Consider the following 72,089-nt stretch of genomic DNA (forward strand, 5'->3'; position numbering starts at 1 on the left):
CCCTGGCCAGCCTCCCCTCCTCCCACTTTTGTTGCTAAGCATGACACCATATGGAGTGGGACACCCCTTTGGTCAGTTGGGCTCAGCTGTCCCACCTGTGTCTCCTTCCCAACCTCTTGTGCACCCCCAGCCCACTCACTGGTGGGGCGGTGTGAGGAGCAGAAAAGGCCTTGGCGCTGCGCAAGCGTTGCTCAGCGATAACGAAAACATCCCTGAACTATCAACACTGTCTGCAGCACAAATCCAAACCATACCTCCATACCAGCTACTAAGGAGAAATTTAACTCTATCCCAGACAAAACCAGCACAAACAGCAAAAGTTATGATTATGAAACTGAAAAAGAGAGGTTGGTCAAACAATTACCACTGCCTAGCTAATGCTGTGTATATTTAGACACTGACCTATATTGAGGTAACATGTATGCATGGCCTTAGCCTTAAAACACCTCTCTGTCCATTACATCCACCAGCTAGGCACCGCCAGCACCAGGGCTAGATTTTAAGCCGTTTTTGGCTGCTCATTTTATATAACGATAAATGCACCACTGCTTGCACAGGACCAAACCTTGCTGTCCATCACACTACCACAGACCTGTCAAAACCATGCCAGCTGAGATCCATCACCCTTTGCCCTGCACACAGTGAAATGCAACAAAAAGGTCCTCTTTGCGCCTGGAAAGGGACTGTCACAGGTTAGAGCCGAGCCAACCACTAACAAATGACAGATGCTCTCTATTAACGATCTCCCTCCCCAGAAAGGGAAGGGGGAGAGACTTATGGATAGGAAAAGAAAACTAAAATAGCTTTAATGAGAGAGTAACAATAAAAAATGATAAGTAATATTAATAAGAAAATTATAAAATATATACAAATATACACAATCCCAATACCGAACCCAGCCCCCGCCCCCCCCCCCCCCTCCCCCCCCCAAGTATAATCACCACTGACACTGCAGCACTGGCACTGGGGCAGTCCCAGGCTGGACTCTGCAGCAGATGGGAACAGAACCAGATTTAGGAGCTGGATTCAGGAACAGGATTCAGGAATGCATGGATAAGGATCACAGACAGAAGAAGTGGTGGAGTCTTCCTTGGATGCCGGCCTTTCAAAGAGAGAGATTAACCCTTGCGATCCCTCAGCTTTATACTGAATATGATGCGTATGGAATGGTCAGATTTGGGTCACCTGTCTGCCTCGCTCCTCCCTGCAGGTACAACCTTTTAATTTGTTGTGAGCCCTTTTCAACTCTGGCACCTCAACATGGGGTACAGGGTTCAGCAGTGACCTTGGTTGCTATAGGAGCAAGTATAAGCAAGGGCCTTTCTGCATGCCATGACTTGGTATTAACTACAAACATCAAGCATTATCACTGCTAGAAGCAGTCACTGTCTGCAAAAACATGCCGTTGATTTCAGAAAGTGCAGTTACTTAGAAGAGACTTAACTGAAAAGTGAAATCACTAAAACAGAATTAGTTCTGTTTTAGCTCAAACCAGGAGAGGGACAGATCAAGCCTTGAGTAAAATTAGCACATTTGCTCTAGAAATCATTGAAACCCAATAAACATTGTATCCAAGAAAGACACTTTAATAGCAAGCTTTGAAGTGTGAGTGCACTTTATAGGCCTGTTTTATTTGATTATACACTTGCTTTTATGGTTCAGATCAAGCATATACAGCAGGTTTAATATTTGCCATGCTGTCTCTGGGGAGTTTATCACACATGCAACATAACAACAGTTTTTCAGTCTTCGATAATTACCAGCAGAACTAACAATTGCTAGAGATGGCAATTATATCATTCAAAACTTGGGATTTTTTTTTAAAAAAGTAAATTATTTCTGAACCTTTACTGTTTTTCAAGACTACTCAGTGGAAATATGACAAGAATGTGTACGTGTATACACACATATGACCTGCTCATTTTTCTCTAAAGCATTCCTTAATTCTCACACCTTTATTTCCCTCACCACAATTTCTGAAAGGTCAGCTCTGCTACAGGGTGGATCTTTGCACCTCACTCTTATAAAAAATGTAATGTTTTAAAAGCTCCCATTTAAATCAGAGAGGTTTAAAAACACTTTCATTATGAAATGTAGCATATTTATAAACGAAGAGTGGCACATCATTTCCCCTCATGTTTGTCAGGGAACAATGAAGTTGAAGAGATACTAGCAGGAACCTAATGAAAGATTAAATTAACACTAGCTTGCTGTTGTTAGTAATATGATCTGACTTGTGTACCAAAAGCTTTTATACTTATACATAATATATAATATGTATATACATATATAGACATATAAATTTTATATATTTTATATATATGTTTGTGAGATAGCCAAGGGCATTCAGATTCTGTGCTGAACTATTTTCCCTCCACTGATATTATATATTGAATAAAAATAATAGGATGGAAAGTCTTTGACAAAATTTTCTTCCAAAATACTAATTGGATTTTAGAAATAGTAATCACAATTAGGTACTTATATTAAAAGAAGAAATGAATACACAACCCTTAACTGCTCCATTTTCCATTTTACTATAAGCTCTGTGCATGTTCTTCACAAATATCCACTTCTTTCCCTTCTCACTTAATAGTCCATCTTATAATTTCTCTTCTAATTCTCTTGCATGTGTCAATTTCTGAGACCAGTGAAGAGAGCTGACAGTATGTAAATTAGATCCAAGAGAATATAAGGAGAGATTTCTAATTTCTCTGTGAGATTTAAAAGAGATAGGGAGGAGAGTGAAAAGATCCTTCTAGGTATCTGCAGTACTAAGATAACTTTTATTATTAGTCTCTTAATACAAGGTGTGTTTTATTGTTCACACAGCTGTTCCAACAGATTGTCTTTCTGAGCAAAACAGGAAAGAAGGCAAGATTAGACATTTTAAGAGAAATGCCACTTTAATTATTTCTCTAATTAAGAGAGCATTGTTCAACTAAACAAAATTCTACCGTAAGAAAATGGGATCAACTGTCTAAAGAGATCAAAACATAGCCCTGAAAGGGATTTTAGAAGCATATGCCAACAGATATAGTGCATTGAAAGAGGTTTAAAAAGGACAAGACAGAAGACAATTTCTATCAGGTGGAAAATAGTCATTTTGGTTTACTGTTTTTCTGATATTAATTATAGATGGCAGGTCAGCTGTCAGCCAAGTAATGTATTTTCCCTGCGATTCCTTTTATCCAGGGCATCTCTTTTGTCAGAATTTTGCTTTGGAAGATGATAACACAAAAAAAAAAAAAGGAATTAATAGAAAAGTAGATGCATAAAACCTTAATCTGTAATTCCAGCCAAGCCAAGTAAGTTTTTATGAAATTATAGAAATTTTACCTGATTTTCAAGTTTTATTTTCTCCCTAAATCTATGTGTAAATTTATCAAAATAGCACAAGAATTTTTTGTTGCTGTTTCTTTTTGTGTAGTCAAGCCAACAATACATGAATTTTGCAAGGACCTCTATGATTTCAGACATTTTCATGCAGCGAGAAATTGCACTGAGTTCATTAGAACTTTATAGTGGAAAGCAAACCTATTTAAACCAAAGTTTAAATTATTATTTGTGCTCTCAGAGACACAAATTCTTGATTGGTTCAGGAAATTATGAAGTCATTTTACTCAGCATTTGGGGAAAAACAAAGTGCCATTGATTTCAATGAGACTTAGTATTCGTTCAGTACATCTTACGCAGATCTATTGAGTAAACAGTTGCTTATGAGCACTCGGTATCTAGATTATATGTATTTAATTTTTTTTACTTCAGATTAACTCTATTCTTGCCCTGTTGACTGAATGACTGTAAGAGGTCAGAGAGGATTATGAATATTCCTGGAGTACATCTTCAGTCCATCTGCTCTAAGACCATAGCACGGGAAATTACTTTCAGAGATTCACTGCTAAAGCACATTTCTGATCTGAAGTAAAATGCCAGTGAAGACACATTCTGTGTATTCCAGTTGATATTTAAGAAAGTATGTTAACTATGCCTGTCAATGCTACTCATCAAATATAATGGCTTCCATTCCAGTCTGTATACAGTAACAATATAGATAATGTATATTTGCCCACAGTCAATGACAAAACACTTCTAAAAGATTCAAAGGAAAAGGCAACTAGTCCCAGAAGAGAACACAGTCATACTACTGAGTCTGTTGAAATAATCCAAGTTAAGTCATAAAGTTAAATAAGAGGCTTGAGCCTTTGAGGGGAGCAGGAGAGGTTAGCTGTTAATTGTGAAAATGGAAAACCATTTGGCAGTTGCCCTTGAAAATGTACTTCAGTATATTTTAATATACAGGGACTAGTTCATTGTTAGTCCCCCCCTGTGGGCAGAACCATGGGATTCAATTCATGAGACTTCTCACAAATAGAGCCCCACAGTGTTCCTGCAGCTACAGTCACCATACTGTGAAATCCAATGTAGGGACTGCAATCATTCTGATGAAAAATGCAAAGAAAATGGTACAGAAAGATAATTATTTTGCCAGTGTATTTTTGTAACTAATTTACGGACACACATCGTTTAATGTGCAGTAAAGACTCAGAGAGGAAATTAGTGCACTATGGTGAATAAACAAAATTATTGTGAAATTATTTCTACGGCTCTGTCAGCAAAGCCTCGGTGGAAAAACAGGCATACAGAGCCCCTTGCATTACAAAGGAGTAGTTCAAAACCTGACTCTAATCCAGCATTCTGTGTGGGGTCTAGCACAATGGCATTCTCCTCGTGGTAGAAAACAAAGAGACAAAATCAGTTTTCTGTGGCTTTAATCCTTTCTCCCCCATCCCTTCCTTTGAAGTGCCTTGTAAGTGTCAAGTAAACTTTGTAAAAATTATGTTAGACAGAGGTTCTCAAACCTGTCATGCTTGGGAAAAAAATACAAATAACCTTTTTTCTCCAATAGCTACAAGATCACCTCAAAGCAGTGGAGGAGTCTAACGGGTAGATTTCAGCAGTGACCCATTGGCCCTTGGGAACACTCAGATGGGTGTGCAACTCTGCTTGCCAAACCAGGCAAATATTAAAGAAGAGAAAATAAAGCACTCAAGGGGCCTGCAAATGCTGCTGGTGTTACCTTGACAACATAAGTTAAACATATTCCTCTGCCAGATACTCCCAGGGAAGATTTCTAGTTCTTTATCATGATGCTTAAACTGATACTCTTAAACACATATTACTGTCTGAAGTGCAGGAAAAATTATTTATCCACATCCTGTCCTACATTCTCCCTTCTTTCTCCATGGCAACAAAACAAAACCAAATCCCCCCCACATTTCTGTTCTAATGCTCCATTGTTTACAGGTTTTTAGATTACTTGCCCATGCTTACTGTCCTTAAGTTCAGGGGCCCAGGGGCTTAAAAAGGAAAAGCTACATGTGAAAATTACATCTAAGAAAGCCTTTTCAAACTCTAAACTTTTTTTAAGCCTTTGAAGAAACCTTCAATTCAGGCTTTAAGGAGCATCTTTAAAGAGAAGTGGATACCACAGAGTAGTAAGTGGCTGTACATTGCGGTTTGTACAAGGAACTGAGCACATTACAAGAAATTCATTGGCATTATACATCTATACATTTTGTTATGTTGGTCTACATTCTCAAGAAGTACACCTAGATCTCAGTGCTGGTGTCTGAATGCACATAGCCGAAGCAGGTGCCCGGATGCCTGCAGCGGGTGGCTGCCGAGGCAGCCTTGGAGAAATTGCAAAATGCTGCGCGCAGCAGAAGCAGCAAAGAAAGTGTGAGAAGCAGCCTTGTGAGCACCGTGGTGAGAGAAGGAGCAGGGGGAGGAGGTGCTTCATGTGTGGAGCAGAGAACACTTGCAGCCCCTGGAAAGACCACAGTGGAGCAGACGGACATCCCTAAAGGACTGGAGCCCAAGAGGAACCCATGCTGGATGAGGGGAAAAAATGTGTCCGGGAAGGAGTGATACAGAGAAACCACTATGTACTGACCGTACTTACCCATCTCCATTGCACTATCATTCTATTTTCTTCTCTGTCCTGCAGAAGAGGTCTGTGAGAGCGCGGCTGGATAGGCAACTGGCTGTTTGCCAAGGTTAATCCACCAGAGTGAGCAACGAAGAAACAAAAAATATATATTTTACTGGACTATGTAGCATAAACAATACAAGCCAAAATAGCTGTAGTTCAATTTCTAACTTATGTCATCCTCAAGAAGCAGGGGAGTATAAACTGGAGTTTACCAGTCTAGGTTTAAGATTAGGAGTCCAGATTAGTTTGGAGTTATCAGTCATAAAACCAAAAATAGGGCTATCCAGAGCATTGGTCTGAGTACTGATCTATGCACTGATATGCAGAACAAAGGCAGTGAGGGAGGAACACCCGCTTATCAAAAAGTCCTTTCAATCAATCTTGCTAGAAATTACTTTCCTGAATTGTCACAGACAAGACTGAAGTTCTTCTTTCCACTTTTATAAGGCTTATGACATGCTTATTATCAAGCGAAAACAGTAGCTAGGCAGGTCTGTTAAGTCTGATGTGTAGCCATGCAACAACTACTGTACCACACAAAGAACAATTAAGCAAACTTGAAAAATAAAGTTTCGTGCATGTGAGCACATTGCAAACCAACAACAAGTAAAAAAAATAATTTCCTATAAATACATGCCGAAAGTTCACTTCAAAATCAGTAGTAGTTAGGTGACAGAAAACACATTAAATTATAGCACATTACCAATGTGTTATGGAGTCTCAAAAATTGAGTTAATTAATATGGCATTCAGAAAAAAGCTTCATAATTTTTATTTCCCCCCTTTCCTTCTTCTTAAAAGATAATATTCACACATGAAAGACATACATTAAATACAGTCAAACAATTTATGGCACTGATAAAAGCTTTAAAAGCCAGTATGGTCTAAATTGCTTTTTTGTGAGAAGAATCTGTACAGCGAACTGGAAAATCCATGAGCTTTTAACACAAGTTTTTACCATTTGGTTTGAGAAACTTTTAACTATTTCTGGCACCCTGGGACTCTATGTAAGAGAGCAGACCACCACCACTTCAGCTTTTCCCTTTACCGCTATCAAAGCACACATACTTTGACTTTTCATGTGTCCTCCAATTGGGGTAAACAGCATGCCTAAACAAAGTTTTAATTTTGTGAGGAATAGGATATTATTATTCATGTGGCTATTCACCAGGTTATGCAAAGTATATAAGACGAAATCATGGAAATACCATTTCTCTGCCTTGTTTCTCTGCCAGAAACATTGCTGCTTGGTATGCCTGGGAATGTTTACAAAACCAGAGCACCATATTCTAAAGGTTTGTAATAAACCAATGGACCTTAACAGTTTGCAACCTGAACATGTAATTATTTAGGTATAGGTCATTTATTCAGTAGATTTTAAAGGATATTTTGGTGGATAGGGAACAGGTTATGATCGTGAGTGCAGGTAAATGATGGCTGTCTGTCATAAGATCTTGTGTTACTGAAGACAAGTAATTTAAGATTATATTCTCAAAAGTTTTTAGGCACCCAAACATGCAGTTAAGCACATACGTGAATTCTCTACATTTATTGGAACGGTACCAATGCAGGTCCCATGGATTTTGACAGATGATGCAGAAAATACTATTGACAACAAAGTTTTGTCAATGAAAGCTTAAATACCTTTGAAAACACAGCTCTTGAACTACAAGCATATAGAAATAGTATTCATTAGTGGTTTTGCAGCAGAATCACACATCATGCATCAGTGCATCAGAGCTCTGCAATGCAAGAGAGATTAACTTTTGAGTAGTTTTACTTCTAAGTTAAATAAAAAAAAGCAAAACCTGTTTTCTCATCCAACATATATTTAAAAAAAAAATTGATTCATTATTAAGCTCACAAAAGACTCCATATCATACAAACAATGTATTATAACTCAAAACCAACCTAGCAAAAAGTCTTTTACAGGTACGGTAAAATAATAAATTCCAACTCTAGTTTTATTTCATAATTGCAGAAAGTTACAAGAGTCATTTGCCCTGTAGGGCCTCACATAGTGGGAGCCACTATTTCTGCAGCTGGTAGCTTGCCTGCATTCTTCTAAAATCAAGAATTAATTCAGAAAAGTGTAAAGAAAAAACAAATTTGGTTTGATTTTAGTAAATTCACATACACTGTTAATAACCCTGATTTGAGCCTTGATCTTTAATGGAGTAAATGGAAACTGTTCAAGCCACTCTTCTCTTCCTTCCTCTGCACATTTTTCACAGCAGCCTCAGCATTCGGCCCAGGACTCTGTTTTGATTTTCCTGTGAAGTGGAGCAGATGAAAAAAAAGGAGATGGGCACTGACTGTTCAGTATCATAAACATTTAACTAGGAAAGAGACTGAAATTTCAACAAATGGTGTATTTCCCAAAGCCCATCCCCAGTGTCCTCTGCAGCAGCTCCGTGTTTTCCCCTTTATCTTTGGGTTTTCAAGAAAAGGAAAAGGCAGCCTGCTGCTCTTCACTCCCACATCTATGACAGTAGCCACTGTCTTCTTTGGCAAATCCTATTGCCTTTCAGGGTGCTAAAAAATAATTATTCTTCCTTGAATTAAATAATTGTCTTGATACTTTCCTCAGCAGCAGTTAGGAGCCTCCTTTGGCCCTGCCACTGCCCAATTCCATACAGGATAGAGCCATGAGAAGAGGCTGGTGCGTAGTCGACTCACTTTGAGTCTTATGAAGCTTTCGTTATACTAATGGAAATTTGGATGCTTAATTAAGAAAACTTTGAGGTTTTCATTTTTTAAGAAGGACAAATCGAGAACTGGGATCTGATTACTGAACTGTAACTGCTGTTTTTGACTGACAGAGAAACAGCTAAATTATCATTTTAGAAGTTTATCTCTACTGCAGCATTATAAATTTGAAAAATTTATGGCTTTTCTTTTAGCCTAGCATGATAAAAATGTGAATATCTTCATGTATTAAATGCTGTCTTCTAGACAGCATTATTGCTTAATATTTCCTCATACTTCACAAATTACAGCAAAAAAAAGTTAAAGTTAACTTCTTTTTCCTGAAACAAAGCTACCAGTGGGCTTGATTAATATACAGATGCTGTACACTGCTGGGACTATGCTTTCCTTTTAACAGAGTAATATGTTCTGCTTATGCTCTTGCAGCCGCATAGATTTATACATTTTGCATTTTAAGATAATATATGGAACTTAATATTGTTATCCAAAATGTGTGCTTAAAGTAAAGCATAGCACTTTTATTCTAGACTGTGAAAGTAAAATGCACTGAATTTGCATAACATTTAGCAAAGTTAAATTTAAGAGTAGTTCTGCATAGCACAGGTATATGTAGAAAAAACACATTCATCTCTAAGTCTCATTTTAAGTATAAGTAGGTCACAAACCAGGAGCTAAAATTCTCCAAGTTATTCTGCATAGGTCTATATGGTTGGCTGTATCTGCTTATGCATGCTGCCGAACAGAAATCTTAAAGTGATTTGGCAGAAAATGCATACAAAAACATGCACTGCCTGAAGAAAAAAAATAGTAAAAAAAGTTAGTTTCTCACATAGACAGTGTTTTGCTTTACAGGCCTGCAAACAGGTACTGTATTTGCTGGGATAACTACGTAGCCCCCAGCACACTGTGGCACTACACAAACAGACTTATTGTATTGTAGGTTTGCACTTAGACTTGCCAAGGGCTATGGAGAATGTACTCAGAAAAAATGAAGGAGCAAGCCCTAAAACGCAGGGTGCATCTCTGCAAATTCACTATTAAGTTCTTCTGTGCTCATCTTCACTTACCTGGCTTTGCATAATTCTGGCCCTCATTAAGTAGATTCACTTCTCTCTTCAAATACTGCAAATTGCCTTGCTACTTTGCCAGCAGTGCCACCCAAGTTGATGCCTGTTCATCTGTTTCTACTGTTTCTTTTCCATCGCTTCTGTAATTATCACCCATGAAAGAACAGGATGGATATAGATATCAGTAAGATTATCAGTAAGAGTCTTGTGAGTGCCTTTGCAAAAAGACACAAGGGAAAAGATTGATAGCTACTAACTTGTTTTTATCCTGGAGCTGCCCAAAATTATCCCTAAATATCTTTCCCTATGAAAAAAACAAAATTAATTTTAAACTTAATTTTTAGAAAGTTGTGTCAAACAAAATCTGTTTACGTATGAGTCCCTGATACTTACAGTAAGGAAAAACAGTGAAATTCAGTAATAATTTTTACAAAACCAAATCAGAATTATTGCTGGAATGAAGCCCACCAACAAAGTGAGGAACTATAACATTACAAAATCTACAGTGAGATCCCATGAGACCTGTGAGTTTTCCTCACAGTTAAAAACATGCAAAGATTTTAGAAGTACATCTGAACAAGGACTGCTCATCAGGATAGCTGCAGAAGCACAGCAGTTAACCTAGCAGAACACTAAAATGTACTTGACATTGATATAGACCTGGCGAAACCCTAAAACAACACAGGATCTGCTTGCAAAGACCATTCTTGGGCCTAAACAATGAAAGGTGGGTAACAAACAGTTTTTTGAGCCCTTGAATTCAAGCTACCTGGTTCCTACAGGCTTATATCTCCTAGCTGTCTAACTATTTACCTGAACCATCCTAAGGTTTTCTATGACCTTTAAACACATAAACTCTCCTCCCATGCAGCATTTTAGCAGCAATTTGCAGACCACCATGTTTGACTGAAAAGAAAAATCAACCAACAAAATCAAAAGTGAATATTTAAAACGCACTTTCTTCCGTAACTGCCTTTTTTTTTTTTACAAAGTGTGTGAAAATGGAATTATTCTGAAGACTTTTAATCTCTTGTCAAATCTCTTCAAGTTAGTCAATGACTTCGTAAATTAGTATAGTCAGTTAAACAGATTACATTGCTAAAACAAGCTTGAGGCTGCAAAGAAAACAGATGAAAACTGAGAAAACACTGGACAGAACTGAAATTCCTCTAGATTCAGCAAGTATTTCAAGCACTTTTGCTTTGTTTGTTGGTTTCGTTGATTTTTTTTTTTTTTTTTTGGGGGGGGGGGGTTGTCAGGGTGGGCAGAGTGGGAACAAGAAACAGTGAGAAAAAGCCAAAGGACAAATAATGAGAACTTCCGCAAGCTTGCATTCAGCACAGTCATTAATCTCTACAGGGCATTTAAAAACTTTAAACAGCCTAACTTCTTCTCTCATCAGGCTTTGTCAAATTTAGAATAGCATGTGGATCCTACGCAGACACCACATCATAGGAGAACCTATGGTTTATTTCACTGAAAAACAGGTTCCTTACTTGTGGTTGGAACATATATATATTTATCCAAATATTCTGTCATGAATTTTTCATGAAATTCTATAATCAATCTGTTCTGATGTCAGGCTTTACAGTTTTCATCTTCAAGGAGAAAGCCATATCGCATTTGTATTAATCTAATCCCATGGGACAAAAGGACTTATAGCAGCAAAACTGCCATAAACATGTATGTTCCTGCAGTGCTGTTTTTTCAGTCAGACGGTCAGGTTTTATCAGTACCCATCAGGACTGAAGGAGTGTGAATTAAGGATTTGTATCACCATAACAAAGCCAATGTGTATACCCATACATCCAAGTACAAATGAATGTTTATGAGCATCTACAAATTCAAATTTTATATCATTTTTTAAATGTATATCAGACAAATAGCTATGTTGCAATGAAAAACACGGAGGTAGGAGCAAAGAATTTAAGAAATTCTGATTTCCTTGCTTCTTCCTACACTTTCGGGTTGGAGTTCTTGTCTTCTGGAATTAATAATAAAAAATGTATCAGTGCATTGTTAAGCAGAGTTTGAAAACTTACCACAACATGTCCAGATAATGCTAGGAAAGTGTGAGAACACATGCAAGATCGCATACCAAAGTAAATTAAAAAGTAATTGATAGGCTACCTTGCCTGAATTTATAAATTCTTATTCAGGTAATCAGGCCTTTGAGTTTGAGACAATACCTTAACTGCAGTCTTTCTTGCAACTGATCCTACTACCTCCTTTGTCATTTTTCTTCGTCATTAATCATGGCTGAATCTAGACATGAGCCTTTCTTGGTAGTCTCTGACATAGTGGATGAAAAACCAGGCGTTAACTACAGTCATCATTTGTTTCTTCAGAAATCGCTCAAAAGTGCTAAAAGCCTCCTTAAAAAAAAAAAAATCAGTTTTTCTACTAAGAAAGCTAAAACAATCCACAGTCACAACCTTGTGCTGAGGATTTTACAGAGCTCCAGTTATCTGTTATATATTGTACTCCTATTTGATCTCTATTTCAGGATCACAGGTTTTTCGAATTACATAAATCAGCCTATTTTCACTGATGTAAATGATACTGGATGCTGCAATTTGAAGTCAGAGAAGTGTTTTTCTGACCTGCTGAGAAGCTGAGCCACAAGTTTCTCAGTGTTACACTGAGTTCATAGAAACTTATTAAAAATTATGCTGTCAATAACTTGTCCCAGTAGGGTAAAAGTAGTTTCAAGTAAACAAGTGCTTTTGAAGAAATACCAAAACCTGAAGAAAAGTTTTGGGCTCTTCTTGGAACACGTAAAAAAGCCCTAAACTGTCAGATTTTCTGGACTTTTCCTATTTGTCAAAATATCCCTTAAATTAAAAAAAACAAAAACAAAAACAAACAAAACAACAAAACAGAAAACCCACCTAGCTATCTTTTACCTCACTGTTCCCATTTCCCTAGATGTGTTTAATAAAATAACTTTTATGTTGACACAAGAACTTCAGAATTATTTGACCACTCAGATATACTGATACTGATGGCTGGCTAACCTGCTGTCCCATCCTCAGAATAAGAATGAATGACAAACATCATGTTCATCACAAACATCATGCTTTTCACTGTCACTCATACAGCTGCTTATTTCCAGCTGCAGTTGGCTAGATAAATTCCACTTGATCACAGGATGAATCCTCCTAAGAGAATTCATGGTTACTGATAGAGCAAATGGGGAGAGCCCATTTATACTGCTTCCCCCATCCTTTTCCTCTACAATTTAATTCGTAGTAGCAGCTAGTGTAGAATAAAAACTAACACTTTAGCTACTTTGGGCTCATGCCTTTCCAGCAGAAGCTTGGGCTCCTAGTTCATAATTCAGTGAAAACCTCCTCCAGTCCTCAATACATTCATCAAGAGCACAGGAGAGTAGAGCACACCGCTCTGAGCTTTTGCTGCTGTTGCTTCCTCCTTTGCTGACCATCCCTTGTAGTCTAGATTTGCACAGGGGGAACAGAATGATATCAAGTTGAAAGAGCTGAGCAAAAATCACTTCTACGAAAATTCAAAGTGCACACGGCAGGGCAAACTTTGTTATCGCTTGGTACAGTCAAGTAGCCATCATCCCTTGGTCCAGGGAGCTATAGGAACAACTGTGTCACCAAATGTGCTGCACAACAGAAACACTCCAGATACAACCTGTGAAGACTATCTTGTCCTAAACAGGGCAACGCTTCCAAGTACAGCATGACTGCTACAGTTGTCTGACACATATGAGTTAGCAAGGAAAAGGTCAAATAAGGCATGATACTTTCAGAGTTACAAGTTCTAGAGACGGTTCAAGCAGCAGCTGCTCGAGTGGGACCCAGGAGTGGGAGGAGATCCTGCTATTGCAGCCTGGGCTGTGGTTCGGGCTTACAGTCAGAGTAGGGAATAACTGCCATTGCATCTCAGGAGCGCAAGGACACTCCTGCCTGCTTCCGCTGGGAAAAAAAAACCAAAAAAACCCAACCAAACCAAACAACTAAAGAAACAAACCCAAACAGTAACTTTAAGACCTTAAAAAGTTAATTTCAGAAAATAGTATAAAAACCTCTGGACAGGTTTTTTTGCTTGAACTTTTTCACCTTCTTCTAATGAAAATGTGGAACGTTACTGTGGGTTTAATTATAAGGAAAAGCTGAAAAATGAATGATTTCATTTTAGATACAGAATTTTTCACATCCAGCTACTATTTTCCAATAAAATACCCACAAGATCTTCTATGTAGTTCAAGATGCATATTCATGGTCATAAAAATATTCAACGATATATGAGCCCGTAAGTACTCATTAGTGTTTATTAAGTCAAAGTGCTGCTGCTTTTGCAAAGGCCTAAAATATAAACTCACATTCCCCAACTTATTATTTTCAATTTACAGTGCCATTAGTTATGCAATTTGGCATGTCTTCACTTATTATTTGATGGTTTAACACCTGCCTGTATTTGTTTTTTTAAGCCAACATTAGCAAGTGACATAGAGAATAAACTCCAAGGGAACAGTCATGGTCTACTAGCACAATGTAGCAGTAAAAACAGATTTTTTTTTTTTTTTTTCAGTAGAGTGAAATTTAGTCCATTAAGTAGAAAACATCATTCTTTAAACATTTTTTTTTTATTTGAAAATAACAATTGTAAGCTGTTTCGTACTGGATTTTAGACAAAGAATCTATCAGAGGGTAATACCACTTGCCTCATATATAGCTCTATCTTCTGAATTGTGACCATACCTGTCCTTCATGCTTGATTGCCACTATGGAAAAGATTCTCAAGAGATGGCACAATGCAAGTGCGGACTAGTGAGTGACAGAAAATCATTCCTATATTATCACCAAATTCTAAAGAAAAAATCCTCACAAATGAGCAGATTGCTTATATAAGGATAATCTGTATTATTAGCCTTGAAAGTACTTTGAAGCCTAGTTAATCTTAGCTAAAAACAAAAATTTCGCAGTAGGTAAAATTACCAATGCCATGCATATCATAAAAACATGAATGACAGACAGAAGATGGATTGTTTCACAGCTTTGCCTATTTTTACCTAAATGAGTGGGAAAAAAAAAAAAAGGTGGATCGAGTTAGCAATAAAAGGAGAAAAAGGAAGTTATGTAATGATAAATAGTTACTTTTAAACCTTGGCAAAGGACATGTTTTCTTTTTTTTTCCCAAAGCTAAACCTTTTATGCCTTTTTGCTATTTACCGTGCATCATTTTATGAAGACTTTTTCTTTGCCACACAGAAACGCAGAGAAAAACCCCAAAACTCACTTTTCTCCCTCCTCTCTAATTTGATACTTAAATACAGCAACACATATTAAAAAGAATAACTTGAATTTGGCAGACCTAGAGTCCCGGACACTTTACTGTAGTTTTGAACTCAGTACAGTGGGTACAATGTTAGTCCTGTTTTGATATGGTCTATTGAGGCAAGAGTCAAGCAGGAGACAGCACTGGAAACATCAGAAGTTTCAAACACTGAGATTTTAGATATGCTGTTTCTACTGTTCTTTGCATCAAACATTACTGTTTAGCCATTTTCAATCACACTCTGTTCTCTACCATTTTAAAAGTTGTTAAAGTTAAGTGCAGTTCCAAGCATGGACCACAACATCTCAAAGGTGACCTCCATTTGTACTTAATGCAAGCTGCCTTTTGTGCCTCCTATGCCCAACACGTATTTGGTTTGAACTGCAATGTTATGGTACCATATGCTAATATGGTAACTTTGTGTTGAAAACAGCATAATGGAAAAATGAACTTGCTAAATTCATGCTTGATTACTGCACGGTTTAGGCTGTGATTGGGAGGCATTGCAATTTTAATTCTACCACGCTACAGATGAGCATTAATAATATACTTATGTAATTGGATGTGTTCCCCTAATCAGAGCTGGGAAAATGGATAGTTCAGTAAATCAGTTTTGGTTTTAGATCTTTTAGAATTGAATGTTTCTATGTATTATTACATAACTATCCTCACATAGAAGGTACTAAAATATAAAAGAAACCAACTACTTAAAATATCACTCAGTAAGAAACAGATTCTGCCACCTTAAATTCAGGTTCAGTAGATTTTGAGCAGTGAACTGTTATCCCATGAGTAAAACCATCAGAGTCAAAATAACCACTCCATCCATCCACCTGGGTAAAGGCTAAGGCAATCGCCAAGTCAGTTCCTGTATCACTGTCTTATAGCTCCTGGAGCAACTGGCACTCTAAGACTAGATGCAAGAATGGGAGACCTCAGAGACCTGGCAAATCACAAGATATTAGAGGATGAAGCATCCAGAAACCTGAGGTTATCCTAATTAAGCCATTTGCTTGGATACTGGCAACGTGGATCAGAAAGAACAGGGGAACAAAACTGCTTCTCTCCACCATTGACATCAACAACAGTTGTCCAGGCATGATAGAAGCCAGTGTTTTCATGAAGCAGTGAGAATTATGCTCTCATGAAGAAGTTTCCCAAGTCACGCAGCAATGCTTGTTCTGTATCAATTTTTTACACTGCTGATACCTTTTCTCAAGCACAATAAAATTGGGCTGTACCATGAAGTGCTCCCAGCCTCTTTTGTGGTCAGCAGCACCATATCCTCCTAGGATGACACTACAGCTTTTTTTTCCCCTCACTTTTTTTTTTTTTAAACAAACATTTATCAATGGTATCTCTTCGAGCCTAGATATCTTCGGTAAACCTAAATATTTATTTACAAACATAGCTATATGTCAAATTGGGTAATTTTCAAAATGCATTTTAAATACACTTTTAATTTAAATGTGTATGAAATTTCTTCTGTATGCCAGCTAGATTTCAACTGACCATTAAGAACATAATTATTGTGAATTACCCATCGCATACGAATGTGTACTTTTAATAATGTTCTTTCACATTTCACAATAAATATGCTTCAAAAAACCCAGATATATTTAATGATCATAGAGTAGCTTTATTTAGCCTGCATTTTAACGTGTTCTGCATTTAAATATGCAAAAGAGGTATTTCTACTCCCCTTAAAGCTACAATTGAAATAATGGCAACATGCCAAAAAATGTAAGTAATACAATGTTACCTTTGCCCTTCACAATGTCTATTCTGCTTTTCAGTCACTTGATTTTGACACCCAGTGAAAATGTTATTGTGTGCCAAAGCACTTTGCAGAGGCTACACTTAAAACACATTTTAAAGGTGAACACACTTTATCTGGAGACTAAACTTCCTATTGATTCCCTCAGTGGCTTTCTAACCAAAGCTTGGAAATTAAGTAATTATCTAGCGTGTGTGGAAATGAACTGAAAAACGCCACGGTTCACCAACTACCTGAATTACTATAGCTCACTGTATCTCCAGCTACAGTACTTCCATCTAGCGTATTTTGTTTTATTTCAGCATTCATTTTAACAAGATTAGGGTTGGTTACCATAACTTCTATCTCAGGTGTTATTGATTGCAGATCCTACTTTCCTCCTCTGGAATTGGGGATTATTGTAGGCACTGCTGAGCTTGAAAGCGACGCTGCCTTACCCTGAGCTGCAAGTACTCTCTGTGCCAACTGGTACAAAATAAAGCAACCCATCTGCTTAGCAACACAGGTGGCAGAGAACACGCTGTCCTCATGCTCGGTTCCCTGCAGGCACTACCCACCGACAGCAGAGTTCAAGTCACGGGCTCTGGGTTTGTCACTGCAAGCTCTGATGGGAGCTGAGCGGGATTACTCTGCTAAAAGATGGTATATCCATGTATGCACTGAGGCCACAGTTTTAAGGGAAAAATCTTTCAGGCATTCTTTGTGGACCAAAGCTTCTCAATGCTTTTCTATTCTTCCTCCAATTACTTTCCCCAGCCTGAGACTAAAAAATGGAGTAGCCCAGTAAAGACATTAATATCTAGTTTCTGTTGAACAACTTCTCAGAGTTTTAAAAATGGTGACAATTAGAGGAAGCTGCCTAATGGAGAGCTCTGAATTCTTCCACTGATCTACTAAACATACTGTGTTTCTTCTCTTCTTTGAAATACCACTTTTACAGACAGCTGATTTACCTCTGTTCATATGCATCTATGACTCTATTTATTCCAATGGAAAGAAAAAGCCAACAACTTACCATTTACACCAGTCAGAAAGGAATGCTGTCCACTGGAGACAGGGAATTAAAAACCGTTCTTCCACACAATCTCTTCTTGGTCAGCACTGAATGCAACTTGATTATGAAGAATTTTTGCTTTACTGCCCCATAACCTGTCTGTAATGACTGCTTTTTGGAGGCACCTTTCTTTTTCCCCGCACTGAAGTACAAAAGAATTAATTGGAACAAAACCCAACAAGAAAAATAGCTAGTTAGACTCTCATGGCCTTAGCTATGAAATAACGCAAGTGTTACATAAGAATCGGGTGGGTAAAACTAGCATCATATACGTACACAATATAAAAGACCACAATTTATTTTCTTTTCTGTGAGACATTTTAATGTTAAGAAAAAATATGATGTAGTGTTAAAATATTTATGGAAGAATATCGTTGACAATTGTCTTCTAAACAGTCTTAAAATATTAACGTTTTTGCTGTATCAGACTCCTAATAATGTTAAAGGCCTGGAAATTCTTAATTATTAGCATAAACCCATGGCTCGATTGGGATTTAGTCTTACTGAGTTAAAGCATTACTATACCTTAAATTTTAATATTTTGAGTTAAGGGAAGACTCCCATCTGCTTACATATGATTATGTGGTTTGCATAAGTAAAATGTGAAAATTATGTTTAATTAGAAAAAAAATCTAGCAGCTTTTTTCCCTGAAAAGTTAGGATCTAGAGCAAAGTTTAATTAACTCATAGACTGTCTAGGACTTTTTCATGGACAGTTTCTAAGAGGCTTGTTTTAAGGCTGCTAGGAATCATGGAATAAGACAAAATCTTATCCTGTTCATTTTAATTTTAACTGTGAAAAAGTTCTTGAAAATATGCCCAAATGGCCTTTTGAAACAATGGATTCTTTTCAGGGGGAGCATTTCCTCCTTTTCACCTGAAATGTAGGGGACATTGCTGAGTTCTGGGAGCCTCTTTTCCTACTGCTCTGTCCGCACACAGTGGGAGCAGAGCTGTTGCCCCCAACCTCCCCTGCTGGTGAGACCACAGTGGCTCTAAGCCACAGGGACAAGGGTCCAGGTTTATTCTGCTGTTGCTGCAGTCTTTGCAGAAGGGGTAGCCTGTACTCTCTGTTTCCAAAGGGAGAAGCTTTTTGCCTTTTCAACTCAGTTTTGCAGGGCTGGAAATATACTTGCCTAACCAACTAATAACAACCAAAAAAATCAGGGAAAAGAAAATGAAAACAAAAGAAAATCATGTTTTCACTACTGTTCATAGGTAACATCATTATAAAGAAGATACAAAGCTGAACATGATGTGCACACAAAGTGCAACTTATCTCATTTAAAAACTGAAGTGCTATCCTCTTACATGTCTAGTTGGGAAAATCATCATGTAAAAATCCTGTACTCTAACCAAGGAAAGCCCTCAATTTAAAACCAGTGGATGTGTGTCCTGGGTTACAGTGTAAAATGTGCCAAAAGAAAAAAAATATATTCTATTACCATCTTCAGGAGCTGTTGAGACCAGGTGGGGCGGTGCTCCCTGCCTCCCCCCCTCTGGACTATCTCCTGTCAATGGGCACAACAATGCCTTATCGCCTGACCCATCGGTAACTCGCTCCTGGGCTATCTCCTGTTAATGGCCCATCAAGGAACTGCCTCACGACTCCCCATCCCATTGTGAGATACTCCGCCCGGGGAGGGGGGGGGAAGGAGCCAAGCAGTCCATGCCAAATAAAAACGGAGATTTTGAACACGCTAGCCGCCTTTCTTCCACTGGATTCCCAGAGGAGCTTTTCCCCCCACCTGAGTTCCAGAGGACGAGAGCTACCTGCCGACCACTGGACCTTCGGAGGAAGACCAGACTCTTTTACCTGATTGCTGCTTCCACAGAACTACACCCATCACTTCAGGAGGACTGCAGCCAGCATCTTATCGGACTGCTACTGCCACCCTAACAGGGTGTCAGGTTGTATTCCTGACTCTGTCAGTGTAAACCAGTGGGTTGTTTGTTTTTTCCCTGCCTTGTGTTATATATATATATATATTAGTAAAGAACTGTTATTCCTATTCCCCATATCTTTGCCTGAAGGCCCGTTAATTTCAAAATTATAATAGTTTGGAGGGAAGGGGGTTGCACTCTCCATTTCAAGGGAGGCTCCTGCCTTCCTCCACAGACACCTGTCTTTTTCAAACCAAGACAGATTTTGGCGCCCAACGTGGGGCTCGAGGGCATCGAGAGATAAAAGGAATAACGGTTCTTGTGCGTTGGATATAGATTCCTTGTTAAGTGGCATCATGTGGGCTAGCTTATCCCGATTCGTGTGGCATGTGGTGGTGGCTGTATTTCTCCCATTTGCAGGCCCTTATCTAAACATGGGTCCTATAACTAAGGCTACCGTGACTGTTATCCAGTTTGTTTTATGGATTAATAAGGTGAGGAATTCATGGCTTATTAACTTCCTCTGGAAGGCGGGCACATGGATTCGGAGCTATCAAACACTAAATGTATGCTTTTGGGGTTACTTTAATAATGGTACCTACTGTGAGGAAATGACACCGGGAGAAACTTTCTCCCAACCCCTAACCCAGCTCTTTGGGTCTACTCCACCAGTTTTCGAAGGATTCAGAGCTTTCCTAAGTGCTAATGATATCATACAGTGGCTGGTGTTGCTGATAATCCTGTTTTATTCAGTATTCAGAGATCAGGGGAGATTGGCTTGGATAACTACCCTGACTAGGAATGCTGCTCCAGAATCTGACCCTGCCTCACAGCTCACATCAGAAATGAACCACTCGGATTGGGTGAAGGAGATACGTGAGATGGGCCAGATGCTGAAGGAGTGCATTCTCTCAGCTGCTGGGAATCCCTCCTCCTGCCTTGAAGAGGGAGAGTCTAATGGTGCAGCAGTAGAACCCACAGACGTTACAACCGTCCAGGTTCCAGCTGAAACGCAAGGGCAGTCAGAGCCAGCAGCAGTCGCCCCTGTGGAAACGAGGAAATCTAAGATGAAATCAGACCACTCAGTTAAGAAAGGAGGGCCCTCAGAACCTGCAGGCGAGCCAGTGGTTGAGATAATCACAGAGTCCCTGACGTACGACAGTCTCCGTAATCTGCACAAAGACATCGTACGGCGGGGGCGTGAGGCTTTTACAACCTGGTTACTTCGGGTCTGGGATCTTATGGGTACGGGTGTGCAACTGGATGGCAGTGAGGCAAGGAATTTGGGACCCTTGACTCAGGACTCAGGTGTCAATCTGGTATTTGTAAGGGAGCCAGGGACCCTTTCCCTCTGGGAGCGGCTTTTAATGAGTGTGAGAGAGAGGTTTGTCCACAGAGAGAGAATGCAGGAGCACCATCATAGAATGCGCTGGAAGACCCTTGAGGAAGGGATCCAGCAGCTGAGAGAAGTGGCAGTATTGGAGGTACTCTTTGGGAGGGATGGACAGCATGGTAATGACCCTGACAAAGTCAGGTGCACAGGGCAAATGTTGTGGAATCTGGCAACTCTAGGGCCATCCGAATACTCCACCTTCATTGCAATGATTAATGCAGATAACGACCGAGAGACAGTGGGTTCTGTCACGAGCAAGCTTAGAAATTTTGAAAGCATGATCAATGGCCCAATGCAGGCTAACGTTTCTGCTGTGATTAAGAGCCTACAAGAGGAGATGAGGGAAATAAAGCAGGAGGTGAGGAGGAGCAGTTCCCATTTGGCACCGGTACAAGTCACAGGCCCCAAAGTCGGAGCCCAACGTCCCCCAGCTAGAGGGAGAGGGTACACCCCACGAGCTGAGCTATGGTACTTCCTGCGCGACCATGGGGAAGACATGGGAAGGTGGGATGGGAAACCCACTTCTGTCCTGGCAGCACGGGTGCGTCAACTCAAGGAGGGAAACACTAACCGGGGGAGTAACACTAAAGTGAAGGTAGCCTCAACCTCCCAGGACCGAGCTGCCAGATATTACAGAAGGGAGGATGATCTGACAGATCCCCTTGAAGGAACCTCTAGTATGTATGTCCAGGAAGGGAATGGTAACCAGTGCTAGAGGGGCCCTGCCTCTAGCCAGGGAGAGGCACGGGAAAACCGGATATTCTGGACGGTGTGGATCCGATGGCCTGGCACGTCAGAGCCACAAAAATACAAAGCGTTAGTTGATACTGGTGCGCAGTGTACCCTAATGCCATCGGGACATGTGGGGGCAGAACCTGTTTCCATTGCCGGGGTAACGGGGGGATCGCAGCAATTGACTCTGTTGGAAGCCGAGGTGAGCCTTACTGGGAAGGAGTGGCAGAAACATCCGATTGTGACTGGCCCAGAGGCCCCGTGTATTCTGGGCATAGACTTCCTCCGGAATGGCTATTACAAGGACCCAAAAGGTCTCAGGTGGGCATTTGGGATAGCTGCTGTGGAGGCAGAGAGCATTAGGCAATTGAACACCTTGCCCGGACTATCAGAAAACCCATCTGCAGTAGGACTCTTGAAGGTGGAAGAGCAACAAGTGCCAATTGCCACCTCGACAGTGCACCGCCGGCAGTATCGGACGAATCGAGATGCCGTGATCCCCATCCACAAAATGATCCGCGAGCTGGAGAGTCAAGGGGTGGTCAGCAAGACCCACTCACCCTTCAACAGCCCCATTTGGCCTGTGCGCAAGTCTGACGGAGAATGGAGATTGACTGTGGACTATCGTGGCTTGAATGAAGTGACTCCACCGTTGAGCGCTGCCGTGCCGGACATGCTGGAACTCCAGTACGAGCTGGAGTCCAAGGCAGCAAAGTGGTATGCCACTATTGACATTGCCAATGCTTTTTTCTCCATTCCTCTGGCAGCAGAATGTAGGCCTCAGTTTGCCTTCACCTGGAGGGGCGTACAGTACACCTGGAACCGACTGCCCCAGGGGTGGAAGCACAGTCCCACCATCTGCCATGGACTGATCCAGGCTGCACTGGAAAAGGGTGAAGCTCCGGAACATCTGCAGTACATCGATGACATCATTGTGTGGGGGAACACAGCAAAGGAAGTATTTGGGAAAGGAGAGAAGATCATCCAGATTCTCCTGGAAGCTGGGTTTGCCATCAAGAAGAGCAAAGTCAAGGGACCTGCCCGAGAGATCCAGTTCCTGGGGGTAAAGTGGCAAGACGGACGGCGTCAGATCCCCACCGAGGTCATCAATAAGATCACTGCGATGTCTCCACCAACCAGCAAGAAGGAAACACAGGCTTTCCTAGGCGCCATAGGTTTTTGGAGAATGCACATTCCTGAGTACAGCCAGATCGTGAGCCCTCTGTACCTGGTTACCCGCAAGAAGAACAATTTCCACTGGGGCCCTGAACAGCAACAAGCTTTTGCCCAAATCAAGCGGGAGATCGCTCATGCGCTAGCCCTTGGCCCAGTCAGGACGGGACCAGAGGTGAGGAACGTGCTCTACTCTGCGGCCGGGAACAATGGTTTGTCCTGGAGCCTTTGGCAGAAGGTGCCTGGAGAGACTCGTGGCCGACCACTGGGATTCTGGAGTCGAAGTTATAGAGGGTCTGAGGCCAACTACACTCCCACAGAGAAGGAAATCCTAGCAGCCTATGAAGGAGTCCAAGCTGCCTCGGAAGTGATTGGCACCGAAGCACAACTCCTCCTGGCACCCCGACTACCGGTGCTGGGGTGGATGTTTAAAGGAAAGGTTCCCTCCACCCACCACGCCACTGACGCCACATGGAGCAAATGGATTGCCCTCATCACACAACGCGCCCGTATTGGAAACCCAAATCGCCCTGGGATTTTGGAGATAATTACGAACTGGCCGGAAGGTGAAGACTTTGGCCTCACTGACGAAGAGGAGCAGGAACAAGTGATGCGGGCTGAAGAAGCTCCACCGTACAACCAACTACCAGCAGAGGAAACACGATATGCTCTTTTCACTGACGGTTCCTGTCGCATCGTAGGGATGAACCGGAAGTGGAAAGCAGCCGTATGGAGCCCCACACGACAGGTCGCACAAGCTACTGAAGGAGAAGGTGGATCAAGTCAACTTGCTGAACTCAAAGCCGTTCAACTGGCCCTGGACATTGCTGAAAGAGAGAAGTGGCCAAAGCTCTACCTTTATACTGATTCATGGATGGTAGCCAATGCTCTGTGGGGCTGGCTGGAAAGGTGGAAAAAGACCAACTGGCAGCGTAGGGGAAAACCAATTTGGGCTGCTGATGAGTGGAAAGATATTGCCACTCGGGTAAAGAAGCTACCTGTGAGGGTCCGTCATGTAGATGCTCATGTCCCCAGGAGTCGGGCTAACGAAGAACATTGTAACAATGAACAGGTAGATCAGGCTGCAAAAATAGAGGTGTCCCAGATAGACTTAGATTGGCAACATAAAGGAGAGTTGTTCTTAGCTCGATGGGCCCATGATGCCTCAGGCCATCAAGGCAGAGAGGCCACTTATAAATGGGCACGGGACCGAGGGGTGGATCTAACCATGAACAGTATCTCCCAGGTTATCCAAGACTGTGAGACCTGCGCTGCAATCAAGCAGGCCAAGCGGGTGAAGCCTCTGTGGTACGGTGGACGATGGTCGAAGTACAGGTATGGGGAAGCCTGGCAAATTGACTACATCACTCTTCCCCAAACCCGTCAAGGCAAGCGCTACGTGCTGACCATGGTGGAAGCAACCACTGGGTGGCTGGAGACCTACCCTGTGCCTCATGCTACTGCCCGGAACACCATCTTGGGCCTGGAAAAGCAAGTTCTTTGGAGACATGGCACCCCTGAGAGAATCGAGTCAGACAACGGGACACATTTCAAGAACAGCCTCATAAGCACTTGGGCCAGAGAACATGGAATCGAATGGATATATCATATCCCTTATCATGCACCAGCTGCCGGGAAAGTTGAACGGTGCAACGGGCTACTTAAGACTACCCTAAAAGCACTTGGAGGGGGGACTTTCAAAAATTGGGAACTGAACTTAGCAAAGGCCACCTGGATGGTCAATACCCGAGGGTCCATCAATCGAGCTGGTCCCGCCCAGTCTGGACCCTTGCACACAGTGGACGGAGATAAAGTCCCTGTGGTACACACGAGAGGTATGTTAGGAAAGACTGTTTGGATTAATCCCACATCAGGCAAAGGCACACCCCTCCGTGGGGTTGTTTTTGCTCAAGGACCTGGTTACACTTGGTGGGTAATGCAGAAAAATGGGGAAACCCGTTGTGTACCACAAGGAGACCTAATTTTAAGTGAGAACTCTGTGTAAGGTTTCATTGTGTATATATGTATATATGTATCTGTAAGGGGGCATTGGGTTGGGTATGGTGTAGATGGTAATAGAATAAGGGGTGGATTATGTCCTGGGTTACAGTGTAAAATGTGCCAAAAGAAAAAAAATATATTCTATTACCATCTTCAGGAGCTGTTGAGACCAGGTGGGGCGGTGCTCCCTGCCTCCCCCCCTCTGGACTATCTCCTGTCAATGGGCACAACAATGCCTTATCGCCTGACCCATCGGTAACTCGCTCCTGGGCTATCTCCTGTTAATGGCCCATCAAGGAACTGCCTCACGACTCCCCATCCCATTGTGAGATACTCCGCCCGGGGAGGGGGGGGGAAGGAGCCAAGCAGTCCATGCCAAATAAAAACGGAGATTTTGAACACGCTAGCCGCCTTTCTTCCACTGGATTCCCAGAGGAGCTTTTCCCCCCACCTGAGTTCCAGAGGACGAGAGCTACCTGCCGACCACTGGACCTTCGGAGGAAGACCAGACTCTTTTACCTGATTGCTGCTTCCACAGAACTACACCCATCACTTCAGGAGGACTGCAGCCAGCATCTTATCGGACTGCTACTGCCACCCTAACAGGGTGTCAGGTTGTATTCCTGACTCTGTCAGTGTAAACCAGTGGGTTGTTTGTTTTTTCCCTGCCTTGTGTTATATATATATATATATTAGTAAAGAACTGTTATTCCTATTCCCCATATCTTTGCCTGAAGGCCCGTTAATTTCAAAATTATAATAGTTTGGAGGGAAGGGGGTTGCACTCTCCATTTCAAGGGAGGCTCCTGCCTTCCTCCACAGACACCTGTCTTTTTCAAACCAAGACAATGTGTAAGGCAAGAAAAAAAGAAGACAACTGTAAAGCACATCAGATTCAAAAGGGTTTAGTAAATAAAACAACTAGACTTCACAAAAGCCAAACCATGGAAATTACTTAAGGTAAATGCATTAGCACCAGTGTATTCCCAAAGCAGCTCAAACAATAACTGCTTTTGTGAGATAAAGAGAGAGTACTAAAGAACGAAACACACAACACAAATCCCACTCTGTGTCTCTGGGTAGTTAACGGTATTCCCATAAGTTTCTGCTCCATGGATGTCCTGTGTAGATGTAGCCCCGAGCCTTCACCTTTCTTCAGCAAAACAAATTCATTACAGTTTAGTATTGCTCAGAGCTGTTCAACCGCCTATTGAGTCAATTCCTGCTGTTCCAGCTATGCAAGAACAGATTGTCTTTAATCTGCAGTTTTCACAGGAGCGGACTGGCTATAAACTGAATAGTTACAATGGCCACTGATGTTTGTACAAAGCTTCTCACTCCAAATTCTTAAGAAAACCTGGACCACCAAAGTAGATAGAACTGTCAAATCAATAATTAAAAAATTGCATGAAGAAGGTACTAGAAATTTGACAAGGAGTATCTTGAATAATTTATCTGATGAATACCATTTGACTATCCTCAGAGCTGTTCAGGTAATGAAGCAAGCTACTTCAAACCCGTTACTGGAAATGTCTGCAGATGTTATTGGTATGTATAAGACACCCTGCTGTAGAAAGCTGCATTGTCAAAGTTAGGTCAGACTTCTAAATATGCAGTTAGGCTCTTAAACCAAAACAGCCTTATTTCTAGATAGCCTTAGCAGCATCAGCATCCACTGAAACTCCAAGCTGTGACTAAGTAAGCAGGGTCTGCAAACTGAATGCACCTTTAGGTGGAGTTTTCACTTTGTCCATCCCATTTAACTCAAACCACAGAGTGCAGTTCATGTGTCTGACAAATAATTTCTTCTTTTTATATATAGCTTCTATTTAGCTGTGACTTCTTAACACTCCTCTTTAAAAGCAATAAGCTTTGTAAGAGTCTCCTAAACTGCATTTTGTATCGATGCCCAAACTGCCTTGCCATCCAGTCTGCTCAGACACAGGCAAGACTCAGTTTCTGGCTTCAGCTGAGCTTTCATGGATAACAAGAGAGTGCTGGGGCAGTGCCCTCCCAAGCACTCCCTACGTCTTCATGTCCCACCTTACAGTGCACATGGTCAGGTGTGTGGTGATCCCTCTGACTGCCACACAGCAATTTCACACTTCCCAGTGTTCAGCAGAGACCCTCAGCCCAGGCTCCTTCCAGGATGCCTTAACATCACAAGCAACAATGAACTTACAGGAGAAGCAGCCACCGATGTCTTAGAAATGGCAATGTGGACACAGAGTTTGAGCTTGCTTGTGGCCCAGCATCCAACAATGTAGGCGCAGCTAGATAAATCTGATATCGCTAATTTCACAAATATTACTTGGTAAGCTTGCACATCCACATGTACAAACCCCCTGTAGCAATGTCCCACTGAGCAGCTATTTCTTAGCCATCATAATCCAGCAGGGGAAGCAATAACAGAGGAGGCAGAAGTGACAAGTGTAACAGGGCCCACATCTGATACTTGAGACTGAAAGGCATAGCTGAAGGAAAATGCCTTCAGCCTTCCCACAGCTCAACCAGATGCGAGAGATCCCTTTGAGGTATAGGAATGCGTGACAGGACTGCTGAAGTGTGATATGTGACATGAGATGTGTCGTATTTGCCACCTGGAGACCCTAGCAGGCTCAGCAGCATCTAATTAGCTCCCAGCTGGGAGCACCTTACCAAACACTTTTACTGCTGGCTGGGAATTAACCTCCTTCTGACCAGGTCGTTTTCTGGATCAACAGATCCTCCTGGATTTATTACTTAGGTTTGGCTGGCAGAGTTTCATTTTTCCTGCAGATTGCAGTATAATCCCTGTATACACATTTCTTACTCAGAAAACAGAAGTTACCTCACAAGTATACTTGCAAGCCCTATGAAAGTGATTCTCCACACTTCTGCCACAGGACAAAGTCATTACACGCTTAGATGCTGAAGTGAGGAACAGAACTGCATGTTCTCCCTCTCAAACTTTTACTAACTTTCAGAATATAAAGAAGGGAAACTAAATTCAAATTATGCCTGACTTACATCATCTTTTAGTCTGATATTAATTATAAGCACAGTGAGAAGAGCAAGGAACGACTAACTTGGTTAGAGCGGTAAAAGCTGGGCTAAAATACATATTTAGTGACCAAAGGTTAAAAATAGTCTCACTTATTCGCTAAATGGATGTGGCCACACAGCTGGTTGAATAATGAAAATAAAATTATATAAATGTTAATTCAATCCCCAGCAAATCTTGCAGCTCAGCTCATCTGTTCCTTACCATGTGTGATTTTTATATGGTTAACACATGCAATATTGGATACTGATAGCAGACTCTGCTAACACGTAATGCCACTAGTTAGCTACTGTTGGCTAAGAATGGCACAAAACCTTGTAAAAGTCGCAGATGTTGCCAGAATCACAAAGCAGTTAGTCCCATAATGTGAACATTGTTACAACTTGCTAATGTCTCAGCAACCCTCTACCTACAAAGGAGGTAGGAAAGTAGGAGGTTGCAAAATCCTAATTCTTAGGCTCAAAGCACTGTCCTGGTGCTTGCAGGACTCTTGACCTGGAACCTGCAGCTTCTGCAGCTCTGCTCACTCACAAACACGGTCCTAAAAGTATTTATTTTTCCCTGCCAAGAGAGAACCAAATAACATTCAAAGAAGGCAAAACCCCTCCAGACTGACACGTCTATGCCTGCCAGCAGTGATGAGCAGCCTTACCTCATCATGAACTGAGTACATTCCTTCAGCGCCTTGTAAAATACCTTGCATTCACACAGTGTTACTGAGTTCAGTAAAAAGATATCCAGGAAAAGGTTTGAGGCTTATATTCATATTCTGTTTCATGCCTACTTTGACTTACCTCAAAATGTTTAGTATGCAGAGTAAATTACTCTGTAGTCCAAACCTTTGTTCAGAGCTAATATTCCATTAACTAAAGCTGACAACAATAAAGTGCCATATTTACACAGTAAAGGTAAATACTGTTGTTGTTGAGTGTACTTTTCTGGGGCATGTGGGTCATGTAGCAAACATTCTCCCCAGAGCTACAGTGACAACATCAATGGATATAAAAAACCAACCAAACAAACAAACATGGCTTTTAAACTAAAATGGTAAGTTCTGTTAGAAATACAAGGTATCTGTCTGCTTAATAGCAGGCAATAAGAGGACCTACTAGAAAGAACACAGACTACCAGGAAAGGAAGTTTCTTTCCCGAGCACCTGTTACAAATATGGGACATCAACACCACCTGTGCAGAATGCTTGAAGTGCCCCTTTAAAGCCCTCAAGAACAAGACATTGTGGAAGTAAAGTTCAGAGCCCAGCCTGTCAGACAAGGTTTAACCTACCTCATTGCATGACATTAATTAATTGAATCTCATGCCACTGAGAAACATCTAAAATAGATGAGCTAAAGCGAAGAAAAAAAGCCTACAGCTTTTATTGAAATTATAATCTTCCTGCCTCTGTACACACTAGAAATTAGACTTTCAATGAGGTGTAGAGGTAGGCAGGCTTGGTATCAGCTGGGTATTCTTCCTGAATACCCTACAGGACTTAACGGCTTCTTCCCTCATCTCCCTAAAGACCAATAACTATATGTTTGCTGGAAATTAAGTCCATACCTCCCAAGTCTTTCCCCCTGCTCCAAGCAGTGAGAGATTGTCCTAGTTTTGGTTAAACCAGGACAGAGACAAAAGCAACTTCATAGTATTTCTGTATTTTCCTGCAGGAACCCAGGCTCTAGCAAGTAGAAATAATTGCATTCCCTAGAGCCAACTCATTCCCTTCCTCCTGTTACCCACTCTCACTCTAACACATCCTTTACATTGTGAGCTGGTATAAAGGTCCTAAACAGGGTATTTCGTTAGCCAGAGCAGTCATACACTCTAAAGCTGTTTCTCTGGAAGTGGTTTGTGACCCTGTTAATGTCTATTTATACGGACTGGTGCAAAGGAGCATAAATGTACCTCAGAATTTGCCTCCTCCCAGTTTTGTCTGTATGACGACTCCTTCATTAAGACAACTAAATATACAAGGTCATTTGTCTTTACAGCAGGTTTGAATAACTGTAATTTTTTCTTTTCTTTTTTTTTTTAATGAGAATTTACTGTTTTCCTGAACTTTAAATGAGATGCAGCATATTTCAGCTCTGCCATGGTACTAAGGGAGTTTGCTGGACAGCAACCAGTTCCCTAAGAATTTAGGCCAAACAGCTCCTAAGAAGACAGAGAGACTATTCTGAGGCTTCAGTATTTCACAGCTCTGGGGAAAAACATCAGGTGGGCTTCTTCTGAGCTAGTGACAGAGGGCTCCCAGAGTCCACATTTCTGTTTTCTTTCACAGAATTAAAATATATTTTTATACCAAATAAGGAAAGAATGCCAAAAGCAAAATATTGAAATGCTCTGTAAAATTAAATTATCTTCCTTTTCCTGGTTTCAGTGCTAGCCTCTCTCACCTTCTCATGTATTACTATTTACATAGTAGAAATTAAACTTTTGTTTTGTTTTGTTTATTTTTTTAAGAAAAACAAAACTCTTAAGGTACTTCATAGCTTTTTAACACTCATTTTTATAGTTCTGTCCTCAGAGAATGATTGTTGGGGAAGAATATAGGAATAGAATAATAGGATGCTTTACAGATACTTCTGTATGCAAATAAACAGCAACACCAGCCATTTCTCTAAATGGATTCTGCCATCAGCATTCACCTGCAGATAGACACTCCCCTGGGATTTAGGTAATACAATGTACAACATGGATGACTGGGTTTGTCGACAGTAGTCATTTCTCTCTGAAGCTTATCATCATGCAGTGCAGTATCTTGAACGGCAGAAACCAAGGTGAGCAGAGAAGCTCCCTACAGATATATGGTGGGAAGTTGTTACACAGTAAATCACTAAAAGGGAGATAAACGGAAGATATATGATTATTGGAAAAGACATCCTATCAGTTTCTTGGTCAGGGTGTTACAGTAGTCGGTAGCCATATATTCTACCTCACGTATGTTGTAGCTTGAATCTTTTGTGAGTTATTATGAGATGAAATGGAAATAGCAAGGTGCAACTGCTTGCACCTTGGAGACTTGGGGAGTCTTCAAGCCTTCCCCTACCCATTTAACATTTAGAAATGCACTGAGCCCTAACCACACCATCAGAGAAGGGTTCTGCAAAGGCCACATGCCACCAGTGTTGCAATCCACAAGGGTGATCAGGAGAGAGTCAGGTGACGTGGATCCTGCCCCTTGCTTTCCCTTGACACAGTGTGCAACTGCATAAAACAACTTCTTTTCCTCCACTTTTCTTTCAGTAACATGGGAATATTAACAGTTCTACTTATTTTTGAAAAGCAGTTTGAAATCTGTGAGCAGGAACTGCCTAGTGTGAAGTAATATTATTAATTATTTCTATCAGGCTGTTGCCTGGAACTTCTGATAAGTCCTGTCACGCTGTATTATGAAGAAATAAAGAGTAAAAACAGTACATGTCCCAAAGCTCTTATTAAACAAAATCCCTGTGCAAAGGAGGTAAGAGCACTACAAAGTAGCTGGGATATTGTAGCTTTCCAAGCTAGCTAACCCTGATGAAAACTACTGATGTACTTCAGTACTCCCTTATACTGGGTGAAACCAGCTTAATGTCAGCAATGCTTGCCAGAAATCAGCCCAAAAATTTAAAATTGCTGACTGGTAAATGACTGAACAAGTAGGAAAAAAAACCCAAAATCTCTGGAAGTGGAATTCACAGAAGTGAATTTAGAAGAATTTTTAGCCAACCTGCAGACTCTTTTCACTAGTCAGTCTGGTCTACAATTAGCAGCACCTCTGGATAGTGGTAGATCATCCCTTCTCCTTGCAAAAAAATTAATCAGGGAGGAAGGAAACAAACAAAAAAAACCCCATGGATCACCTGCAAAATATAAGAGGAAAAAAAATGTATTTTTATATCATCCTTACTTTCATCCCAACAAATGATTTCCTGACTTCGTTATTCACGGTTTCATCATCTCTACCAGATTCCTGTAACATAGCTAGCCATGAAGTATCACTCTTTTAACCCCTCAAAAATTCAAATTTATTCCAATCCTTCTCTTCAGTATCCAAACTATATTTTTCTTTTGACTTCCCATGTTATTTTGAAACCACTTCAAGTTATGAGTCTATACATTTAAGACATGTATTGGGCTAAAGATACCTAAACTAAATACAATAGAGTATCTAAAACTCTACTAGAAGTTTTTTCAGTGATAAAGCTCCTTAAGGACAAGGCTCATTATTACCAGTATCAGATCACTGACTAGTTAGCTTTCTGCTGTTCAGTGGGTACACTTTTAAGCTGTCTTCAAATCTATATGCAATAGCTACTTACACTTGAGTTCCTTTAGTTGATTTCCAGTGGTGTTTCAGCCTTACTCTGGAAACTCGACAAAAATTCCAGGCAAGCATTAGACTCTGCCACTTTTCATCTTCTAACCTACCCTCTTGGGTTTATAACCAAACTGGCCATGCTGTGGCTTTGCTAAAAATAATTCAATCATTAATATCATGCAGAAATTCTTTTGTCTTTCTTAGAAATACTGTTTGGGGATTTTTCTGGCTTGAGAGTATATCTTTTATTGGTGCTGATCATTCTTTGAAGCACATTTTAAGTTACTGTCTTGACATCAGACAAAACAGCTACCTAAAATATAAAAGCTAGTATCTGATCAAATGCCAAGCAGCAGGAAGAAGAGGAATGACAACAAGCAAGCATAGCTTTTAGGAGAGAGAAACACTTCCATGCAAAAGGTATAAAGTTGTCAGGAAAGTCTCGATGAGCACAACATATCAGGAAATGTCTGATAGATTTTGGCTATAAATATAGTTTACAGGCTTCTTAATAAGGCTGTAGTTTCACTATAACAGAGCTGGCTATGGCTTTGATGTGGACCTGTACCTGCCTAGTCTCTCTTCTCGCAGTGAGCTCTTTGAAAAAGAGCTAAAATGCCCCAGGATTTTTAGAACAAAGATGACAATACTTTATTTTTAAATTTAGGAAACTCAAACCAAGTAGGTTAAATGCACTAGAAATAAAAGTTTCCCCCTTGCTTGATTTCTAGATATTAATCAGCTGATGACTTTCTGAGCAGAGCTACTCTGCTCGGTTTGCTTTGACATGTCTCTACTCCTCACTGCAGTCTCAAGGTGTCTCGGTGAGCTGCACTTAGCCACACTCTGCAGTCTCCCAAGCAAACCCTCTTTGAGCATCACAACAGATCCCTAAAGAAAGAAGCAATTTCCCTGTCTTTTTGGAGGCTTCACCTCACTGAGGCTTCTTAAAGGCATACAAAAGCAGGGGCAGGGAAAGCAGATGCCATCTGTCACAACTGATTTTGGCACATTGCGGTCTTTTTTTTTTTTGCTTTAAAAGAGTACTTTTAATTAGCCGAGTTCAGGAATCCAGTTTCCTGCTCAGTCCATCACAGAACAGAGTTTGTGGAGCTGAGACAGGTGGGAGGAAAAAATAATCAACAAGGACAGAAAAAATGACCAGAGAAAGAATGTAGGAACTATTTTTACCACCTTTGCTGCTCAAGCCAGCACCTCTGACTGGCTGGCAGAATGTGCAGCTCTCAGAACAATAAACCTACTTACTAGAGATCATTGGTAAAACTTCCTAAGGCACTTATTTGACCCCTTAATTTGACAATACCAAGTGACCTGAGAGATGACTTGCACTAACTCCTGTGTTTAATCATGGAATGACAATCTTCCACTTCCGTGAAATGTCCCAAATCCACTGCAAGCTGGCATGTATACAGCAGTAGATCCAAGGAAACACAAAAATCCACAGTACCAAAAGAATAAATGCAACACCCTTTTGTGCTGTTCTGACACTGCTAGGTGGTACTCACCTGATAAATACAGTAGGTCCTCCCCAAATTATTAACAGGGAACGTGAATTATAAATGCCAGTTCCCCATGCTTCAGGGCACCAGAAACTTTTACACTTGAACTCAGATGTCACTTAACAGTTCTAGCTGCAGCAGCAAATTTGTGGCAGTTATCATGAACATAACAAGCACACACTCTGGAAAGCCCCAGGCAAGCAGCCTCAGACGCTAAGGGGCATATCACACTTACAGGATAATATATAAAACACACTTTTTGGATCTACTTAACAGGAAAAAGTCAAAGGCACCTCGATTTCAAATTCAGGGCTTTATAGATGTTGCTAGTTTTGACTTCTTAGACTGATATCAAGGTAGAGGCTTCAGTAAGGTTATTGGTCTAGCTGGTCACTTTGTGGGGTCAATGGCCGCATTTGGTCTTTTCCAAGTTATTGGATCACTAACTTTAGTCTACTACCATCTGAGATCATACTCTGTAAAGGTAGTAAATCAGAGCCTCTGGCTTACTAAGATAACGATCATTTATTGGAGCAGCAACTTTACTGAACTTATTTAAGATCAAAAAATCTGTCAGGCCTGTGTGGACTATGCTGATAAAATTGTATAGTGCTCTGTAGCTGCTCGATCTAGCTTGCCTGTTGCCACGTCAAAGCCCTCATGACATCATTGACGCAGCCCCTCTGTCACACTGAGCCACTGCATTGTCAAAGGCTTTAGAAGGTCCTGGCTCAGCTCCTCTTGATCTCAACAAGCTCAAAGTGACCTTCTTACCATAAAGCATTAAGGAAAATGAAGTGTTAGGTGAATAGCAAGCAAAGGGGACATCTCTGCTTTGATAAATGTCTTTCCATTCGGAGGGATATAGACAGTTACGTAAACAGCAGTCCACTAACATGGTGGGAGCAATGCTTTTTGAATACTCCATCTGAGGAAAATAAAGCAAGACAGAGGCAGACTTTATTGCTACTTCAAGCACTTGCAGGCCTACTGGCAATAAAAATCTGACTCATTTTCAGACATAAATTTTGAACATATAAGTTGATTATGTGACTAATGACACCAGAATTGAACTTATAATAGACGACACGTGAACCAAAGAAAATTCAGTGTTGCTTTTTGGGGCTAGATTAGGCAGGGGAAGATGAAAGGTAGAAAAGTTGATATTTTTGTCTGCTGACGTAAGAATTGATGATATTAGAAGAAAAGGTGTGTTTTATGCTTTCTTTAGAAGAAGCAAATAACTTCTTTTCGGGAAGCATTAAGAATCAGTGGTTAAAGTGATTTCACCAAATGGGGAATGTGTCCCATTCACAGACAGCATAATGTGCATTATTATGGCTTTTTCATTTCTCCTGAATAGCAGCAGGTAGCTATTGTTCTTCTCATTCTATAATCTTCAGAGGTTTTCAAAATTTCCATTACAGATAATACCATTCCAAAGGGGACTGCATTATCATTGGCTTCTCAGATATCATCCCAGGTCCCTGTCTTTGGCCATGTTTTGAGGTGAAATAACTACCATCATATCTGATTGCCTCTTGATACAAGGTTTTATTTTCAGAAGTTGTGAAGCTGTTCTGGTAGATTTCCTTCTTTTCACTAATTTCCCTTCTAGTTAATAGGGTGAAGAGATGCCAGTCTCATCTTACAAAAAACTTCTACAGCTGTAATTCTTCTGTGATTTTAGTTAAGTACCAGTGTGAGATTTTCCCCCACTGCATTTGCATATGGAGATCTGAAAAAAACAACAGCTGTACCACGAGACCAGAGAAACCCTAAGCCTCTACAGTGTCTCTGTTTGATAAGGCCCCTTACTATCTCAAAGGAACAAGCATTAGTACTGCAGCTTTTCAGTCTTCATTCATTTTTCAAGTTCCTTAAAGTTAGTAACAGCAGAAGAGATTGTGATATATGGGGAGAAAACAGATTTAACAACAAACTTCAGAATAAGCAGCTGGATTTTTCTAATGGAAAAATCATAATTTTGGGGTATATTTTCCAGTTTAAAATTCCCAAGGATCACTAACATCCCAGTTACTAACTTTCTTCACTGTTAAGCTACAAACAAAAATGCATACTGACATTTATCTATATTCTATCCACAAGCCAGAGAAAATTCCTGTTTCAATCACTGGAAAAAGAAAACAAAACAGAAGGAACAGCATTGCACAGTTTTTCCCACACAGTCCAGAATATTTGACCCGTTTTTTGGCCAGATACACGTCCAAGGAAAAAAAAAAAAACAAACTTTATAAATACCTATGTAACTTTAAAGACATATTTAAGTGTAAGAACACCACATGAAAAGCAAAAGTTTATCAAAACCTAAAACGAATTACGATTTTATTGAATTACCATTCTCTCAGTCCTTCAACTTAACACTAGTTCACAAAAGAGTAAGCTTTGTTTTCCTCTCCCATGGCTAGATTAGGCTTCTCATGGCTCTACCCTGAACTAGAAAAGGAAAAAGAATCTAGGAGACAGATAGATGACAAAAAAAGAAAGAAGCTGCATTACAGGAGCATCAAAACCAAAGTCAAAACCTTGATAAGATCACTTGATCATCACTTCTATCTAGTGCAGTTGATGCCAGACCTAAAGTGCTCGAATTTACTGACTCAGCACTCCTTGCTTACCAGACTGATTTCACATCAAAATCATTCATAAGGACAAACTCATCTTACTTTCCAGGGCCTATATCAATGCAAATGCTTCAATAAGGTCAATGGATCGATACCTCCTATTTGCAGGACTGAAACTGTGAACAGTTTAGCACCCTTAGCTGAATAGGGTGACGTCAAAGAAAAAAAAAAAAAGTATATAAAGTCATTTACTCAGCAGTCAGCACATCAAGCTTCCTTGGCTAATGCCAAAACAAAGGCTTTATGACAAAACTATATACTTAAAACATATCTAACTTGCTGAATTTTCACAAGGCATAGACTTGCATAAGGTTATTAAATTAATATTTTTAGCTTTCTGAGTTGATGGCAACTGAAGAAAAGCCTTAATTTGTGTTAATTTTCTTGCCTGTGTAAGAAAGAAAACCTTCCTCAGCATTAAAATAACTTCATGTTTCCATAGTCCTAAAAATGTTGGATCTTTCTAGTCAAAGGTGAATGAGGCAGTACTTACATCCAAGGGGTCTGAAAACACTTCACTGAGTAGAAGAGAAATTAAGGAAGACTGTCAATGTGGTTACAAAAAAACAACAACCCACCATTAAGAGAAAGAAGGATATTCAGATCATTAGATATGCAATCTGAACTCTTCACACTGCTTTGCAGATGGAGAGTAAGAGATAATCCAGTGAAAGTTCAACCCAGCAGTTATGTCCTTACCACAAGCACCTGTAACATCTGTGTGCCCAGCCTCTTCTCCCAGCATTTGCTGTCTTTATGGAACAGACACGCAAGCATACCCCCCAGGATCTAAAAGCTGCACATGTAAGAGAGACGACGTAGAAAACAAATCAGAACAAAACCTGACAGTTAAGGTTATCTTCAGGAGTTACAACCACCACACCTAAACTTCTGACCCCAGATCCTCAGATACTGGCATAACAGAACTGTGGCACTACAGACTCAGGCCAGATGTGTCAAAGTCCTTCGTAAGGCACTCTAGTTTATGCAGACATCAGGGCCAATCAGGTAGTTAATTACATCCATCTCAGCAGTCTTGGGTCTCATCACACGGCCACATCCTGAGGTCTGAAGTATAAGGTACTCGTGCAAAGCTTGAGGCCTTTCCTCCATGCATTCAGTAAACCCTTCTTGACTATTTAGGTGTCCCTTACCGGAACCATTATTGAATCAGGTAGGCTTGTGTCAAATTCTGGTGTTTGTCCTTGGGATCTCCTGGGTTCCCCCACAACAGAGGGTCCTGCACGCCATTCCTCTCTAGTCTATTACAGGATGTGCATTTCCCTCTTGGGCAGCTACTGTTACCAGCCACTTCATGCTTCAGCAGTTACTGTAAAAACAATATTTTCTCTACCAGCTGCCACCCCTGGCAGTTAGTCTAAGCCCAGGAGGTATTTCTCTTCTGATGATAGAGGGACAGAGCGAGAAGCCAAAATTTATGAATTAGTTCCTTGCAGCTGCATTTCCAAACTTTTATGCTGCTGACTTTAATTGATCAGTGCTACCAAGAGAGGCTGGAGATAAAAACAATTTCCTATTAATCTGTATAGGAACATACTGTTTCTGGCCTTCTTTACTGACAACTATCTGACTTTGGTTGCCTTCAAGCAAGCTATCTCACAATTTTGTAGCTAGGTAAACGAGGGAAAATTTTTGAATTGTTTTTGAGTGTTTTCATGAATAAGAGCTGTTATTTCAGTTACTATATTGCCAAACTGTATCTTTTTTCCTTAGTGATGGAAAACATGCATACCTGAAGATATCTGCAAAATCCTGCTTGGATTGCATGCTCAGCAGAACAGTTATTTGCTTGATAACTCACACTGAAATCTCCTTGTGGCCTTGCCAAAGGTGGGCTGTCCCACGCTACCTGAACAAGAAGAGCAAGTCCAGCGACAGCAGCCAGGTTCAACAGCCAAGAGTCCAGATCTGCAGGTAAGTCCACAGTGATGAGGCAGATCAAACCCATGTCAGTCTGGTCAGTCAGGGACTGAACCAAAGTTGTCCAAAGTCCAGCATGCAGCTGCAATGTAAGTCAAGCAGAGACCAGGGCCCAGACCCTCAGCTTAAACACAGCTTCTGTGTGACTGGATTGACCCCCTACCAAGGTGTCTCAGAGCTGCTCTGGCAAAGACAGCCCTGAGCAGAGGCAGCAAACCACTGGGGAGGGGGGTGTGCTCGCAGCCCTGATGAGACCAGAGCAGCTACTCACACTGGTTACTTACTTGCACCTCAGTAATTTTCTGTTGAGTGCTTTACCCAAGGCTCAGTGCTGGCAGGTGGTGAAGCTGGTCAGAGAGCTGTGTGAGCAACGGATGCATCAGAAAGAGCTAAATTCTTATTTTCTTCAGCCATAGTACCAAGTTCTCTCTGCATTTCCTCCTGACCTTCACTGCTAGTATTTGGGGTTGAGAATAATGTTCAAAGGGATCATTCTGCCCTTTCCAGAGAAGAAGAAAGGTTTTTCTTTTTCTCACCAGAAACCTGATGGAAAGCTTTCAAATGTGCTGAAATGTTGTGCTTCTCCGCTGTGTTCCTCATGTGGCAAGGTATTCCCCATGTGTGGATGGAGACACATGGGAAAAACTGTGAGGGAAGTGAGGGAGGCAGGATAACTCATGGCTACAACATCAGAAGACTGTGGCCTGCAAACAAAATCATGAAGACTCACAGTTGCAGGGTGCCACTGAAGTCAGTGTAAAATTATCCAACCACTGCAATTAGTTCCTGGGAAATTAATGACAAGGTTTCAGTTGTCATTGCCTTCTATTTACAGTCTGTGTTTGAGAAGGATTTGCTGCGTTTACAAAGGCAGTGGCCAGATGATAAAGTCTAATAGGCTTTTTCCATCTCTCAAACTTCTTTGATCCTTAAGCCTACACAAGCTAGAAACTTCATTCAGATCCCCAAAGTGTATCGCATTTCTTTTTCTTCCAAATGGGCATAAAGGGTGCTTAGAGAGCTATAAGGGTTGGAATTGATTTTGTATTCTCCTTTCCTTGGTCCCTTGGGGACACAACGGTAAACAAAGAGGAGACACTGTGAATTCTGATGTTTGCAGTAGGGTAAATAATTAAAAACTGTTCAGTGTATAAGAGGAGTTCTCAAGGTTGCTGCTGATAACAACAGAAGCTAGTAACTAGTATTACTTTGTTTTGTGGCACAACTGAGTATGACTTACTTGTGGCTTTTAAAATATTTAATTCTTTTAGACATGTTTCTGTTTTGGTTTTGTCTACCCTTCTTATACAGAAGTTACAGAAGATACATAAAAGAGGCTTGGAAGGAAAAGAAAAGCTGTAGTGATTAAGGAGGAAGCATATAAAGAGCAAAACAAAAATATAAAAAACCTCAGAAAACTACAGTGGAGTAAGAGACAAGGGAAAAGAAACAGAAAAGAATGAATTGTGAGATAAATAAGCTATATCAAAGCTTGAAAAAGCTGCACTGTAAATGTAAAAAGACCCCCATATGAAATGATAGATATGGCAAATAGCTGTTTCCCTATGTTCTTTCGTTGCCTTGGTTCCATTTCTACGTCCTCCAGATCAGGGTGAGTAACCTTATTTTTGTAGCAGAACAAGTGACACAGAGCACACAGAAAAGGGTAGTGATGGCACCTAGTAAGAATTACATTACCCATGAAGGGTAAGTGACCCAATTACCCCACCCGTGAAGGGACAGGGACTGTGTGGCTAGGAAATGTGATACAGATCTATAATACGGCTGGTGATATTTTACTGGGGAACTCTCTGTACAATACTTTGAAACTCTTTAAAAAGGTTTCCTCTTCTATTTTGCAGGTAAACAGTGACAAAGGGCAGGCTACAATATGCAACCTTTTTGGCTTAGAAATTGCACGTGCATTTAGTGAAGAAAATAAGTGATGGCATGTCACATAATTGTACATTATGTGTGCTTGAATTTCTCGGCTAAAATATTTGAAAATTAAAATTTTTAAAACTCCTTTTCTCTGGAAACCATAAACAACAACGTCAGAATTTCTTAGATTTTGCATTTATATTCAAAATTAAAGTTTAATAATTAAGAGCCACAGTTTAATTCTCATAAAACTAGGTTCAAGCCTCTAATAAAATAATCATTTTTTCCTCACCGTTTACGTTTGTGGTGGATTTCACTGGAACTTTTTGAAGAGACTGCATAAGTAGTGACACACAGCAATACAGATCTAACAAGTCATAGTGGGTGGAAACAGGCTTTCCACTTTAGGGGACTTTGAAGTGACTGCCAATGTTGCAGTGAGTTCGGTTCACAGCATGTTAACCCCAGAGAAAGAGCACACTTGTATACAATGCCTTACGAGGTCAAATGAGCATATCTTCACCTCAGTCTAGGATGCCAGGTTCAAAGAGCTGACATCCACTTTTCTCACCTTCTCTCATGGAGAGCAGTTGACCTAGAACACTGTGGAAAAGTGGACTACTGCAAACTATATATCAGAAAAAAAACTGCTGGGAATGAGTAAGGACTCCTGAGATACTGGAGTATAAAAGCATCTTGACTTAATCTGGGAGGAAGTTGTTCTCTGGCCACTGCCACCATATTTTTCTTCATATTAATTTTGCTTCCATATCTGAAATGTCACTCAGGGAACTGCTGCCAGATGTTGTTTGGATGAAGGTGACAGAAAGTGTTATAATACTAGATGAGTCTGGCATATGTGCATCACCTATAATAAAGTTCTACTTGCAAGAGCAATGATAATTTATACAAAACTGATGAGCTTTTGCTGAAGAGGAGAAGCTATGGCCAACACTGGATAAGTAGCATGAAATTCTGTATCCCACTGAGAGCTCACTGTGAGTATGTCTCTAATAGCAAATTTACAGGTAAAGGTATAAATGTATGCTAAAAATATTAAGAATTGTTAGCCTTGAGAAAATTTAATTCAGTGTTTTTGGTGCTGAGTCCTGAGCACAGAAAGTATTTGATAGCTCTGGTCATAAAACAAAGACAACTGTATGGATACTTCATAGTCCTTTCAACAGCATACATTTTAAGAGAGAAGTATTTTATTTTACCTGTTTGGGTTTTTTTTCCTCCACAATGGATCTTAACAATAATTTGCTTTTTATTACTCTGCATTCCTTCTGCTTTTTTTTTTTATTATTTTTTGCTTTCCTCTGTGCTCTTCATGCTGTTTTACTTCTATATTTGCCAATGAAAAGGGGAACAGAAAACAATGTGTTGTCAGATGTTTCCAAAAGAAAAAGTATTTGTCGGCAATAATTAAAGAAGGAAATCATCATTATGTTCCTTGGTTTCATGATTTTACTGTTATCTGTATACTACTATCTCTCTAAAAATATCTATGGAATATATAAATATACACCAACATACAGACACCTGTAGACATGTACAGATGTGTTTACAGAGACCACATATAGCACATCGTTGCACACTATATCCAAGGTGTAAAAAGTCTCAGAAGGCATTCAAATTACAAATACTCGTATTTTAAGTCCCTAGAGTAATTTTGCTTTAAGTGAGATTAAGATCCAGTATAAGTATTATGAATGGGACTATTATTCAAGTTAGGTGACAGTTCCCATTATAAAGCCCTGATTTTGGTGGCTTATAATTTTGCTGAACTTTAATCTTTCAGGCCGATGTGTTCCTCACTGGCAGGATGGGGCTGGAGGCTATATGGTTCAGAAGGATGGTCCAACTGTCAGAAATACAGCCTGTCTCCTAAAATAAAACTTCATTTTATCTCTCCATAGCATGTTCTTTCTCCCTGTTACTAATTTCAACTGATACTCCAGTGGCCCTGGGCTCAAGCTCTCCTTGCCACCAACCAACAGTGAGTTGAGGGTCTGGGCTGGACGTGAAAGAGCAAAAGTGGTGAGGAGACTGGAGGGTAGGTAGTCCTGCTCCTGTTGTGAGCTCTACTGTCAGCTTTTTCTTTTGCCCTCTCTTCCCATTTTATATTTGAACCCCACATTTCCAGTCTCTTTGGGAGGCCAAAGGAGGAACTATCCTAAACTTCTTTGCCACGCCTCTGTTAGTTGAAGAAAATACATGTAGATATCTATTTCACCCAATAGTGAGAAGGCTACAAGTGAAAAATGTGGTGTGATGCAACTAACGTATGATAAACCAATTTGTATTTCTCATTTTCTGGGACCTGAAGGTCTAATTTGCAGAATTAAATTCACAGTGTCAGCTGCTATCAAGACAGTTGGTACACTTAACTACAATACTAAACATTCTAAAAATAGCCTGAAAAGGCAAATTTGTTGTCTCGGTGGGAAACCAAAACTGACAGATACTTTTGACCACCATAGTATTATGAAACAAAATGCCACAGTCTTTGCAAGGCTTCCAGATACTGCTGTGTTGAAGAACATGGCAGAATTAATGAAAGTGTTGCTAACATTGTCTGCAGTTTACAGTAAACAGACATGACTACATACAGAAGGAAAAAAAAAAATTGACAATTGGTCAATAAAAGCGCCATCCATTCTGTACACTGAACGGGACAGATATTTACTAGACAAAACCACTCATATAGAGACTTCTGACTAACAAATATGTATATGCAACTTGAGTACTGTCTTAACTTTCTTAACTTCTCCATGCTTTACTTCATAGCCTTAGTATAACACAAGTAACTTGTGTTTTTGTGTATTTTTGCAGTAAAAATCAAACAATTGAACCAATGCTGATCAAACCAACAATAATTCTGCATAGTACACAGGGACAGGCAAGAGCAAGATTTTTCTAGCTATGCTTGAGTTAATGAGAAATTATGGATCTGTCTTTTTCAATGCTGCATTGAGCAAGAAATGCCTTTTTTTTTTTTTTTTTCCCCACAGATCCCTAAATCAGTATTAAGATTACCTTTTCAAAGTTTGCTGCTTGAAGTTAAACATATTAATTAACATGGAGCACAACAACAGATCTGCAGATCATCAGTTCTTGTGTATCTGCATTAATGTCATAGTGCTTTGAGACATGTAAAAGGTCCTGCAGGTTAAAAGATAACAGGTGTCAGTTGTCTGTGGGAACTCTGTTGGCTGCATGTATTCAAAAGCAAGACTACTTGAGAAAATTTACTCTTAAATGAAACAGAGAGGAAGATGTAAGAAAGAACATATATCTGCTTACTCAGCACAGAGTAAAAGACATGTTGTAACTTGTAACCCAAATGTAACTAGTTCAATTACAAAAACTCATAGCATTTGGGGACCTAGCTTGGCCTGTTACACTACTGAGCTGAACACGGATATGCACATTTTAGAAACTCAGGCTGGCAGGAAATACAATCCACAAAACATGGGATATACAAAATCAATTAGAATACCCTGCAATTTTGAGTAATGTGCATATTAAGACTTCTTTCTCCCTACTACAGTACTAGCTATCAAATAAAAACCAATTCATATGTATGAAAAAGTGATATTACTGACTCCTCCGTAGTCATACAGAAATATTTCAGTGTTGTTCCCTTCTCTGCTTGCTTTTCTGACACTTTTGGATGCATAAGTTTGTTTCCTAGTTTAAACCATAATTCGTTTTTCTATTAATTCTTTTGAAATACCTGTGGAAGCAAGCACTGACATTCACTCACCTTCATTTTACGCTATACAGGCTTTTCTATAACTTTAAAAAAAGCAGACAACAGTAGATTAAGCTGAAAAACAGGTGGCATGTGTGGGCTACTAGCTGTATTAGGGCAGGAGTCTCCAAATAAGAATTTGCACAATTGCTACCCCTGGTGCCGTAGAACCTCCCAACTCCGCCAAGATTGCTTACTCAGTACCGTGACCACCAGTCCGCGCCATCCTCTACACTGCTGCTCTACAGAATAGGAGCATAAGCATCTATACTACTTAAGTCAGCTCTCTTTCCCTCCCTCCATCCTACCACAGTTCTTCAGAAATTCAAGTCCAGACATCCCTATCAGCCTCTCCATGAAACACTCAACTCCTCAAACCAAGATCCTTTCACTTTTCTTAGCATGGAACCAGCCCAACACCCCTGGCCCAGGAGCCTTACTTTTTCTTGTTCCACTCCAGGTACAGGTTTCTGAGTTGGCTGTGCTCTGAGTGGCTCTCCTCTGGTAGGTAGCAACAGCTCCCTAAATCTGCCTATAAGCTTGGTCTTAAGAGAATTTGTAACTTAACAGCAGCAAATTAGCAGTGATGACTGGAAATTTTTAGCTCTGAGGCGGCACCCCTAATAAGTGCAGGTCTAGATGCCTAACACCATTTTGGATAACCCATCTTGTCCCACACAGGTGTCCATGGGGCTTGCCTACAGAAGACTGGAGAAACTCATCCTTCTGAAATGGAAGACAAGAGGATATCCCAGGGCATCTGAAATGTTATTGGATGTCTATGTTCAGCTGACTAAATAGTGTGACCTTACCCAATGGTTTTCAGAATAGACTAGAGATTTCTCTGTTCACTAATATCTGGATTTCCCACTTTGAGATATATTTGGATGATGGCTATCAGAGGGAAAATTGCCTTCAGAGCTTGGTGCTCTCAGAATGAAATACCTGATGCTAAAATATTTACATGGAAAACATGGAATTTTTTCATTTATCTATTCATTACTTTCATTCATTACTCTCAGACAGCCTTAGGTACCATTTGAAACTAATGGTATACTTCACATGATCAGTTCTGAAATCGGCGCAGTCACCTACACGTTATCTAGACTACATTCAAAGACACACCCACACACAAACATGTGCAGATATATATTTAGATATATACACATATGCATACATGTATAAATGCATACAAGTGTATACACACACAAGACAGATATATAAAAAGTAAGACGATCCCATTCAGACAAACAAAATCATAATCCCTTCCATATATACATATAAAATTATCTATATGGAAGAACTTCAGCAATTCAGAGAAGAGGGTGAACTTCTCAGCTATTTCAGGCTAACCAATAAGTGAAACAGATAAATGTGTTAACTACTTTCCTGAGTAGAGTCTCAGGGGATGTTGAAAGGAAACATATGTCAATAATTGTAAAGGGGGACTGCTGCTCACTTTTAATTCCAGAACATATGAGTAGGTCCGGGTTTTTTTAAAAACACTGCTTAAACTAAAACTTTAAAAATAAGAATATAAAATGCAAATAATTGAGCACTGCAACAACTATAACTATTGTAAATACGAAAAGGCTGTCTGAGTACTGTCATAATATTTATCTTAGAAAGCTTAGAAACTAGTTTGGGTAGCTACATTATTATTTCACCATTCATCAGCCACTGTTTGTAGTTACATGTCAGCTTAAGAGTTAATTGAGTACTGGTGCTCTTATTTCCTCTGCCTCTGTCCTTCATATTATCTATATTAAATTTCCTAATGAAAATGTAAAATATATAAACATAATTTTTTTTCTATGATGACTTGTAAATGATTTTTTGCTGTTCTCAATTTTAACTCTAGAGGGCTGGGCAAGGATAACAAAAAAAAAGTACTAAATTTACTAAAAACCTTACAAATATGAAAATATTTATAGCCACATACTTAAAAGAACTCCATAACCCACAAACCACAATGCATTCTAGTCTAATTAGTGATATTGGTTTTACTTTCTTTTTTTTTTTTTAGTACATTTCATAGGTCATCTTAAGGAGGAAAAATAACTGTTCTCTATCCTCCTTCTTTTCTAGTGTCCATACATTCAGGACATCAAAGTCACACTCAAATATTTCTAGTCATCTTCTTACCATAAATGTTGAATGGTGGGTTTTTTCCACTTATATTCCATTATATTTACCACATCCTAAAATATCACAGACATTAAATGTTTCCAGAAAAATGTTTACAAATTCTTTCAGTATTTCTCAAATGCAATGATTACATGGATTTTTACCTTGCTTAGAAACACCAGCTTGCATCTGTTTCTTCTTTTATTCAATATGTCCCAATATGCCCTATTTGGATGACAGGGTACGTTCATTTCCAGTGAAGAGAGTTGGTAGCATCTAACATTGTTATCCTGCGTCCTACATTTGTCTCTTCTTCCTCATCAGATTTTGAATAACTGCTAGAAAATTACAACCATATTTGAAAAAAAATTTGGAATATTAAAGTTTTAAGTCTTCACAGTTGTCTTTAAAATGGGTAAACATTGCATTAGTTTCATCACTTTGAAAAAGGCTGCAGCATCAACTCAACCGTCATGAGACACTTCAGTATGTCTATAGGATAGTAACACTGTATATACCTTAAGTATGTGAAAAGATAAGACATAATGGATAGAAAATTAGACTTCATCAATCCTACTGTTCACCAAACAAAACAAAATATTTTTCTCATTGTTGCATCAGGCTTTGGATTACTGATTTAAAATCAGGTATGTCCAAGACAAATTTAGTTAGCTGAAAACTCCCTGAGATGCAACTTTTGATCCTCCATGCATCAGCTCTTGTGAAGACACTTATCAACATTACTGCTACAAAACCCCCTGAGATGTTCTTAGCTCAACACAGAAATTATATACCATCAATCAGAACAAATATATTATTTTTTTGAAGTTTCTGTATTCCTTTGAAAATCTCTACTTACTTAACTCTCACTGTATTCTCCAATGTAGGGGGAGTTGGAAGTAAATACTCCTGGAATTTACATCATAGTACAGAATACCACAGTACGGAATTGACAAATTCTGGCATACAACTGAAAAAGTGTTTACAAGGCAAGCACTTTGCACAATGATGCTTGTCTTGGTCAATATGCATATGTCCTAGGTTACAGTGTAAAATGTGCCAAAAGGAAAAAAAAAAGTATTCTATTACCATCTTCAGGAGCTGTTGAGACCAGGTGGGGCGGTGCTCCCTGCCTCCCCCCTCTGGACTATCTCCTGTTAATGGGCACAACAATGCCTTATCGCCTGACCCATCGATAACTCGCTCCTGGGCTATCTCCTGTTAATGGCCCATCAAGGAACTGCCTCACGGCTCCCAATCCCATTGTGAGATGCTCTGCCCGGGGGGAAGGAGCCAAGCAGTCCATGCCAAATAAAAACGGAGATTTTGAACACCCTAGCAGCCTTCTTCCACCGGATTCCCAGAGGAGCTTTTCCCCTCACTGGAGTTCCAGAGAACAAGAGCTACCTGCCTACCACTGGACCTTCGGAGGAAGACCAGACTCTTACCTGATCGCTGCTTCAACAGAACTACATCCATCGCTTCAGGAGGACTGCAGCCACCATCTTATCGGACTGCTACTGCCACCTTAACAGGGTGTCAGGTTGTATTTCTGACTCTGTCAGTGTAAACCAGTGGGTTGCTTGTTTTTTCCCTGCCTTGTGTTATATATATATATATATATATTAGTAAAGAACTGTTATTCCTATTCCCCATATCTTTGCCTGAAGGCCCGTTAATTTCAAAATTATAATAATTTGGAGGGAAGGGGGTTGCATTTTCCATTTCAAGGGAGGCTCCTGCCTTCCTCCGCAGACACCTGTCTTTCAAACCAAGACAGCATACAGCATCAAACAGCCCATGACTTTGAAGAAATTCTAGTGTTCTTCCATAGGTCATCCCACAAAACATTTTGTCAGATCTAACATGCTGACTTAGTTTTATTTGCTATTGGGATTATAAATCCATTGGTTAAGCTTCAGTTATTTTATTCAGTTTTTCTTCATAATCAGAGGACCTAAAAAAAATTTCTAACAATCAATCATATTCCTCTGGCAGCTGAAGAAAATTGTCAATGTTGTGTGCAGTGCCAGCAATCACAAGACAGCACCATAAGCAATGGTGCCATGTGAAACATCGCAAGAAACGTATCACATCTGTATTCTGTAGCTTGATTAAATACCATGAGCTCATCAGCTATATGAGTAACTGTAAGGATCTCTTACCATTCATGTGGATTCTGTCTTAATCTCTACGGTTTATGACTAGTGTATCTAAAGACTGTTATTCACTACTTGCGATTTTGCTAAAATGAAGCTCTTGCAGACGTGCATGTGGCCATAGTTCTCGCTGTCTTGGAGTTAACTGGATTTGGAGTGTGGTCTGGAACAAAATGCTCCTGATTTCAAATAATCTCCATATAACTGGCTAGCTCCCTGCTGAGACTACAGCTCTGGTTTCTGCTGAAATATTTACAAGGTAGCACAACAGAAGTGTAATGTGGTTTATATTTTCCTTACACTTTAAAGTCTGTTTTGTCTCACATTCAAGAAGAGATTATTAGAAATAGTTAGGCTTCTGGAGGACAGATTAGGTATGTCTCTGCTCTAAAATACATTGTGACACAAAAATGAATCCACAAGGCATTCAGTTTTTATTTTTATGTATTTATTATTTATATTATTATTATTGTTTTATTTAGCTATCTGGAAAAACTTCTCTTATTTCTTACGACCAAAAAAAATCAGTCTGCAATAAGATGCATTTTTTAATTTTGACTTTAATCACTGGCCTTCAGTGTTCTTTCTACACTTGTATCAGGCTTGTCTTCAAACCTCACATGAACTTAAAAGTCATGCTCTTGCTTTAATTTTCTAAAAGCCTTTCAAAGTCTTACCCATTACTGTGCAACATACTACATTTTGCTTCACAAATACACCACTATCCTGCTACATTACCTAGAGAAATTTATTCGTACCTGTACACCCATTTTCCTGCCTGCCCTGGCTGCTTAGACAGTAGACTCCCTTCCAAGGGCAGTGCTTCACTGACCATATGTTGTGCACCATGCAATACCAAACCTAACTGGAGAATCAGAACACCATTCTCATGAAAATAGTGCCGGGAAATGCAGAAGGATGCATATCAAACTCAGTATTGCTCTTCATTCTGTGTGGATTTACTGAGCTAAACTATGTGCCTGTGCATTTTTAGATATAGTTTAGGAACCAGTTTTGATCTAGTTTCATTCACTGTGTGGCACTCCAATCAAGCACTTCTATATTTGGGTCTACTTTAAAACTATGAGAAGAAATCCAATTCTTTAAAAGAGCTGTTTCCAAGACTGTAGTAAAGATAACTGTTGGTAAAGGCCAGTTAATGACAGAAGTATTAAACAGTCTTTACTTTGTGGCTGTTGCAGTCTTTTAATTGATTGGGGAATTCCCAGATCAATTTCAAATTTAATAAACCCATTGCAGGACTTGAGATTAAGCAGCTCAAGCATGTTTTTCAGTAGTTTCTTCTGATGTAGTTCCCAAGTAGTAGGTATGTGTATTCCTTGATCATGCATCTAATACTTTTGCTGCAGCACTGTCCTAAGGTTAAAGCATCCGACTTCCGCTGCTTTTTGAATATGCATTTAGAAATCCACAATAAGTTAAAACAAAAACTAACCAAACAAAAAAAAAATCAAATAAACTGCAGGGAAAAACACTTCCCAAGAAAAATCTCAAACCAAATTACAATACAGCAAGGTACAGATTTTTCAGTTCACTGCAAAACAAGGAGGAAACCTTGAGTGTGAAAACACATAAGAAAACAATAAAAATAATAATAAAAATAATAACAGAAGTACCAGTAACGATGGAAGAAAACAAATAAGGAAAGTAATTGCAAGAAAAGTGGGATTCATTCAATCATTCTGAAAAATTTATATTTTTTATTCAGCTCAAAGTGTTCTGGAATTATTTTACCTCAGTTTCATACTATTTGAACAATGTAGGTCAATTTTTAAAGAAAAAATGCCATTTTGAATCAAAAAGTCAAAGTTTCATTTTACAAATGTCAAAATAAAACTGTTTGGCATTTCTGAAATGAAACATTTCATTTCGGAAAGGTCAAAATCATATGTTTTGACATTTTTTAAATTCCTCCTTGCCTTTGTTCTGACCAGAACTATTAACCAAATTCAACCTTGATTAGTTTCAGGCCCCTTTAAGCTCTGTTTTCTATCCTAATTACTAATCATAAAATAAGACTTGCCCGGTGTCATTACAACAAAGAAAACAATACAAATTTTAGAACTATGCTGTAACTGCTTCTGCTGTGAGACTCTCTATCTCCTTCCTGCTTAAATTCAGTCTCCAGCATCCAAGTACCTACCCACGTATTTTCACATCTGTGAGAGTTCCCTTTTCCCTGTTGCACGCCTTAAATTATAAACAGTAATGCAGTCAAAGGCACAATGTCTCAATTAAACCAAAAGCTGGACAGAGAATTAATTGTCCTAATGGACAGTTCTCAATGTTTTTATAGTGTGTATATATTGCCCAGGTGTTACAGTTACAGTCACTATAAAAATGCTTATAGATGAATAAATGCACCTTGTAAATCTAATGTAGAGTAATCTGTCCATTGCCCTTAGCCATAACATGTCAGCACTTCTTTTCTGTGTCTCATGGGCAGTACAAACTAAACCAAATATTGTTAGTTTAGCACCTTATGAATAAATAAATCATATAGAGCACTGCAACCAGGATTGAGGTCAAAACAATGAATAAGAATAAGAGAAGTCGTAACATCTGCTTGCTGACTTTTTAGAAGATATGTGTAACAGACTGATAGATCACCTTACCACTATTCTGCCAGTCATCAACACGGTGCAGGCAGAGGACAAGAGCAATACTACTGTGCTGAGTCCAAATGAACTGCATCAGATTTACAGCAACATCATACCTAACCCTGTAGTCAGGGGTTTTTCCATGAGTGTTCCTGGAATAGCAAAGAGAGTGAAAGGGAATTATTCTTTTTGCATGCGTTAAGCACAAATCCAAGGAAAACAGGAAAAGGGGAAGTAAAGGGAAGCTGTCACTTTTTTTTCAACCATATTGCGTAAAGAGATCCTGATGACACACTTCATATATTTTTGTCCATGATCTGGGTGAATGAGTATTTTTCCTCAAGGCACTTCCTGAAATTTCCTCTCCTACAAGCAGGTGTTCAGCACCCCTAACAGCCTGTGTAGAAAATCATTAATGTACCTCCAGAAATCTAAAAGGTATTCAGGGTTTTTGTATTGGTTTTAAGTGAATATTTAGAAGCTTTTGCCATAAAGGTCTCTCCAGAACATCTTAGGAAGGCCACAAACAAATATATTTAGTAATGCCTCACTTATTAGAACTTCCGGAATATGCCTGTACACAAATCTTCTCTTTCGGTCCAGTCCATTCCTGTCCTGTCCATTCACTCCTGGTGAGAACATCCAGCTCCTTCCCACATGCTCAAGTAAAATCATGGTGCTTGTGTCCTCCTCATGCCCTCAAAACCGGCAGCTTGTCAATACATGCTGGGGTTAGCTATCCTGCACCACATCTCCTGGAAACCTTCTTAGACTGACGACTTTCAAGCTCTTAAACCTGGGTATACAATACTTTGTGCATAATGTTATCTGCTGATAAAATCAAATAGCAAGTTATTAAAATTTGAAAAGCTTTATCTATTTTTCATAAGCATTTTAATAGGTACTGCATTCCCTTTTGCCTCCCATATGCTCAACAGCCAAACTGATCTCAAAATGGACATTGAATACTTGGACTTGTATTACAGAATATCTCTCAGAGCTGGCAGAAAGTAGAAACAAGTGACTAGCTGTAACTTGCCAGCTGGGCTTCAGGGGTTACTAAAAGACTGCAGCCTAAAGGGATTTTTATTTTTTCCTTTTGTTGGTGGTGCTCTAATGCTAGATTTTGAGCCATAACTGCACTTGCCTTTACTCGCTATTCTTACAGCCATTTTGCCATTTCTTTATTTTCTGTTTGGGAATATCACTTTTAATAGTAATGTGAATGAACGAGTTCCAACATTAGTGCTGATGGAGCATGGAAACTTTGTGTTGATGTCCAAATTCCTCTTCTACAACTTCAGCAAGTGTATGTCATAATACATCACATCGTAGTATCGACTAGAAGTGGTGATTTGCAAAACTGCAATAGGCTTTCATCACCAGAGACATTCCTTAGACTTTCACCTGGTAAAAACAAAGCCAGTTTAGACTTGGCAGTTCAGTTAGTTTAAAAAAGAAATATATATGCATGTATTTTTAGAATAAACAACCACAATTTTCATTAAAATAAAGTTTTCAACAAGCTTTTCTCAGTAATAGAATATGAAGCTGGATCTTAGTAAACAAAATGCATCTTGTAAGTCTTTTGTATTTTTTAGAAAATATTGGGCCCTCCATACTTCTAAATGAAAGGGTTCCAAGGGTAGATCCGTAATCTAAGGATGAGCAATCCATAGCAAGTCTACCTCACATTCACAAAGAACATAGACTGTATCTTTTAGTCCATATTGCCACATCAACACTGTACAGCATTTCGCCCTGGTTCTACATGACTGATGTGCCAATAATGTAACAATCAGTTTGGTTTGGTTTCCATTCATGCAGGAAATAACTAACATAAGGCATGCTGGACCGAGGGAGTGTTTTTATGACATGAGGTTATATGAACACGGTTCTGAGGGCCAGGACCTCTGGGTTAGCACTGGAGGACTATGTGGAAGGAAGGGGGACAAACCTGGTGCAGTTTTACTCAGCGTTTTGGGGAGCAGTCCTCATCATGAGCTATTCCCAGAAGTACACCTGAGGTTTTTTTTTTGGAAAAGGCTGGTTGGGGCACTCCAACACAGAGCCAGGGAGCTGGTTGACAGGTTATTGGTGACGACAATCAAGGAGGTGAACTTCATCCAAGCTTTCTTTTATTTAGCAGTGTGGCTGTACCCTTAGAGATACCAGCCCTGTTATGTATATAACATATACATTTCACATATGTCAGAACGCAGAAATTTTACTTATTGCCAAGAGGAAAGGACACTGAAAAAAAGAAAAAGGAAAAAGTCAGCAATCAAAATGATGATGTAGCAAGGCAAAGAATTTCCCTTCAGTCTCAGAGCAATCATTGCCTTCCTTAAGGCAAGTAAACGCTTTCACCTTACACTGAGGACACAGGAGTAACCTAACTGGTTCAGTGGCTCATCACCGTTAAGTTTCTGCAATAACTTGTGTGCCCTCTACCACCATTTCTGTCTCTTCAAATCGTTCATAGGTTCTTGTTCACGTCTTTACTTAAAAAAATCTAACCTATATTATGTAAATAACAGAGAAAGTTGCATATATCTTTTTCTTTGGATGCTACTTTTCATGCTGCAATATTTATAGGAAACCCTGAACTAAAAACAAAACCAAAACCCAAAACAACCCAAAAACCAAAGCAAAACAACCCCCCCCCAACAAAAACCAGAAAAAAACAAAAACATTTTAAGCGAAGAACAAACCATTCACAATAGCAATGTTTCCACTTCAGGTTTCTAACTCAACCTTAAGCTTTATGTATCAACTAAGTTATTAAGCATATACAAAGCCCAGTTCCCTATTCAGACAGATCTCTTTTGTAAAAGAATAGAGACAAATCTCAAAGAATTTTCTTTTCATGAAGGAATAGAAGTCTTTTGACTTGACAGAAAAAGATTACACCAGCGCTCCCCCCCAAAAAAAGGTGTGACAAGCATGCCCAGCACTTCTACCAAATACTGGTGATAAGGACCTTTCAGGGAGAGAGCCATTGCAACCTCAGGGTTGTGAGGAGATTCCCACAGGAGTCCATTTGTACAAGGGTGAGCAGCCAGAATGGGGTCCCCCTATTTCTTGGGACAGCTTCAGAGTTCGCAGTGTACATATTGCTAACCTCCAGCTTTGTCAATACTGTCACAGAACAGAAGTCTTCAATCATACGGCATTTTCTTCTGTCAGACATGTTTTTCCATTCACTGGGCTAGACTGCCCAGTTTTGGTAGAGCTTTCTTTGCTCATGCCTGGGCCCTTCTGCTACTGATAACGAACAGGCAAGAAAACCCTGGGTGTGTTCCTCTCTGTGTGTTTGAGGCTATACTATGATTTCATCAGAACTCATTCAAAATCATGTCTCTATAAAATGCCTTCACACACCTGAGTTACGTGAACAGGATAAGCTTTCTTTTTATTCATGAAAAAAAATAACAGTTGACTTCAGTGGAAACTATGTAATATCAAAACAAGAACAGCTTCATCCTACTGAACAGGTAGTTAGGAAAGATTATGCTACCAAACAACATAACAACAGAAAATGGACCTGAAGGAAATTACAAAGAATACTAAAGCCCTGTTTCAGCTGGAATTGAAACATCTGCATAAGTTCTCTGTTGAAGAAACGCATCAAATAACACCAATTTGTGTGTGTGTGTGTTACAAGTATGACTATCTTGTGTTCCTGAGATGCAAAGAAAAGTATCCATACTTCATACTGAGAATAGTTTCCTCTTTTATTAAGTACCTAAAATGAAGGTTTAACCCAATGCCTATAGAAACTTATAGGACTGCTTTTATATGGGGAACAAGACAAGTATGCCCATACTGACATGTTCAAGCTATGTGAGTTAATCAAACTGAGATTTGGTGCCAGCTATATTCTGAGATATAACAACTCAGCACATAAGATGCTCTTCAATTCCACAACTAAACTGAGCAAATCAAGATAGGTAAGAAAACCAGTACTACAACTTTCAGGTCAGAAAGTCTTGAATTACTAATATAACATGAAAGAAGAAACAACATCCCAAGTCTAAATGACAATTTCATAACTTAAGAGGTCTCTAATTCAGCTTTGTAACAAGTATCATTAGCATGCCAGTTATACAATTGCTTAAATCACTTGGAGGCAAAAGAATATATAAAGATCTAAAGATATAGGTCAGGAAAACAAGTAAGATATTATGAATATTTAAGAATACTAAAACAAAAAATATAGAAAAGAAAATAGAAAAATAAGCACTTTCTTCTCTTAAAAATTGTATCATCCAATAGAAACTCATACAAGATGAAAATTATAAGGTATTAATAGCATGATAATGTCAATCAGCAAGACATTGCTGATTGTAAATGCAGGACACAGAGGAGCTTTATTAGAAGATGGGTCTTCATTTTCTTGCCCCTACTCACCTGCTGGAAATCAAAAATTCAAAAGAAGACATGAAGGATGTCAGCACGTGGAACCTCTGGAGAGGACTGTGCCAGTAACTAGTGATTGACTCAATTTTGTCAGAAGGCACTGGTAAAATGGAGTCCGAGTCCTTATAACATAGGAACAAGGTCAAATTTTAAAAGACGACAAAAAGGAAGGTTATTTTTGGTTTGTTTTTTTTTGGTGTTTTTTTTTTTTTTTAGGTCTGAGTCAGAAGTGGCACTTTGTGATCTAAGGATAAAATTAACATCCAGAAACATCTTGGGAAAATTTCTATCAAGAATAATGCAAGTAGGCAAAACGTATATATCTGATAAAATACCCATCAAATGTAAAATTGCTCTAAAGAGATCCTTTTTAGTTGTAATCTAATTATTTTAATTCATTGCTAATACAATTTTTAAAAAACACTGTTTACCTGTGCGGGTGTATTTACCAGATATGCACACATACATCTGCACAAAACATGTCATCAAATTGCACACAATTTGGAATAAAAAGTAATGCATGCAGATCAGTACTGGCTTTGTTGCATGCTGAGCACTTTAGTGCAGACCTGTGTAGGACAAATTCCGCTGGAGAATCTTTTTTCGTCAGCTGATCCCTGGGGCTCATGGAGATTGTGCTTCATTGACTGGTAGTGTCTAGCCTTCTTCCACTGAGAAGCACAGTCTGGTGGTTCCTCCCCCTGCCCGCCCCCTCCACCACCCTGCTCTCCAGACAGAAGTCAACTATGTGAGTTAATAACTGGTTTTATAGGTCTCAAAGGAAACTTGTGTAGAAAGTTGGTCATGGAGGAATATGAAGAAAAGAAGCAACCAGAACTGCAAAGAATAGCTTTCTGAAGTTCTGCCCAACAGGTCTGTATACTTGAAGTAAAATTTTGGTCCCCCTGATGTCAAGTAGAATTTTGTCACTGATTTAATTCCTGTTTTATTAAAGTAATTGCTAAGGGTGGGAAATAAAAGTAAAAGAGTAAAATAGAACAAAAAACAATTTTTAATAACGAGAAAAAAGTTTGGAAGAAAAAAGGAAGAAAAGAAATTAATCAGCGAACATCACGCAAGGTGAGGAAGGACACATCACAGGGTTAACATCACAAACTGTTTAGCAGTTCAGAAGAACACATGTAGATTCTTATTAAATAATTTAATCAGTGCATCACCTTCTCTTCAGGCTAGCAAATTCTTTTTCTATAGGAAAAAAGCCAGTTAGAAACGCAAGTGTCTGACCTCTTTTTGCTTATATACTGTATTTGATTTTTATTACTTATTTATAAAGGAGATTAAGGTTAACATCTGGTAGGACAGGAATAATCTTTTGATTTTTCATTGTACTATTTCAACTTCCCTACTGAAGTTCTCCATAAGAGGTTATTTGTTTTCTTTGTTTAAGATTCACTAAGAGCTAGTTTGCAACTTGAATTATGCAAGAGGCTTATTGAAGACAAGATCACAATTTCATCTCTCCCTGGACATGTTTGAACTGTAACATGAAGGAATAAAATCACCCATAATCTTTCCTTATTCCCAGATCACAGGAAGAGAGGTAAGGAACAGCAAAGGATGTCTCCCCCTTGAATGCTATAGTTTGCACAATTGTCTGGTTTGTGGATGTTAGAATATGACACATCTGAAACTTTGCCAGGGAGAAACACAGCAGCAGATATGCTCCTGGAAGGATGTGCTAAACATCATCATTAAAATACATGCCTGATGAAAGGCTGCATTTTAAGCTCAGGCATGGGACTATGTCTGGACCAGGACTGACAAGCAGAAGGGCCCATTTTCATTCAGCCCTTCAGGGAGGAGTGCTTTTCAGCTTGTGCTGCCTCTACACATCTTGCACATTGATTAGAGCACCCTTTCACACCATATTGCCACAGATTAGGAATCTTATGTGTGAATGAGGGCTGTATTTGGCATTAGAATTTTGCAATGCTGGCTTTCCTGCTATAGAGAAATCTCTTTAAGGTAATTTTTATCTGTTTATTTTTGTATCAGATAGTAAAATTAATTAGCTTTATTAAAGAGCAAGCAATCTGATACTCAAGAAAACACAGCAGATTAGCAGGATTCCAAAAATATGACTGCCACCTGGTATTGCCTTTACATGTGCTTCCTTACAAAACATAGCTGCAGCTGTAAATTTAATTCGCTTCTATAGGTAAAATTGATGCAACGCTTTTCTCTGTTTATCTAAAGTATTTGCAGTTCTTGACTCATTAATTAACACATTGATTGGAATATCTGTAAACTGGGCTAAGACTCAATTGAACCTTTTTGATTTGAGATAACTTTCTGTATTCCCTACCTATCCAAATATCTACTGTAATTCCACAGGAAGTTATTTTGTAATCCACTTTCTAGAAAAGAACCTCTTGTGTGTTTTCATATTGGCTGAATCCATAGTCTAAGACTAAGCTTAGAATGGATGAAATGTCAACATTAAATGACTAGTTATGACAAAGAACTTCACATATGTTTACCCAGACAGACCATATAGCAATTGAATAGCTAACAACAAGGCTACTTCTAGATTAGTAAACTGATACGGAATGTGTCACTGGGTCATTGATGAAAAATGTATAGTGTACTCTATATAACTGCTCCTTTTAAACCATTCACTATCACAACCAGTTCTAACATGCAGTCCAGTTAACTCTTAGGTTATGTTTACAATGCGCATTCTAAATGTTTCAACTCATTAATAATTCAATTATCTGGATCATAAAGTCTCCAAAAATAAATATCAGGATGCTCACATTTCCTGGTTTAGACAGAGAACACCAAGTGTATCCCATCCACAGTAAAATGCGGATACCTGCTATCCACTATATTCAGAACATGTCTCAAAATGCAACTGTAGTTGTTACCTTCAAATTTTTTTCCCTAGGAACAGTCAGGAATGAAGGAGTAAGTTGAACTAAAGCCTTCACGCTAATTTGAGCAAATGTAGTTCTGTTGCAGGGCACTGCACTCCTGCCCATTCATACTGTTCATTTTTATGCATTGTTTCATCATTATTATCCCAATGAAGAGGAAAATGTGAAGCCTAGACAGTTCAACAATCGCAGTACTCTATACCCACACTGGGAAGCTACTGCTTGAAAGCAGGGACTCAAGTTCTTCCTCAGCAGCAAACCTGTAGTTCTTTATCAGAAATGTAAGAGATGTTGCTAGCAGTACCAAATCATAAGCGCATGCTAATTCAGGTCTTGACCTCTCTGATGATTCTGCCCTTGTGCTGACTTTGACATGATCTTTGTTTAGCAGCCTAAGAGCCACATGAGGTCAAGATACAGAAATATGCTTAGGACTATTGACTCAAAATAGGCTGGTATAGATTGGGACAGCACTCAAACAGCTATTGCAAAAATACTTGTTGTACCTCAAAGCCATCCTTTTCATATTTTTTTAAATATGAGATTATGCTACGAAAATATTCCTTTTATTCAAATAATTTCTTCACAAACATACCGTAAACAGGTAACAAAACCTTTGATTCTAGTAGATAAAATTGAGCATGCTCTGACAAAAAACTAGACTATGATTGCAAAAAAAATAATAGTAATTTTGAGCTTCAAAGTAGTCTATATTTGACTGACACAAGAAGCCTCTTAGTTAAATAACAAAATTGAAATATATTGTCATATACCTCCTAGCACTATACCATTCTTCCACCTCTTTTCTCTTATTCTCTTTTTAAAAGTTAGTTATATATTGGGGATGTATTCTATCCAGTCACCTTGGCAACAAGAATTATTCCCTTACAGAACATACTGTATTTTCATTTTTTATAATAATAGCTATGCATTATTATTATTATCTGAAAGCAGAAAAAGAAGTGGTGTCTTTGTCCCTGAAGTTTTCAGGTCATTATCAGGACTGAATGACAACTCTTAGACTGTTACCTTTTTTTTTTCTTACACATGTTTTACTGGTTTATTTGGAACGTTCCTAAAACAATTTAAATAAATATAAATTCCAATTCAAAACAGAAAATAAATGCCTAGTGCCAGATTTAAATGGCATTTAGGTACTTAAATCCGAAACTAATCTCACATCCTGCTCGTCTGCTCAATTAGAAGTTAGTAAGGGCTACCATTGCTTCATTTCTTAAGTTAAAAGTTGGTCCCCATACACAATTTTTTAGTGCTGAAATTAATAAAGATCCAACTACTCACTGTGTGTCTCCCTTACAAATTGGCCAGCATCCCTATCCTACTGCAGCCACGGGAGCTGCTGCCCTTTTGGGATCCCATCGCTTGGCTCACGCCTGCACACTGCACTCAGATTCACCTGCAGGCTCCCCCCCCTTCTTCAACACTGCCCACCTTCCCTCCCACTTGATCCTTTCCAGAGGAGAGTTCTCATTTCTCTACCGTGTGCATGAAAGTGGACCATGAATGAACCTGGAACACAAGCAGACATTTGCTTAGGAAATAGCTGTGGTAGCTCAATGAATGAGTGACTTTCAGCTATTTGTTACCATCTCATCCTTCAGTTCTTAGTTGCTGCTTTGCAGTTGAGACTGGTGAACTGACCATGTGGCACTGAAGTTCAGCACTAAGTGAAAGAGATCACTTTAAACTACTCCTGATGTCATGGTTTCCCAAAACCCAGTCTGTAAAGGCTTTTCTGCTGAACGAGTTGCCTTCTGGCTCTTATGTAGCACTCTGGCTACACTGGATCCTGTTCCAAGATTCTTGCCAGGATGCACGCAACGTGTGTAACAACAGGATTTAGGAACTCTAGGAATGAGCTGCCTGATGTTAAGTATCACAATGCTCAGTATAATCACATTTAAAGTCACTCCTCCCGTATGTTCCTGGCAGACCTCAGTGCACATATGCACATGCTGTCAAAAGAAAGCATACATTACCCACCCCCCTGTAATGCACCAACTTTGGGATTGAAAAAAAAAAAAAAAAAAAAAATCTTAGGAGTGCTCAGTCACCATTGCTGAGATAAAAAAATTAATCCCCCTCTACTTAAAAGATGGGTATTTTAATTTTGAAAGAAAAAATTAAAACGCTGTCTAGGCAGACCACAGGGATAAGGGATCTCTCTTGTTGGGGTGTGTGGGTGGGAAAAATTTAAATGGCAACACACTTCTAGACCCTTAGACCCTCAGTTCTTTGCCTTACTGAAGAGGAGATTTTGCTATTAGTACAGAAACGAGATTCTTACCTTCTGTGACAAGAATTACAGCTCTCCCTCTCACCAGTGATGCTGGGTCACCTGCTCCTGTTTTTCAGTTAGGACTGATCTTGAGGAAGGTCAGGGAGTCCCACCTCCTGTTTGAAATCCAGAAAGTGCTACTCCTAATAAGATTGTAACAAGTGTGCAAGGGTAGAAAAGATGGAAAGAATGATACAAAAGCACACACATCAAAAGAGAAGGAAGGAAATAGAAGGAGAAAACCAGTAAAAATTTCCTATTCCCCTTATGCTGATCCTTCCTTTCATGCTTTTTATGATATCATTTTATTGCATCGAGAATAAGTAAATGATTAAATAGAGAAATATTGCTAACAAGAATAAGCTCCTGTGTTTGAAACAACCAGCCAAACTAAAACACTTAAAACAGAGTTAACACTCTATGTAACAAGATCATAGACATTATAAAGCTGCTTCAATTTATTCATATTACAAAACTGCCACATACAATTTGGTAATTTTAGCTGTCTTTGATCATCAGAGGATGAAGATTTATCTATCACAAAGGCTAATTACTGTTATCGTCTTCCATAGACAGCGGTCTCGATAGGCCCTGCTTGTACTTTTTGATGGAAAGAAGAGGGCCAGCCTTTGAAGAATTCACACCTGTCTCATCAGAGAGCCAATGGGGCACTACCCTTAATGTATTCACTTCTGAAGAGACAGTAGGAGCACTGCCATCTGCTTTACACCACAATTATCCACCAAGAAAGCTCTGTTAAGATGAAGACATCTTATCCTTCACTGGAGATACAGACACAGACTCATGAGCATTTTGAAGGAAAAAAAAAGCCAACCCAACAAAAAACTTAGAAAGGAGCAAGAAAAGAAAGTTATGAATATTGCAATTGCCCCACCTTATCAGAATCTGTCTCACCAACCTTCATGACCTCTCTGCAAGTGATCAGCATGCTCTGTCACTCTGCTATTAGCAACATCTTCAGCTTGGGAGTCTAATGCTATTAGCATGCTGCTTAAAAAAAAAAGGTGGAAAAAAAAAAGGAAGAGATTTGGAAAGTATGGAGCATTTAACTGCAAAATAAAACAAACACTTTCTCTTATTAAATATAGCCAGAATTCAGGACATCGATTGGTTTTAAATCTTGCAGATGAAAAGAAATGAGTGAACAAACAAGCTGAACTAAGCTGTTATAAACAAAACATTAGAATACTCCGAAAAGTAGTTTCTCAAACCTAAATTACCTCTAATTCCTAAAGAAATTAAGTAACTCATTTCATCTTGTTTGGGTTATTTAATTATCTGATAGAAATAAAAAAGCAGGGAGCAAAGCCGAATCAAAGAAAAGAAAGATTGGCTTTTTGTCTCACAGTGAGACACACAGCTTAGTTGTTAACAATAAAATGCTATAAGCCATATGTTTCGTGTGGTTTTCTTTTAAGCTTGAAATTAGAATGTGCTAATTAGAGTGTGGGCCACATATAAAAATACAGCACTCCATTGCAATTGTGCCTGTATGAGGGCTACATTGTTGATGAGAAGACGACTGGTGCTATAATTATCTTACAATCCAAGAAGTAATTCACCTTAGTAATTTTTGAATATGTCAAGAGCCTGGTTCACAAATCACTTAATTGCTTTTTATGCACTCTTTGTGCTGCAATTTACCGTATATGAGAAAAGTGACTTGTGTACCAATATCATATAATTTGCCTCACATTCACCAACCTTGCAAATCGTAGCATGGTAACTAAAACCACTCTGTTTCAGCTTCATTTCCCACAACTCTAAAGACCTAGGGAGATGTGAAGTTGACAGTGTTTCCAGCTGGGAGCAAATAACTTCTATTCAAAAAAGGAACCATGAAAAGCTTCCCAGAAAGCCAGTAGGTAAAGTAATCTCGTCAGTTTGAAGATTATTCCCACAAACTGCATTTTACTTCATTCATTATTGAAGTATAACCCATGTTTACCCTTCAGGAAAAAAAAAAAAAAAAAAGGCAGGGAAGCAGACATGTGAATTGGACAAGGAAGAGAAAACTCAATAAAAACCAAAACACTTTCTAACATGCTACTTTGCATGCTTCCTGAAACAACGAGATTATACTCGTTATAGAATACATATCAAACTCTTCCAGTTAGACAGATGCCATCATGTGAAACATACTGGTCAACAGATACGTCTCGGAACTTTCCACCAGAACGTTGATTAAAAACTTAGGTTTCTGTGAAACAGAGTATTTTTTTAGGAAATAAGTCAATTTTTAGGAATTGATATTACTCCAAATTGAGTAGATCCAGACTTTTTTTTGCCAATCCAGAGAGAAATGTTTCCTAGTTGTTCGATGTGTAATCTATACGCTACCAAAGGCGCTGTGGTGCTTTGTGGCCATTGATAAAAAGAATACAAAATGGTTAGCAAACACCACATTAGTGGCAGCAGTTTGCATTCGACTTGTGTCGGTATCACTGCAATCTGAAGGTTAATGTACAATCTAACCTTTGTCCCATGTAACTTCTCCCTTCTGCTTAATTTCTTTTTTTATGGCATCAAACACAAGATCTTGTCTCCACTAACAGAATTTACTTTGACCAGAACTTCCTCAAACATCATTTCTATTTCCATATTTAGAAGTTTCCTCTAGATCACGTTTGACTTCATATTCATACCCTACTGGGTTTTTTTCCTAGCTGTCTCTTACACTGGAAAAATCCTAAAGCTATATCTTTATCTTCAAATTCCTTATCTGTTTTGGTGCCTACAATCAGATCAAAAAATTAAAAATAAAACCAAAATCTTACCCAATGTCTCTTTATTTACCAGTCTATACAGATTTTCCATAGACTAACAGAACATATTTTGTAGTTGTCCTCTGTTAATGCTTGACTAATTTATTACTGTTAATGACAGAGTGGTCTACTAAAACGTAAATACAGCATGAAACTAAATTTGATACAAAAATGTGTTGAAGATCTCAAATTTCCAGTCACCTTTCAAGAACGCTTTCGTTCACAAGAACATGCCCTTTGCAGTCACTATCTACCTGGGCTTAACTTGTACAAGTACTAATTTCAAGAGGATTTTCAGTATTTTAGTCATATAGATTGACTGATGAAGGTGATGATAATAAACTTCACATTTGGTTAAAACAGATTTGCAAAAAATAGGTGTAAGAGCTGCCCATGGTACTAAGCGCCTTGGGCAATTAGAATAAGTTGTCATACAAGTACTAAAATGGAAATACAATATTGGAAAAGATGAGAAATCATTAGTAGCTTTACACTGAAATCTAGGGGAAATTCACATCTTTAGTTTATTCAAATTACATTTGCATTAGAAACAACCTAAGTAGAATGATATATCTTTTTTCTAAGGGTCAGCCACTTCTTACAACAATAAAAAAATAAATTATGAGATTAATTTATATAATATTTAAGATTAAGCTACCTTATATTCCTTGTGGGGTAAACCACTTTGCTGGTTATGCACTGTATCATGAAGTTGTATTTGTCAAAGGTAAACGTATGTAGATATCTCCAAGTTAGCAAATAAAGCAACTCTAACGAATATACAAAGCGCCAACACAGGCAAACAACCCTTCTCTATAGCCACAGGCCTTGGATGTCCTCTTGTTGCTAACCCTCAGTAAATCCCACCTTATTGTGTGGTGAAATATTATTTGCTCTGTGTAGCCTTCACTACATGGGAACATCACATATAGGAAGAGGTTTTTCACTCCCATTAAACAGAGATATTGTATTGATACTTACACCAGCAGTTTGTTACTCAAACTTTGTCAGGCCAACGGCAGCCTGCTAACCATAATTTCTGAGTCAGCTACCAAGCACATTAATGTCACCTGTACATAGTGGAAGGTCTATCACTTTAACAGATTCTAGTATACCTTCTCTTTATTTTTTCTGCTCATTTCTTGCAATCCCAGTCTCATCCTTGCCAGCACATCTAACTATTGTTTTTGCTGTTTAATGATACATAGATCTTCCACATTAGAACAATAGGTTTGGCCACACTCAAATATCTTTGTGGGACTCCTGTAAACTTCTGGCTATTTTTTCTTTAATTCTCGTGTCTTGAAGATAAGGATTTCATTTCTATCTAGCATCAGAGATAGAGAATGCAGAGGCGTTTTTTTGTTTCTTGCATCTGATACAGCTGATTTCTGTTGCTAGAAGACTGCCCAAGCTGCTTTAATTCTATCCCTTCCTCCAATTTCTTATACATCATGCTTACATAATCTTAAACAAAATGTAAAAGGATATCTATGTGGCTTATGATATTTAACAATTTTTTGGGGAACACCAACATATGATTACAATGACACACTATTATAGTATTTAAGATTACATTGTAACCTAAAACCAACTTATGTTCAGCCCTGCTACTGGCTGTGCATTTCTCCCAACACTACTTTTATTCTTTCCATGTTAAATGACCTTTCATATACCTACACTTTATTTTTATAGCCTTATTTTTCTTAGTAAGCATGATTTTATTCTTTCTAGCCTTTGTTTCCCTTCAGTGAGGACTTACTTTTGTCCATCTGTGCATTTATAGTGATGGTGTCCATACATGTCAAAAAGCAACAGACAAAATGGGGTACTAAGGGCTGTCTAGGGAGAAGGAAACTCCTATGAAAAGAAAACCACTGAACATGTGGTCCCCTTTTGTTTAACAAGGCAAGCAGACATCAGCTAGATAGCTGAGAAGAGAGCCTGTCTAAAAGGAAGATAATCCGTAGATCACTTAATTCTGCAGCAAATACAGTTATTGTTTTCTTTTGCAGAACACCAAAGACAACTGGCTTTGACAGTTACAGATCAGGTATGATTCTAAGTATTTGCCATGATTAACAGCATGATTATGCTCCATATCTTTACTACAAACCTATGAGGTCTTTTTGATAGCACCTCCAAAATATTTATTTTTCCTCACTTTATATCCTTTATATTCTGTATGCAGTGTCCCTACAGTAGCCACTACCTTCACATACACTTTTCCTCCACACAGAAAAGTGATAATTCATTCTTTATTAGTGTTATCTATAAACTTGATTGACTATTATGTTAGAACAAATGCATGGTTTTTATTTTGCTACTTCATAATACATACCAGTTACCATCACACTTCTTGAGTTGAAGAGTCAAATAATAAAGCTTGTCTACTCAGGAAGAAAAACAGCTGATAGAATCAGGAATTTCTAATGTATAAAAAATGTTCATGTACAAAAAAAATATTTAAAGACTCGATTCCATTAATGTATATGACCCAAACTGCAAGAGATGTTTTATCTGCTCACAGTTCTGAATGTCTTTTCAGTCATTTTCTTAGGGACTTCTTTCAGGTCTCCTCTCCTACAGTATACTTTATTTTAGCTGTTTGCTTGGTTTTCTGGTTTTGCTTAATTGAAAGCACACACAAAAAACATACTAAGAAAGCACTTCTCATACACACTCACTCAGATGCTGCACTCGATCAAATAAAATCCAGATCATACACACATTGCTGAAATATGATCCTGTGAAAGATGTTGGACTGTATCCCTCAGCCAAAGCTTAGGCCGCCATGTCATCTCTTCTTGGAAGCTACTATAACTTAGCCTGAATAAATCTATCACCAACTCTTTGCATTTTATTCACTCTGAATTAAAAAGTGGACATTAAAGGCAGAAAACTTCAGTGAGATGACACACTTACAAAGCTCACGCTATCTGTGACTAAGATATGGCTAACAGTTCTGTGCCTCATCATTTTAGCAGAGCATAGGAAGCAGGGCAATGCAATACAAAGCAACAGACACTACGCAGTATCACCATACATGGACCAAAACTATGTTATTTCAACACAGTTCTGCAGGCTGCAGTGTGAAGTGCTAACCTTTCGTATAGGCAGGTTAATATTTTCATTCTTGCCTGGGTTTTTTGTAAGAACTCAAAAAAAGGTGAATTTTGTCACAAAATATGTTTGTTTCAACATAATTCCACTTTGTGTTTGATGCTGTTTACCATATAACCTTATTCTTTGAAATGCTAATTGTTAACACGAAGTTTACTGAGACTCCTGAATAATAAGATATCATTATCTTCAGGTCTTTCTTTGAATGAGCTACAACTGCACATTTACAAACATAATTTTGTAATAGGGTTCCTGACACTATCCTTGATGCATGCAAATGAAGCAGATTAGATTATTTGCCTTTGTAGAATCTGTCTCTTGCTCTCTCTGAGTTGCCTCATATAACCTTACTAGAAGGTCTGAGCAATGAACATGGCTTGAATCTGCTTTACAGCATTTGAAGTGCTAGAAGGAAAAGATAAACACAGCCTATTCTATCTGTCCATTGCAGAGTTGATGGATGATGTTGGCCTTCTTATCTGAACATTCACATTTCCACAGGAACTTTCAAGTACCACGCAGGCCAAGTGTAACAAAGGGTTTTGTCAGAATGATAAACATTATATAAGCATCTCCATTTTGCTTCCTAGGTATTTTCTGCCATTCTCAAACAGTAAAGATCATGTCAATAGCTCTATGCCACAATCAAAATTCCACTGTTTCCAGGAATGGGGTGAGTATTAAGTTGTACAGTAGACAGCCGAGAAGATCTCCTGTCAATATTTTGCAGACAACTCTCATCTGAGGGAAATATTTATAAATACAACATATTTTTTAGCCACTTTGCTTGTAAAAGTGGAAAAAATTGAATTCTGTAACTTGTATTTTGCAGACAGGCACTCCAAGGTAGTAAGGCCATATTGTCCCATCAATGTTTCACATGTGTCTGTGATGTTATTTAAGGTATTCTCCTGGAAGGGTATTAGTCCCTCTCCTCTCTCCTCCTCCTCTTCTGCAAATAAAAGCTATAAAAACGTTATTTCTAATTGGTTGCAATTCTACAGGGGTCAGGGCATTTTACATTGCAAGATTTATGAGTGAAGTAGCTAATGCCCACACCACCAGCGATGGATATTTCTTTCATAAGCAACTCATTTCTTTCCACTGTGTGTAACTGTGTGCTACTATCAGACTCACACAGAAGAGTCTCCTGAATACTTTACAAAAAATTTGTGTTTCAAGTCTAAACAAAGTTTTAATTCAACAACTCATGAAGAATTATACATGAATTCTAAATGGGTTAGAAGTTTGTTTGGTATCATCTCTACACAGAAAATCTGCTTCTGATCTAGAGATCATTAGTCAGTCAATATTTCTTTTAACTAACATTTTTAGTTATGAAATTGGGTAACATGATGAATAAACTATGTGGAAAATCATGTAAACACCAAATTTTACATTTTTATGCTTTAGCCCAATTGTGTGCCAGCAGCGCTTGCTTTGTTCAATAACATTTTGGGTGTATTGGACCAACTCAGTCACAAATAACAAGATCTTCCAACATGGTGCATATTTTACCCTGAACAGAGCAGTAGAAGACTTGAAGCTGGTTGTCATAACTGTCCCTTTCTGTATAAAGTAGAAGTAACATAAGAAACTGATAAGCTTCTTTCTGAACCTGCAGTAGTATGGTAAGCCTCAACACTGTTTTGAGCTCTGCTAATAGAAAGATTCCTTGGTTGTATGTAGGAGAGTGGTGGGCATGGGACAGTGATACAGAAAGCAACAATAATGAACACTTTTTTAAAAAGCTTTCTTACTGGGACACTTTGGACATAAGCTCTCAAATTAATACGATTTCTTATTCACAACTGTCTGATCCATCTCTGTGTACAGCCTGGCTGTCATTACTTCATCCAAGGGTACCCATAAATGCTGACCTGAATCCAGGAAGCTTAAAGAGAGACCTCCAGACAGCTTAGCCTCAGCCACTGTGTGTACTGCCAGCCCAACCCAACTGCAAAAGAAAAAGCACTTAGTTTAGGGAGGTTCCTATTCACAACTGTTCCAGGTCGAGCAATACACTTCAGTGTCCTAAATACAATTGATTTTTTTTTTAAGCTAGAATATTTGTAGAGGGGGAAGGCTGTTTCCATTTCATAAACATCAGTTCCCTTTCCCAAGCCACCCTGTTAAGGAATTCTTTCCTTACCAAGCCCTACTCATAAGGCCTAACTCTTTGCCCCCACACAGTTAAATTCACAAAAGAATTATAAACATTAATACCCTACCAGCTTGCTGTTTGTCCAACAGTCCCATGACTCCTCCAGCACTTAAATTTCTTCCAGTAACAGCCCTCAAAGACTTCCATGCTTTAAGACTCAAGCAATGCTAAAGCCTTCAAAACACCAGAGCTATCCTGCATGCAGGAGGTCCCCGACAGCCATCCTCAGGACAAAACCAGCTGAGGATGGGAATGTGAAGTGGGTGGGTAAACCAAACTGTCCAGTACCCAAGGCTCTCACTAGCACACATTGCCTGTATTCAAGTCCCTGGCCCACTGATCTGAAGCAAGGACTTCAGTCTTCTCAGGAAAATGCCCTAATGATTAGCCTATTTTGGAATGACTAAATCTTACTTGTTGCAGCAATTTCAGTTTGCTTAAACTTATTAACAGTGACATGTCACCTCACGTCTATCAATGCTATCAATTTTAGTTAAACAGCTATTACCCTGGCTGCCCTCATACATTTCTCTACAAATAAATTACATTTTTATTTCCTGACATGCTTTTGTAACTTTGCTAATGTCTAGATCAACTACATTTAAACTATCTCTGAATAATATTTGTCCAATCTTAAAAACTTCTAATAATGGAGATTCAAGTGCCTCCTGAGGTAGCCTAATGCAACACACTCAGTTTTATGCTTAATTTAAAATTCCATTGCTGTCCATTATTCCTCCATATTCACTAGCAATAAGAACAGTTTGTTCTTTTCTTTTGTAACTTTTTGCAAAGATTGTAAGCTGAGACTAGAGACTGCTGTAATGTATCCCTCCGTCTACTCCAAATAACCCCAGTTCTTTCACTTTTTGCTAATAGGTCATATCTTCTAAACGCCCAATCACTTTGTTGCCAATCACACATACAAAAGAATGATAGGCACAAAAAACACAAGCATACCCAAGAAGTTACAAACAGAATGGCATTAATAGCAGGCATGCACTGAAAAGATACGAGTCCATTGTTAAGCTAGTTAAAAGTAATGGTATAGCAACAGAGAAAAACGTGTACTGGCTCAATATTAACTGGTCATGCTGAAGACATAATGGAAAACAAGTTTATATTACTTTAAATGATCTATATGTCAATGAAATTGTCTTTACATTCATCCAAAGAAAAGTATGTTATAGAAATTATCTGCAGAGATTTTCTCCTTGTGAATGTGAGGTTGCCTATAAATAGCCTATGGAGAGGTCTCAAGCAAAGCAAAATTAACAGGGATCGACAAAGAGAAACTCAGATTTAAAGGTATACATATACACTGCAGTATGAGAATAAGACTTTTCCAGTAATTATTCTCTTGATGCTCTTATGAAAGAGAGGGCACAGAAAATGAAACCATGGTTGTTCCTGTGAAAATGAAACTACTACCACAGAAAAATAGTAGTCTAGGATTATCCTGTAAACTTAATCATGAACCAAATAACTTCTCAAAAGAAATGCTAAAATTTTCTGTATATGTTGAAACACAACGGCTCTACATTTTCAGAATAAAAACTCAACCAGAATTAAATACTGGGATCCTGTTTTTCAGATGGCTTGCAAAAATGATAGCAAACTGTAGCTGTTGTGTTGCATGATTACTTCAAAACAACAAAAGTCTTAAAATACACTAAAGAATCAGAATGCGACATATTAGCCAAAAAAAGCACATAACTCCAGTTGAGACACAGGGTAAAAGTAGTTCACCATTCAGGCTATTTTATTTTATTTCAACTTTATTCTGGTACTTCAAAAAGCTATAGTTTTGCTATGTAGCCAGTACACCTAACAGATGTCAACAATGAATACTCTAAATAACAAAATGAACTAGATTAACAAAGTGTAATAAATCAAATAGCAGGTGACTACAGCAAAAAGGTTAGTCTTCTGTACTAAGACACATACACAAGGAAGAGAAAAGCCAACCAGTCCCTTAGTTAACTTACTGTTTTGTATACAAAATGGCTGTGTAGATACATTTATCTCTTCAGTGACTCATGTCAAATGTATCTTACTATTCTGCCGGGAATTTACCATCTGAGTCTTTGAAGTACACTGTGTTGACAATAATCCTAATTGGTTTCCATGAAATGCCCTATTTCTTTTCAACAGCAAAAGTGTGAGCTATCCCTACTGCCAATCACTGGCATCCAAATTGTTGGGAAAAATACTACTGCATGTTGGAAGTAAAAATAAAAAGTATACAAGATAAGAAGAAAAGTAGTGGACAGCAACATACACAGAAGGTCAAACAACTGAATGCTTTGTGGCATGACACAAGTACCAAGTGACATTTTAGTGTCTCTTTGAGCTAGAAAGAAAAAGGAAGCAATCAGATTTTGTCATGTCCAAGGTTATCTTTACCAAAACTTAAAACAGTAAGACCTCATAATGAGTTAAAAGAAGCTTATTTTCTTTGAGGGGTAGGTTTCTATTTTAATATGCCACAGGCTAAGAATGATAATCCTGTTTCAGAGACCAGGTAAAAAATTCTAGTTAATTTCCATTTTAAAAATAATTAATTTTACAATTCTCTGCAAAAATTTGTCTTCTGAACTCCACTGTCAGTAAGACATCCCTAGTGATGATTTCCTTGAGAACTATGAGAACTTTGATCCCAGGCAACTGAGGAGAGCATGCCTGAAAGCTGGGACTCCTGAGGCCGCCTTCTTCCTGTCAGCCCATCAGGATGCCAGCTGGCAACAACGCAGAGTGCTTTTGCAAGATGCCCAGCTTCCTTGTGGAAATTTACCCAAAGCAATTTGTTCCTGTAGAACCTGGGGGCTGACAATTCCTGACTATGAGCAGAAGGGTTTGGGGACTGCTTGTCAACTGAAGGAGAAATACTAATAGCTTCTAGGATGTGAATTGTCAGTTTATTAAAAATAAAAAAAAAAGACCATAATGTGCCTGCTTGTGATGGTAGAGGATTAGCTCCTTCCAGGTATGTCTTTTGGTCCTACTAGTTGTGTAGGTTGGGCTTCATACCACATCCTTCACAGTCATTGAAGCCTACTTGAACCGGCACAAAACATGAAAAGTCACATACTCATGATACGTTCAGAGAGACCAGCCTTAGAGGTACAGGGTAAGAATGGAAATGAGCACGTGAGAAACTTAAACTGCAATTTGCATGAGAGAGTTCAAAGCTGAAACAAAGAGACAGCAACACTCTGCTAGTCTAACAATCTCATCCTGACTGGAGGCGAAACAACTCATGAAATTTCCCGCTCCATTTCGTGCTAGTTTTCTATGAAGAATACAC

This window comes from Leptosomus discolor, chromosome 1 (assembly GCF_034619465.1).
Source record: "Leptosomus discolor isolate bLepDis1 chromosome 1, bLepDis1.hap2, whole genome shotgun sequence".
NCBI classification, from domain to species: Eukaryota; Metazoa; Chordata; class Aves; order Leptosomiformes; family Leptosomidae; genus Leptosomus; species Leptosomus discolor.